Below are 72,089 nucleotides of genomic sequence, written 5' to 3'. Positions count from 1 at the left end.
ATATTTTGTCCCACAGGACCACTGCCTAATTGAGTGCGCAGGATGGGCACTGTTCAGGGAATAAATCAGGGCTATGTAGTGAACGAGGCTTTTGTTATCCCTGCTTCATTTGCTCTAGAAGTTGGAGATTTTTATAACAACCATTCCCCGGTAACATTAACATGAAGTTAAATGGTTCCATTGATACCATTTCTTATGTGAAAGCAACACAAGTATTATTACCTCATTTTACCATAGGGAACTGAGGCACAGAGAGATTAAGCGACTTGCTCAAAGTCACACAAGAAGTCTGTGGTGGGACTTGGAAATGAACCTAGATCTCCTGAGTTCCAGTCCACTGGCTTAACTACAATGCCATTCATCCCCAATCCTCATCCTATCTAACTCTTTCCGGTTATTTTATTTCTATAGATACATTTTATGTTATTATTTAACTCATAATAAAATGGTGCATATCTGTGGTACCAGTAACTGCACATTGGAGAGCTTGGCATCACCCAATAGGAGGTCAGAGTGCAAATACAGAAGATAGCCAGGGTAATGGTTTAAGAATTCTGCTGGCTCATCCTTCCTAGCCAGCAAGTTCACTCACAGTGATATCCAAATTCAAGATTTAATCAGGTTAATCAGTTAAAGATTGATCACTTACAGGAAATCATGCAAATACCATCCCCGTCTACTCATCAAACAGTGGTGTTGCCAGCTCAGTTTGTTAGGTTTGAATACTAGAAGGAAAAAGGAAATAATAGGGGATAAAATTTCCTGACCAAGAGAACCCATGTGTGCAACAAATGCAATAATTTGCACAGGTATGTGTAATAAGGAAGCATGATACATGGAGGTCTTCCCCTGAATGTTGACATTTTGTTTCATGTGTCAGCTGGATCCAATCTATGCAAAGACTTTACATTTCCCACTGGTTATAATAGGTAGATGTAACATTTTCTTCAGGCACATGTGAAGCTAATGAATGGATGCAGGCGCTCCATAATGATAGAGCCTACCACGTAAACAGCAAAATGTTGCTAGCTTGGAAGGGTTGCAAGGGGGAGCTTGCAGCTGGTATAAAGCAACTTAGATGGCTCCTACATCAATCATTCAGCAGCCAGCTCTGGTGTTGGTGACAGGGTAGAGTGTGCCTGCCCTCTACCAATGCTCAGCTGGCTTATAACCCCTTAGGAACCATAGCCAGCTAGCATAATACAGCTCCTGGGCTGTTCTAACTTACAGTCAAGCAGTTCAAAAATCAGGAAATTATAACTAGCACCCTGAGTGCCCCTTCCCATCTTGTACAGAGCAGATCACATCACAGAAGAAGATATGGGCCACATACTTGAGTGAGACACTTAATTAATGGTGCCATTTGAGGTGAGGGATATAATGAACCCAAAATCTGAAAAGTGGTGTCTGCCATTCCGAATAAATACAAAAGTAAGAAGAAATCCTACATGCTTCCTAACCGACAACCCACTCAGCCTTAGCTTGAAATAAAAATGTTTATTAGCTTGCTCTGCCATTGGATCCAGGAGATATCATCTCTGTTCTCGAGGTCACATTCCTTGTGACTGAGCTGCCAGACTGTGAGATAAGCCCAAAGCCTGTAAGTGCCATGTCTGAATTCATGGACTCATATAGCTTGCAGACGAGGATTACAAGAGCAGGTGGTGAGTTCATTAAATCCAGCCTCCTCCTTTCTCGCCACCCTCTCCACCCCCAAACTTTCTGGATTGTGAATGAGAGTGCCTAGTCTTTTAAAAGCATACCAACTGTACGGCTAAACTCTCTAATGCATTTGCTGCAGGAGCTCAGTGACAAGAATCTGCAGCTGTTCAAGGGATGATAAGCTGGGTGAATGGTAGCCAGATCTCAAACTGCTACCTCAATTTAGAGGCCTATCATTATATCTTACGTGAACCAGAAGGAGCTGAGGAGAAAAGGGAGCGGGAGATAGAAAATTCAAGTTTTTCACCCTTTTTCTTCCCCACAAACATAATAAAACATTCAGGATTGGATAGTGATGATAACACCTATATAAACCAGGCCATTCTAAAACTTAAAACAGCAATAAATTAATGTTGCCATGGTTAAAACTTCTGTTTACAGTGGATTATCAATACACTATCACATGATACAATGCACACTTCTGCAGACATGGCTTTAACTCAGTTTACAGGGGTTTACATTAGAGGACATGAAACAAAGAGCTATAAGATGGTTCGTTCATGAAATAGAAGGGCATCTGTGTGGCATTGAGGAGGACACAGGACATCCATTAATGCCCTGTTACTATGGTATCATAGGACTTTCCAATTTGTGAACAAGAATACTAGTAAACCACACACACAACAGAACAAGCCTTTTCTTCACCCTGTAACTGAACAATGTTTATAGTGTTTAGTGTATAACTTGCAATGTATAACTTGCAAGCAGAGTTGGTTAAATGCTGACAGCAATCAATTAGTATTCACTTATATTTAAAAATGCATGCGCTTTGGATGTTCATACCCCTTTTTGTGTTTGCTTTCCGTGAACATCTGAGTGAACAAGTGCTACTGTACTAATGCTTGAAGGAAATGAATTTTGCGCTTGCACACAAGTATTCATGCCACAAAAGGCAAGTTTCGTACAGGATGGGACACAGGTTGACTCAACAGGGTTTCTATATCTTTAAACTCCTTAGAGTCAGGTGCCAGGGGGCTCTTAGTAGGCCTGGGCATTGGGATTTTTGGGGGCAGGACAGGAGCTGTTAGGAGTGTGGATACCGTTGATAAAGCCCCTGGCCACTGACCTAGATAGTGCAAAGGCACTGTAGCAGTGTGGGCTGCTTTCAGCCTCACAGTTGGATGTGTCTGTTTATGGTGAAGTGGAGAGTTTACAACCAATTATTTTGCTGAATTGGCAAAGTCCCCCTCAAATTAGACTATAACAATTGCCACTCTTTAAAAACAGTTATGCCAGGGACACACCACTTGCCACACATTGTAAGTATACAGCTTCTGTAAGAGGGAATGTTTCTAGGGGGTAGAGGAGGGAACTGGAAGTCGCTTCTTATCCTAGCCCCACCACTGGCTCAGAGATGGGCTTTGAGCAAAGTTACTTAGGCTGTGTGGGTTTCTGTTTACCAATGCATTGTGTAATTCTATTATTTACCTGTCTTACAGGGGTTTTGGGAGGTTTAATTCATTAATATTTATCAAGAGCTTTGAGATCATCAGATGACAGTTGCTATGGAAGTACAGAGCACTGTTAAAGTAACACCAGAAAAAGATGCAACACTCACACATACATTTTTGGTGGGTTTTGATTTGTATTTTTAATTACCCTCTTGCAAGCTTGAAAATAAATACCACCCTACTACTTTCCTCCTTTCTGACAAACACTGAGTCCTCTCACTGCTTCTTCTATTTCTAAGGGAGAATAAGGTAACAGATAGTGCATATTTGCTTCCTTGTTTGTCATCAGCATTATTAATGTTATCAATAATGTCAATACAGTTCTTGGAACAGGATGAGTTGCTAATATGACTTTGCTCCCTCTGCTGGCTGCTCTGTGACTCTAACAGCAGAAGTAACAATATGTGCAATAACAAGAGTCCTGTAGCACTTTAAAGACTAACAAATTTAATTTCTGCAGGCATAAGCTTTTGTGGGCTGTAACCCACTTCGTCAGATGCAAGAAATAGAAATCAGATGGGGGGTATATATATATACATCTAAGGGTAAGGAACAACAATGGGGAAGTTAGGTATAAGCAAAGTCCATTCAGTTAGAGTAGTTGAGGCCTATACAGACTAACACGGCTAGCCCTCGGGAACTTTTCAATATGTGCAATGTTTTTGGTACAGTTTCAGTTTGAGAGTCTAAACATAACTAAATACAAACCCCAAGTCTGTTTCTTTCAGATTATAACAGTGCTAAAGTAAATCAAATTTGTTCCTAAAGTTCCAGTGTCCCTTTAATCTTTCCCTCGGACCTTTGCTAGAGATACCTTTACCTCTAAAAATATATAATGATATTGATTTTTCTATATTAAAAATTAATTACATTCATTTGCTTTGCTTCCAATAATTGTGCCAGGAAACTAGTTTCATATCTGTACTGTCCTAACACCTGGGTACACTCTTTCATACATTGTATTGTAGATGAATTTGACATGTACTGAGTCGTAAGCATTGCCTTTCAAGCATTCAACTGAAAAATAAACCTAGAGAATTTTCCTGCACAGATGTGCTGATGATGCAGTTGTCTTCCGGGTGGCAGGTGCTCTGAGAATTATACTGTTTTAACATTGACTTTAGCTGCTTGTAATAAAGTGGTTATTTTTTATTACTTTCATCACGGGAGCTGGAGAAGACTACTATATTTTTTTCCAAACCTCACTCAAGAGCTCACGCAAAAGTTTGGAAATGCCAGATTCTGTCCCCTTGTACACAGGCGTTATGATACGATCTTAATTACATGATCCCATGCTGCTTTTTCCACAGAACCCCTGCTTCTTTCAGTGGATAGCATGGATACACAAGAAGATAGAATTAAGGTTGTCTGGGCAACTGTAAATCGGACTGTGACATGCTGTATCCCATGCACACCCTTATGGTGTGATTTGTGTATCATTCATATTCACCCTTACAGTATAACTGTGTATTGTCTGATGCAAAGTATGTCATGTAAGGTGTTTTTGGAATGCTCATGACATACTGAACATTATTGTTATGGTAGCATGTTTCTTGCAATGTCATACATATGTACAGATATGAAACTCTGCTATGTCATGTCCCCAAATGTGTGTCCCACATGGCTTAAATAAATACAGACAAACACAAAGCTGTGTTTCCATGCCCAGCAGAGGCATGCATCCAGGAACAATGGACTGGCCTAAGCACCTTTGAGCACTTTGGCTCAAGAGGGAAAAATCATACCCATTGCCAGACATGGATGATCACCTGATCCTAGGGGGTGTCAAGGAAACTTGTTAAAAAGAAAGAGGCATCTTTGTCTCAGGGCTCCCCCCTGGAAACCATCTTCTAAGCAACACTAAAGACTGAGAATCTACTCACGGGGGGTCCTGGTTGCAAGAGGCATTGCAACCAGCCTGAATAGAGACTGAAATATTAATCTTAGGTTAAGATGCGAGTTATCTTTTAGTTAATCTCCTTGACTCATTTATTAATCTTTTGATTTATATTAATCTGATTTAGAGCCACTTAAAATCTTGCTATAGTCAACAAACTTGCGTGTTTTATCTAAAACAGTGCATGTGGATTGAGAGGGTGCAGAGACCTCACTTAGAATGACAGAGCTGGTGCATATCAATTTCTTTGATAAACTGATGGACAAATGTAAATGAGCTTGCAGGGTGCAGTGTACAGCACTGAACCCTGCAAGAAGGCAGTTCCCGGGGTTGCATCTGGGACTGGAGGTATTCGCTGGGGGTCTATCCCGTGAGTGGCTGGCCAGAGGCACTCCTTCACCATGTCAGGGACCAATTACTTGCAGGAGGCTGAGCGTGGGCTGACGCAGGAGTGGGTGGTTCACATAGCAAAGCAGGGTAAGTCGGGGCCCAAGAGTGAGGAATTGGAGTGACACAGCTACATGCCGGTCCAGATGGCAAGGGGGGAATGTCACAGTACCATAACAATAATGTTCAGTATGTCATGAGCATTCCAAAAACACCTGATGTGGCATACTTTGCATCAGACAATTACACAGTTACACTATAAGGGTGAACAATAATGATACACAAATCACACCATAAGGGTGTACATGGGGTACAGTGTGTCACACTGACATTTCCTAACTTTTGAGTACTTGACTTTGCAACCCAAATAACCTTCTAACCTGTGCGTGCGCATACCAGTCATAGCAGGTAGTCACAGCACATAAGCCAGTAGCACACCTTGTTTACCTTGTTCACTACAAATGAACTGTGTGCGCACGCACATGCACACACGGTTAATTTGTAGGGAACAAGGTAAACGAGGTGTGCCACTAGCTCACGTATCTGCTACGACTCTGTTAAGAGAAAGCAGAACACTGGTCCTTGAAAGGAGTCTGCCACATTCCACTGCAACCCTCACAACAGCAAAGCAGTTCAGAAAGGGTCAGGTGCAATTCAGGCTAGATCTTAATTATTTTTCCAGAACTGGGTCAAGCATCTCTACATTTCATGCCATGTGTTATATTTGTTTCTGGCTTTAGTCAGCTTCACTTGACATGTCATATAACTTTTGCAACACACAAATTGTTTTCCTGACTTGCGAGGATAAGAGGAACTTGACCCCCCAATAATTCCTAGTCTGAATAATTGGAAGGTCTAGGGAGCAGATTTGAAAATATACTCTTGGAGAAATATGTATCCCTCTAATTGCAGATGAATCATTTAGGTGAACAGGGGGTGAAGGAGGGAGGCCAAAGTGGAGTGAGGAGCAGGAAGAGGAATAAGATGATACAGCAAAATTATTTTGTTGAACTGAGCAGGCAAAATCCCTCTCTCGCCCCAAACATACACACTTATTTACAGTGTATATTAAGCATTTCCAAGTTGGTTTCTGGGGGGAGAAAAAAGCCACGCCAACTTTTTGTCTTCATGTGCTGGAATGCAAAGTATTAACAGAGTTCTTTTTGGTCTGAAGATTGTTGCTAGAACGAAGCCTCAGCACGAGTCAGATAGTTTAGATTTATGGTTATGAATCTAAACTAATGATTGTTCAAACAGCACTGCTCTCCCTTCCACTCCAATGTTTTGGTAAGTAGAACGGTCTACAGTGTGGTTTGTACCACAGATCTATATAGTTTATATGTAACAGATTCAGGCAGAGAACAAAAATACTAAAAGTAAATACTAAAATAAAATATTTAAACTTCCTAACAGCATTTGCTCTGAGCTGCTTACAGGTGTTATATTCATCATCTCTCCCTGTATATTAGAGCCAAAGTCACATAATGTTTCATCTGAAGAGGAAATAAAATCCAGACACATTTCCCAATCTTCTCACAGACCTGTCACTTTGCCGTGGGGAAGTTCTTTATATAAACTCTGGGTCAAATTCAACCATGCTGTGTGAGCACTTCTATTTGTTTCAACACGTTGCTCCTGTTTACACTGAGGTTGAATTTGGCCCTGTGACTGTGGCTATGCAAAATAGCTGTGAAAGAAGAAAAAGGGCAGACTGATACTTCAGAGACATAATTTTGCTCTCGTTATTTTAAAGCTCCCAGATCAATTCAGCCATAGATGTCAGAGAGTTCCTTTTGAGCCTGATTCAAAGCCCTTTGAAAGTCAATGGGAGCCTTTCCAATGACTTAAAAAACTTTGGATCAGGAACTTCAACAGCAGGATAAGGAATCAGGACACTGGACTCAGCCCTTGAGGTAAAATGGACTTTCCCACGTCTGAGGAAGAAACTCACACTACAGAGCTTCTACTGCAGTCATGGTGTGACCACATCTGAGTGCTCTATGTAATCAGTTAGATATATGGTATAAAGGGGAGAAACAGAGAAAACGCATGATGGCACGCTATAAACATTGTATTGACTTGAGTTTGGGATGACCTCACCATGAAAGAATGGTGAAACATGTCAAACCAAAAAAGTGCCAATAAAAACTTTAGACCACACTTCTTTTGCAGGTTGTATGTACCACACGTGTTACAGAAAAAACTATTTTATGAATGTTTTAGAGAGACTTTTAATATAGGAGTTTTGACATCCCACCACATATAAAGCCAGGCACCTTGATTATTAAGAGCCCAACTATACAACGCTCTGGGGCAGAGGAAATTCAAACATAAACACACCTATAAATACAACTTTTAAAAGCTGTTTCTATACCTAAACTGGACTTTCTGCTGCATAGGAAATTCCAACATTTTTACATTTGTTTTTGTTCTGAATCAGAAAAAAAAGCCAAAATGTAAATGTTTCCCACAAAATGCAAATTAAAAAAAAATTGATTTGGAACCATTGAGATGTTTCATTTTGACAAGGTAAAAGTGTTTTGTTTCGATATATTATATATAATATTAAATACAACAAAATTAATATTTTATTATTCAAAAGTCAAAATTGAATGAATCAAAATAAGCAAGTTGAAATGAAACATTTCAATATTATCAAAAGAAGAATGGTTTTAACTTTTTCCTGTCAAGATTCAGTTGAAATAGACACATTCCTGCAAAATGTTTAAATTATGATAAACATAATCCTGCATTTCCCCTGGAAAATTGTTTTGTTTCAGACAGCTTTATTAAAAATGTCACAAAGTTAAACTCCTTTACCTTAAGCCCATTCACGTGTAGAAGCCAAAGCTGAGTTCCCCCACTGTGAAGCCAGGAATCTTCTTTTCCCAGTGGAGGAGATAATTACTTGTATGAGAAATACCACAGTTTGGTGGAAATATCTCCGTGTCAGGTTGGTTTTTTTTTTTTAAAAGAATGACTGCTCATTAAAGCTGATATGGGATGATAAATCCCAGCAGAGATAGATTAGAGAGCAAAAGGTAGGAGAGAAGGTCAAAGGTGCACAATAGATTTATCCCTGGAGTCCCAGTTTATCACATGGGTATCACATTTACATATGTAGTAATCCTGTATATATATTTATTATACACATTTCATTCACCAATGAAAGCAACCTCCAATGAAGTGAAAGGTACTTCTGGAAATGCACATCAACACTACACAAGAGTTCAAGAGAGAGCAAGAATACTGTATAAAAGTAAAACAGCAGAGGGAATTCAGGAAGATAGAAAAATGTAATTAGCCAGTTGGAATTTGGCCAGGACACATGAGCTAATATCTCTAACTTCTACAAAAGGTGCCATGGGATCTTTACTGACAGCAAGTGGTCAGGACCCTGGTTTTTAAATAACCTAAGGAAGTTTAGACCTCATTATGTTTCAGCAAGTTCCACATTCTTTTGGAATGGTACAGATTCCTGCAGACTCCAAGCCAGTGATGTTAATGATTCTTTAGGCTTTCCTTGTTGCCTTGATGTCTCAGTTATTAGCAAGTTTATGAAAAGGAAAACAACCATACACACTACTGCTACACTCTCTCTCTCACACACACAAACTCCACCCTACATCCCCAATTTAGGCTTAATATTTCTTAAAGTCGTTAGCTTGGTCTGTTAATGATCATAAAGAATTCTGTATTGTGGCTTTTTCACTATCTTGCCACACCTGGCTTGATTTTTTTTGGATTTGTTTAAGAACATGTTAAAACTAAGACCCTAGCCTCCTGCATGGGTCCGCACATACAGTGGAACAATTTCTTTAGAAAACGATAAGCACGTGAGGTTGTGATAATGTAGCAATCATTAACAGGTGCACTAAAAGAGAGAGTCACGGGCGGTCATGAAACCAAGTGTCAAAGTCAGGAATTCTTGTGCAGAGCTAATGTTCTTGTCAAGATTGTTGAAGAAAATATGATATAGGATTTAGTACAAGTCTCTCAAAATATTTATAAGCTAAATTTAAGTGATATGAAACCCTAATTCCACTCAGAAGAGAATACAGATATTAGAGGGGGAATCTATCTGCACACTGATGCAAACATGTAACTCCAGCTAGTATTAAAAGGAGTCAAATGTGCATAGGAGCATAGGTTTCTGAACTAGGTCGGGGAGGCGGTGCTGTCGTACCGCCTGGCTTGAAGTGATTTCCATTATATACAGGGTTTACAATTTGGTTTAATGGCTCTCAGTGCCCCCCCTACAAAAATTGTTCTAGCACCCCTGCATAGGAGAGAAGGGTAGATTCCCAAATTACTGTGTTTTAGGGTGGTATTTATTGCCAAACCACTTGTCGAACATGCTGCAGGACTGCGATCTAAAGCATAATGCTGCAAAATGATCAAATCCCATTGAGCCATAATGTGCAGTTTTTAACTGAGCAAAACTCACTGGTCTAGATTCTCTGCAGGTACAAATTGGTGCACCTTCATTGTAGTGGAACTATGCCAATTTAAGGCCTCTGATTTTACTGGCAATTAAGTGTGTTTAAGTGCTTAGCTGAATCAGGGCCATGGTGTTCTATGTGCAATATGGTGAAATTATTGTTGATATTGAAATGTTAACTTTTGCTTCTCCTGACTGTTATTGTGATGTTAACTCTGAAAACGTTGCATTAAAGGACATTTCTGCATTTAACATTTTTACCCCTTTGACTGGTCCATGTAAGAGAATACATTCAGTGAACACAAACCTACAAAATGGATTCTTTCATGTAGTAAACCCTTGAAAATCTATTAAAATGTTAAAATGAAGTTTTTATAAAATTATGTTTTAAATAATTAAACTGAAGGCTTCATAAATTCCTGCCCACCCTCCCCTATTTTTGCCCAAAGATCTCCCTTCTCTGACTAACATCCACAGCAAGTCATGAGTTCTCACCAACTCAAGGCAGTCCTACCTGGACACGGAATCAGAAACGGGCAAGTGCTGCATCGATCCATTGACATGCATTTGCTCAGTGAAGCAAACAACTTGGAGGAAGTCAATACCTGCTGTTTATTTCAACGTTTTAGCCTCTCCATGACACCCGTGTATGTATACAGACAGGAAACCACTAGCAAATTTAAGGGAGATTTTCCAGGATGCAGAAGAAATGGGTTATAAGCATCCCGTCCCCACCCCAAACACAAATCACTTTAAATCCCAACTATATTTATACTGGCAAAAGCTCAGGTAGAGATCTTATTAGGAGTAATATGTGGTAATGCCTAGAGGCACCAACCACTTTCAGGAGCCCATTGTGTTTGGCCCTGCAGAAAGGCATAGAAAAACAGTATCTGCCCAAAAAAAGCTGTCAATTTAAATTGACAGAGGATGGAATAAAGGCAGTGTTGTTATCTCCATTTTACAGCTGAAAGGACTGGGGCACAGAGAGGATAAGTTATTTGTCCAGGGTCACACAAGAAGTCTGTGGCAGAGCCAGGACCAAAGCCAGATCTCAAGTCCCACATCAGTATTTTAAGTACAAGACATCCTTACTCTCTAAATCCTGCTCTATATTTTGAAACTGAATTTCTGAATACATCATCCTGTATTAAACATGCTGATTACAGAGGAGCATTCAAGAAATCACTCTGGCCATAGCCAATGCCTCATTTCTAGGACAATTAAAGATGTCCCTTTCTGCTATACAATATAATGCTCAACATTTCATCCTTTCTGTCAAAACAATGGAATGAACATTCTCTGCTACGTGCAGAATATCATATATAGTCAATACAGGGACTTAATTGCTTGCTAGGCAACTACTCAGCCGGGCAACTTCTGACCTTGGATGTGGATGTGCAGCTCCCATTTGGCCCTATGTATCTTGCAGATGATACATTTTATACATGAGGTTAGGTGTGGTATGTTTTTGCATAAGACCTTAGAGACGGGCTTTTAAGAGTGTTACAGAATATATGGAACTTTGTAGACCTATACCGCACATTGAGTCAACTACTGAGAAAAAACTACTGGCATCGCTGCTAACATATTATGTTAACAAATGGAAAATATATTAATAGTAACTATTTCTGAAGAGGAGGTCAATGGCAGCTAGCGATAGCAATGTCATTAATTGATGGAAACATCGAAACCAAAAATTATCTACTCTGTGCCCATTATTATTTTCATAAATAAAGTCATTGGCTTTATCTCACTTAACTCCAGAAACCAATGGTATTTACAGTGAAAGCAGATATATGGGAAACCTATATATGTATCTTGGCACCAATAATAGGTAGACACTATGGAACTTAATTAAATTAGGGCCAACCATCACCTCAGAGTTAACCATGCAACAAGGGCCAAGTCCTGGCATGCAACGTGTTGTATCCAAGAGCCATAACTAGCATTCAGGAAGGGCATGGTATGACATTTCTAGTTAATTCAAAAAAGGAACAAATAATCAAATGGAAACATTTTTCTACTATTTGCTTTAAGGAGTTTAGTACATTGCATCATGAGCCCGTCTGCTACAACTTGGGTACCAAAAGGAAAAGCTTCCACAGATCTTCTTGACAGCATGTCTGAGCTTTGCTCTGGAGACATCACCTCAGGGAACGAGGATAAGTTTAGTCTCCATGCCATTCAAATCTTCTGCCTCACTGCCAACAAGAGAGTGCCAACAGTGATGGTGGCTTTTTTGTGGAGTCTCAACTTGAAAGCGCATTGAAACCAAAACTCATGTCACCTGCAGTACATAACTAAAGAGCCACCAGAACATAACTTCGAACCACTCCCAACTGGAGCTGGATTTAAAGCAATGGCACAAAGATGAAAAAAATCCAGCCACCTAAGTCCTAAAACATATAGAGGGTTTTTTTGTGCCACATGCAATTATTCTTTTAAATACAAACACTGATGTGCTACTGTGGTACATACAGTTTAGAAATCCTAGCATTATACAATCCTCACACAGCTATTTATAGAGCTTCCTTTATAAGATTTTTTTAGATAAGCATGCTCTTGAAAAATAAAAAGGCTGCAGTTTGCTGGAAGTTAGGTGAAGACCATTTAACCCCTCTGTGTTGGACTACTTGTAGAATTGTTGTCTGTATAGCAATTATGTGAATCACATAGCTAGCAGAGAATATATTTTTCCCTCATGTGGCAGGTGGCTCCATATAGATAGGTGTGCTGGTGACTTTGGAGCCATCTTTCACTCTGTCAGCTAGTGTAGTTATCCTGCTGATTGACTGCAAGGTCTCCCTTGTCAACTTGGAAGCCTATAATTTTTCTCTTACCTTTGATTTTGAGGAATTTTCCTCCTACTGTGAACAAAGCTGTCAAGAATAAGTTTCATTATTAATTCTTCATCTAGTCTATATGGAAGCTCTACTGTGCTTGGAGAAAAATATGTCCCTCAGCCCCCAACTCTTATGTTTTTACATATACATCTATTTACATAAGTGCTCTAAAACCCACTGACAGGCTGGCTGGTCTTTTATTCAGCGGAATGAATTTGCTTTTTTGATCAGGAATGGAATAAGATTCACAGTGTTGCTGGAACACAGCATAGTATATTTTTCAACCATTAGGCACATTAACACACTTCTTCTCCCCAGGAATACTCAAGAATAAAAGATTAAAATGGTAAGGATGTAGTATGAGTATGTTCACTTTTATTTGCAGTGTTATTGTAGCTGTGCTGGTCTCAGGATATGACAGCGACAAGGCGAATGAGGTAATGCTTTTATTTGTCCAACTTCTGTTGGTGAAAGAAGCTTTTGCGCTCCACAGAGTTCTTTTTCAGGTCTGGGAAAATTAATCAGTGTTACAGCTAAATACAAGGTGGTACAGATTGTTAAGCACAAGAAGTTAACATGTTGCAAGAAACCATTCTTATTGAACTGGACAATTAACATTTCTTGTTAATCTTTTGAGATCCGTGGGGTCTTATCCATGCCTATCACAACATGTGGTATACCTCATCCAAGGCACTAACTACCCCAAAATAACAACTGTGTGGATGAAACCAGACAATCACAACATTCTTGAATGAACTCATACAGGAAAATGATAAAAGACAAAAACACCATATCACCTGTGGGTGAACACTTTTCACAAAGCGATCATGCTATCTCTGACCTATCAGTCCTCATCCTCAAAGGAAACCTGCACAACACTCTCAAAAGATAAGCGTGGGAGCTTCAATTGCTAACTTTGCTAGACACTAAAAATAAGGGACTGAACAGAGACACTGGATTTATGGCTTATTACAACAATCTATAACCCACTAACAACTCCACTTCTCTCAGCTGCCTTCCCCGTCTCTGTTCCTCTACTCCCTAGGACTGACGGGGTGTTAAAGGGCCACTTCTTTTGAAATATGTGTTAACTACTTGTGCAAAACAATCTGTTCCACCTTGTATTTAGCTGTGACACTGAGTATGTTTCCCAAACTTGAAAAAGAGCTGTGTGTAAGCTTGAAAGCTTGTCTCTCTCACCACAGAAGTTGGTCCAATAAAAGATATTACCTCACCTACCTAGTCTCCAACACTTCTGGCAGTCATAGGACAAAGAAGAGTTGATGAGTTACAGATTTTTGTAATCAGACATAAACCGATTATCTTGACTGAGTGTATGATTTTTGTTGTCTAGCAGTTATGAATTTAAGCTCTCAGTCTCGTCTTTTGAAGGTGTTTTGCTCCTGATAGACCAGGACACACCAACTCAAAGTGGCACCAGACCCTGCCAGAACAACAGATGCAAAACCTGAAGACATGTCTCCGCTGCTATGATGATCAATACCACCCACAACACACTTTTCAAGATCCAGGGGTCTTACAAGTGCCTACACATGCCTATCACAACATGTTGTGTACCTCCATCCAGTGCACTGGATGCCCCAACAACAATTATGTGGGTAAAACTTGACAATCACTATACCCTCAAATGAACTCACAGAAAAAAAATGATAAAAGACAAAAATACTCTTATCACCTGTGGGAGAACACTTTTCATAAAAGGATCTCTCCGTCAGTCCTTGTCTGCAAAGGAAACCTGCTCAAAGCTTAAAAAAAAACAAGCCTGAGAGCTTAAATTCATAACTCTGCTAGACCCCCCACAAAATCACAGACTCAATAGAAACACTAGTTGTATGTCTGATTACAACGATCTGTAACCCACTAACTCTCCGTTGTCCTCTGACTTCAGACATGACAATTGCCTGCTTCGTGTTGAATGGTTTCTTGCAACACATGTTAACTCCTTATGCTTAACAATCTGTTCCACCTTGTATTTAGCTGAGACACTGATTTCCTTTCCCGGGCCTGAAGGAGAGCTCTGTGTGACTCGAAAGCTTGCCTCTTTCATCAACAGAAGTTGGTCCCATAAAAGATATTACTTCACTCACCTTGTCTCCATGTTCACTTTTGTATTATGTTGCTGTCCAAAGGATCATTGCATGCAACTGAGGCTATATATATGGGATATGGCTATGTGCTTGAGTCTATAGGTATTTAATTTAATGTATTACTTTGTTTATTTTTATCAAATTTCATTAATTGGTTGCAATAGGCCAAAGAAAATTCAATCTGTTTTGGGACAGGCCAGTTCCACAGTTGATGTAAGTCAGCACAGCACAGTGTAGACACCAGTATTCACCAGCCGGGGATGTAGCCCAGAATATCTAAAAGTAATCATCTATTGTTTAAATATTCAAAGACTGTGGCTGTAATTAAAACTACTTTAACCAGAAACAAAGCCCCCAAAATAGTATGAGATTTTAGTTACTCTTGCTGTATAGCTTATAAGACCACTTCGTGACATTAGTTTGTCAATCAATAGTTCAGTTAAAGTCAACCCACAGCTCTGACAGGACTGCAGGAAAAAAACCCATCAAGTGCTCAAAGGCAAAAACAAAGCCGATTAGCTCCATGGAGACTCATTTCTGAATCAGACAGTGTGGCGTATCGGTCCCGCAAAAGGTTTCCGTATTAGGAATGTCAGCCTGGTGACACAGAACACACACATTTAGAGGCTATCTATGAATAAAACTAATTGACGACTGTGTGGGAAATCTATTTCCAGCATGCACAAAGGAGGCGTAGGGGAAAGTAATTTACATCATTGTGTAATCTACTTTTCTTTCCGGTGTTTCCAATGCAAATAAAAAAGTGATTGGGGTGTCACCGTAATATTTCTTTGATCACGGTATACAGGTACTTCCCATTTAAGGCCCCACTTCAGTAATTCATCCCTATACAGCAAAGAACTTAAACAGGTGCTTAAGTCCTATTGAAATCAATCTCAACTGTAGTCTGAGATCAGTAGGTCTTAAGCAGATGTTTAAATGTTCTGCTGAACAGGGATGGACAAAAGCATGTGCTTAAATGCTTTGCTGAATAATTAAAGGTGGCCCAAGAACCTAAATAAAGCCACTCACCAAAAGTTACTGAACTGGGTTACCAAATGTGTTTTCCTATCTCATTTTCCTGAGCACTGCATGCAAACCAGAGATGTCAGTAGTGACTGTTACAGCTAAGACTAAGGCTATACCTTACAGATGTGGTGTGTTTCTACTTCAACCTCTCAATGTAACACCATAGGGGAGACAAGGCAGTGGAGTTTTTACCTCTATGTAGCTAGATGAGGTAATCCCCAGGTGTGGCATATAGGGTTGACCTCAGCTAATTACATCCAAGTAAAAGCTTCCCTTTCCTTGTCTCCTGTTGGATTCTACATTGAGATAGTTTTGCAGTGCAAGGAAGGCCTAAAGTCATACTTCCATTTTAACCCCCCTTTTCAAATTGCTCATAACCTTCTCAAATTCTCTTTGGCTGAAATTTCCTATGCTTGGACATAACCCCAAACTATTTTTTTTTAAGTTTGAGCAAAATTGGCTTAGCTAGTTTAGAGTTCTTATTCAAACGTAGTTCTGCAAAAAAATGTTTAAATTCCACAAAAAACAAAGGAGAGGCTCTCTGATAGGAGACAAGTTAAGGGTCCCTCCTTAAAGGTGATGTTGCTCAAACGCTAATGTTCAAGAAAATCTGCAGAAGATAATTCAATTCCAATATCTCTGCAGGCTAAGCTGCAGGGTTCATGGACTGAACCCAGCTGGTTTTAGGCCGTCTTATGCAGTTGTCTCCTATTATTATTATCAGTATCATGGAAGTACTTAGTGGCACCATTTGAGACCAGGGTCCCATTGTGCTAGGCACTGTGCAATCACATGGGGAGTGAGAGTCCTTCCCCTGAAAAATTTGCAATCTAAATAGAAAAGACAGACAAAGGGTAGGAGGAGAGGCACAGAGAGGTGAAACGACTTGCTCAAAGTCCCACAATAGGTCAGTGGCAACGGCAGGAATGGAACAAAGGTCTCCTGACACCTAGCCCAGTGCCATATCTGCTAGACCAGTGTTTCTCAACAACCAGTCCATGGACCAGCGCCAGTCCCTGAGATCTCCCTGACACAGTTGAGGAAGGCAGCAAGCCAGTCCCTGGTATCAAAAAGATTGAGAAACACTGTGCTAGACCATGCTGCCTCTGAGGCCTTGACTACACTGCACAGTTTTGTCGACAAAAGTCAGCTTTTGTTGACAAAATAGTGGAGGTGTATATACTACGATGCTCCTCCCACCTATGTAACTCCCCTGCTACACTGACATAATAAAACCATCTCGATGAGAGGCATAGGGCTTTTTGTGACGCAGTTCAATGACACAGTGTCAGTGTAGACACCACGCTTGGTTATGCTGCCTTAATTGGAATCCAGGAGGTGTCCCACAATGCTCATCCTGACCACTTTGGTCAGCAGTTTGAACTCCATGACCCTGAAGGTACACAGGTCTGTCTCCCTCCCCTGTTTAAAGGCTTGGGAATTTTTAAAATTTCTCTTCCTGGTTGCTCAGTGTGCATAGCAACCAGCACATAGCATATTCCCAGCAGACCATGCCGGCTTTCTACAGCAGACGCACTCCTGCATGGAGTTCACCGGAGCTGTGGGATCTGCTGAGTCTATGGGGAGAGGAGTCTGTGCAGTCACAGCTTTGCTCCAGCCGTAGGAACCTTGATACCTATGGGCTGATTGCTAGTGGCATGCAGGAGAAGAGGTATGGAAGGGACAGGCAGCAGTACCGTGCTAAGATCAAGGAGCTGATACAGGTCTACCAGAAGGCAAGGGAGGCCAACCATCACTGTGATGCGACACCAAAAACATGTTGCTTCTATCAGGAGCTGCATGCTATTTTCGGCAGCAACCCCACCTTCACCGCCAAGAGCCCCATGAATACTTCCCGGGGGCTGGAGGCAGCATCCAATTAACACAACCCCGAGGATGAAGGGGTGGATGAGGAAGTGGAGCTGGAGGATGATGTGGAGCACACAACAGGGTTGTCCCGTGGCACAGCGAGTCAGGACCTCTTTTCGACTCTGGGGGGGATCTAGCTAGTCCCAGCACTCTAACTCTGACGCCATGATGCAGGAGAGGGGCACTCCGGTAAGTGCTCGTTTTGCTTTGATACTGCACTGTAAGAGGAGATTGAGCTGTCTTGTACTTTGTTATATGGTAGAGGAGGGATACGGGACAGAAATCACCATGTTTAGGATTCATGCCAACCTGTGTGCTAGCCAAGTGACAGTGAGGTAGAGAGGTGTGTAATTTTTGTGATTCATGGCTGTGAGTGCACTCACAATACTGTTTCTGTTCATTGTTTCTTTGGCTTCTGCAGATGTGCCCTGGAGGACCCACTCTTCCAAACTGGCAGAGCATCTGTCAGATCAGGTGGCAAACCAGAAGGAGTAAGGAGGATATGTTTCACGAAGTGCTGCGGTCAACAGATTCAACACATAGTGAAACAAGAGCATGGCGGGAGACAATTAATAAAGGACTCAGGCTGGATAACCTGGAAAGGACAGAGGGGCAGGAGTGGATGAGAAAGCTCCTGAAAGGCCAGACAAAGATGATCAAGTCCCTCATTACCCTGCAGTCTGAGCACATCTGTGCATGACTCCCCCTGAAGCCAATACAGAACTCCATTCCATGTCCCTCCCAAACATCCCCACTGCAATCCTCACATGTTCCTCACATCCCAACGAAAGCTGGAGTTACACACAACTGTGAGACTGTTCCTCATTGCCATGTCCTCAGTTTGACCAAAAAATTGTGTGGTATCCTGTTATTAAACTTGAGTCTTTGAAATAAAACGAGTCTTCGTTTGTGTTGTACACACGTCAGTCAGTGCTAACATTGACACACAGTGGCTATAGGTAGGAATATTTGCTTAGTACAATTAACGATCAGGAAGAAACCACTACAGTAATTCAAGGCAGCAAGTAAATATTGCCTAGCCAAATGCATCACATTACTGAGAATCATTGTCAAAATGCTGATTCAAAGCCCCCTTGATTAGAATAGCCTCCCGCCGCGCCCCTCTAATTGCCCTAGTATCTGGCTGCTCAAAATCAGCAGCCAGCCAATCAGCTTCAGTGGTCCACCACTGGGGAAACTTTTGCCCCTTCACTTCACAAATATTATGCAGAGTCCATCAGGCCGTCAGAATATTTTCCTCATTGAGGTCTAACTGGCCAAAAGTCAGCGCCAGCTTTTTAAGACCTTTTAATCATCCAAAGGCACATTCAACGGTCATTCAGCAGCTGCTTAGCCTGTTGCTGAAGCACTCTTTACTGCTGTCTAGGTTCCCTGTGTAAGGCTTCATGAGCCATGGGAGCAAGGGGTAGGCTGGGTCTACAAGGATCATTATTGGCTTTTCCACATCCCCATTTCTACATCCCCCCCCAAAATCTTCTGGCCTGGAAAGAAAATCCCAGCGTGCAGCTTTCTATACAGTCCAGTGTTTCTAAAGATTCGTGCATCATACACCTTCCCTGATCACCCCATATTAATGTCAGTGAAATGGCCTCAGTGGATTCACCAGTGTCTGCAAGGCCATGGAGAAGTAACCCTTTCAGTTGATGTACTCCATCACAGGATGGTCTGGGGCCAAAATTGGGATATGTGTTCCATCTATCGCCCCGTCACAGTTAGGGAATCTGTTGTTTCAAAGCCATCAATTATTTCCTGCACATTACTGAGTGTCACAGTCCTTCGTAGCAGGAGACGATTAATGGCCCTGCACACTGGCATCACTGCAATCCCCTTTGTGGACTGTCCAACTCCAAACTGATTCATGACTGACCAATAGCAGTCTGAAGTTGCCAGCTTCCACACAGCGATTGCCACTCACTATTCCACAGCGAGGGTAGTTCTCATTCTGATGTCCTTGCACCGCAGTGCTGGGATGAGCTCCACACACAGTTTCAGAAAGGTGGCTTTAAGCATCTGAAAGTTCTGCAGCTATGGATCACCATTCCATACACGCATCACGATGAGATCCCACACTCAGTGCTTGTTTCCCAAGCACAGTACGAACGGTCACGCAAGCTGTTGCGTGAATGCCAGCAGCAGCCTTGAGTTATTGGTTTCCATGGCATATAGCTGGGCAGGCATCACTCTTTGTTTAATAGGTCATGAAATACTGCAGAACCAGCCGCGTTGTGCTCATATCACTCATCACCAGACTGGTCAGCAGTTCAGGATCCATGCTGTCAAGCAGAGATGGCAGGCGCACAGTTTACAAGGGCTGTTAAAAAATGGTGCAAAAAGAAGTCAGAAGCCCATGGAACAGTGGGACAGAAAGAACTGCATAATGGGACAGCGAACACATCTCCATGATGCACTGCAATCTGTTCCCAGGAGTCCCAATGGCAGAGGGTGACAGAGGACAGCTATCCACAATGCAATGCTCTTTCTGACAATGCAAGAGTAACGACTATGGACGTTTTCTGAGGACACAAAGAGCGTTGTGTGGACATTCACAACAGATGTTATTAAAGTGGCTTATGATCATCGATGTAACTTAAGTCAACTTAATTCTGTAGTGTAGACATGGCTTGAGAGATTACAGATGCTCCAAAAACAAATACCTACTCAGGAAATACAAGTAATATTTAAAAGAAGTATTATTCATACTATTATTTTTCCATATTAAAAAGGGAGAAACAAGACGAGGAAAGTGGTGTTCTGGAAAGCTCAGGATACTGGAGTGTGGGAGAATTGGACACACTGGACAAAATGTCTTTTTATTGGGTCAGAATAAAAAGACGGGAAAGTAAAGCTTAAGCTAAAGAATACTGAGTCTAAGGCACTGAGTCCTGCAGGGATTTACACCCATACCTAACTTTATGCACTGTGTTGAGCCCCACTGAAGTCAATGAGATTACTCACTGTGTGCAGAACCGGTAGGGCTGGGGCCTGGAAAATTATACTTCCTCTCTTAAAAAGTGAAAAGATCAGAAATGTGATAGCCATCCCCAGATTCAGTCCAGATGTCTATTGATTTCAGTGGAATCAGACCTACCATTAATATGACCCACGGCGGGCCTGGCCCACTGAAGCACGCAACATCATCTTGGAGTTGCTGTGCACTCCCAACTTCCACTGACTCCAGAAAGTCAATAACCTGAAATTTAGTTTTGTTAAGTTTAGGGTATAACTAATACCAATCATTAGAATATGGAGGAGCATCAGGTTTAGTGAAAGGCCTCAGTATAGTCAGTATCAGCAGTTCTTTCCCTCTAGGGAGTAATTAAAAGATCCCAAAGTCATGTTAAACTGCGATAACAACAGAATTTAAAACCATTTTCAGACCACGTGCTGCATTCCAGCTCATTTCCATATTGGCTTTCTCCAACTAAGGCAGCGTCAAGCTTATATGGTCTCTTGGGCAACACGATGACCCAAGCCCTGATGCCTGGAAGGAGGCTCAAGGGGAAGATACACATTGTCATACTATGTATGATAAGGGCTCTGTTTTACAAAGAATGTCAGCAAGAGGAAAGCAGGATGTCCCTGGAGATACAAACTATATTTGTCTCTGCAGCACAGATAGCTGTTGAGATTTATTCTTCTATTGTTCTGATTCACCTGTACTGAAAATTTCTTGTTACTGAATATTAAGGAATCCAAATATTAATGATCATACTATCATCAAATCAGTCCAGCACAGAGATGTATCACAGAGATGGGCACATTATAAATCCTTAGAGAGAGAAGATAGTCTGTACAACGTCATTGGGTATGCCCCTATATCAAAGATTCACTAGGTTTGAGTTCTTCTGTTCAAAGTGCCAGGTTGAAGTGAAAGGGCCCATTAGTAAGGGCAGTCTGCAAAGCATCATTTTCCTGATCAGTAAAATAAAAAAACTGGATTGGGAAGCTGGGATTGAAAGAAGAAGTGGTCCAGAAGAGAATAGCCCTCTTAAAAGTGAATGAAAAAGTTGCAGAACAATTATGCAAAAAGACTGCAGGAATTACATAGGAACATGGAGACTGGTTTGCAATGTAACTAACTCCAATCTTTATCCAAAAAAATTTAACAACACTAGAACCAAACCTCCTGAAGCGAGAGGTCTAAAGTTCAGAGAAATTATTACGTATTTATTATAGGCAGGCTGGTATTACCACTTAGTAAGATTGCCTCTGCTATTTCCAGGAGGCTTATAACTGTGCCAAATTTTAACCATTTTGGCTGAAATTTTCCATGCCAGTTGTCTGCCTTAGGTTTATTTAATTATTTATTTGGAAAATTTCAGCCAAAACAGTTCAGCTGTTTCTGAGAACAAGGCCATTGAAAAATACATTTTGGCCATGTATATCTGCCCAAATTTTAGACCAAGTTATAAGCCTTTGAAAAATTACATGTTGCATGTGCTTAATATAGGGTTGCTAGGGCTTTTGCAGCTAAATACCCTTCAAGATTTTGTCCACACTGAGCATGGTCCTGGGCTGAACAGAGCTTTTTCTGCTGCTGAAGGCCAAGCCAGGTCTGGGCACTGGATCTAAAAGTAGGGAATGTATCTCTCCTGTGCTTTCAATGTACCCCTTCCTTCACTGCCCCAGGCAGCCTAGAGGAGGAAGTTGACTAAGTCAAATGCAGAGGGACAAGAACCATATGTGGGAGGGGGAGGAGCAGATTGGGTGCAAGGAACCTGTTCTGGGGAAGACTGGGATGGGATGCTGGCGGAGAGAGGGGTGAAGGTGTAGGGAGGGGCTGAAAGAATGAAACTGTGACTGGGAGCCAGTGGGATGGGAGCAGGGCAGAAGAAAATGGATGTGGCTGGGTACGGAGACTAGGACTGGGATGAGAAGCTTGAGGCGTGGAGATCAGGATTGAGTAGGACAGGAAAATGGGACTGGGATTAGGATGAGGAGCCAGGGGTGAGGAAGAGACAGAACTGAGCCTAGGACAGATTGGAAGGCAAGGGGCAGAAGGGGTTGACTCAAGGGGGGGAGAGGGGGAGGATGGAAGTAATTGGGGGGACAGAAGAGTCTGAGCCTGGAATGAAACACAAGATTCCCGAGTCTCACTATCCCTCTGTTGTCAGCAAATATTTGTGAAACTTATTGGCAAAGTGTTCCAACCCCTCTAATGCTGGTCCACATAGAAGATAACCTACTACAGTTATCAGTTATTCCATTAGCTCAAGTGGCAGAGGTGTATGCAGTAGATCTAACAATCCAACCCTGCTAATGACCCACGTGCATGTCAATATAATGCCACACGATTAAATTTTCTGTGTTTTTCAGTTTGCTTTTCTAAAAACCTAGGAAATTACATGTGCAAAAATTACATTAAAAGAACATTATCAAGGTTGCAAAGTCAAGCCCTTAAAAGTTAGGAAATGCCAGCATTAAAGCTGGCTGTGCAGCCTTTGTACATATGCCTTATGATGCAATCTTTAATTACATGATCATATGCTATTTTTATCACAGGACTGCTGCCTCATTCAGTGCACAGAATGGACTTGCTCTGGGGATGAATCAGGGGTAAGCAGTGAAGGAAGTTTGTCTGTAAGACCCCTACCTCATGTAGCAGAAGTCAGAAGGTGTGTAGCAAATGGAGCTGGAGATTGCAGGAAGAGAAAGGATGATTAAGGCAGTTGAATACTGTGCTGGAGAACAGGATTCTACCCCTGCCTCTGCCAAAGAGTTCCTGTAGGATTCTAAACTAAATACTTCAAACAAATTTTTCACAGGTGGTCACTAATTGTATGTTCCTCATTTTCGGGGTGCCTGATTTGAGCCCCATGGGGTCTGATATGCAGAAATACTGATCACAGTTGCCACTGATGTCAGTGGGAGCTGTGCTTGAATATATAAAGTGCTACATAATGCTAAGTAAATTGGGTCCTAGATGTCTCAAATTGGGCATCCCAAATTAGTGGAAGCTTTTGATATCTGTGCCTCAGCTCCCTATCTGTAAAATAAAATGAGGATAATATCCTGTCCTCTCACAGGTGTTTTGTGAAAATAAATTAATGTTTGTGAGGTACTCAGACTCTACAGTGATGAGTGCCCCAAATAAGTCCATAAGGAAAGTAATAATTCTGCCTTCAGAGCAGCATTTGAATAGTGTGTAGTAATGGAGCCACACATTGAACAGTGAGGAAAAAACAAAATATAGAATAACTTCTCATTATGTGAGCACTGTATCTTTTGTACACTGACTGAGGCAGGAGCTGTGACATACCCAGGGCACAATCTGGACTGAAAAACAGCTGTGTCACCTCAGCTTTCTAACCTGGGGTGCTTTTACACTGCTTGGCTGTGAGAGCTGCCACTCCTGATCTGCTCTCACACAGCCTCCAGCCTGTAAATTACTCCCAGTTATACTGTATGAGTGCTGCAGCCAGCCAATCTTGAATTACACTACAAAGCAACACCAGCAAAATCTTATGCCTACGCTTTCCCCAGAAATGTATGTCTTGTACAGCCCAGCTCTCTCCTGACAATACAAGCACATATACAGTTGATCATTTTATTAATAGAAAATGATATGCACAAATCCTGTTATCCCAAATGGAGTTTCCCAAACACTTCAGTTCAACCACATGGTTTAGATAAAACAATAAAAACAAGTTCATTAATGACAAAAGGATAGATTTTACGTGAATACAAGTAATGAAGCATAAAAGTCAGAACTGGTTACACGGAAATGTAGTTACACAACTAATGCCTAACTTAACAAACTAGAGCGAATTCAAAGCAAGGTCTCTCTCACCATGTTTCAGCAGTCCTACTGGCTGAACTTCTTTCAGTCAGGATCCCTCCCCCAGTCCAATACTGCTTCCTTTGTTCTTCAGCTGTCATGGGTGCTGTGGACAGAGAGAAAGGGATGGATGATTTGGAGCATCTGCCCTCTCTTTTATAGTTCTTTCCCTTTCTCGAAAAGCTTCTCCAGCTGAGGTTCAGGAGAAAAAAAGTTTGTGTGGATGGCAACCTCAAGCTGTTTCTTTTTAAGATGTAGACTTTTTGCCGATATCCCTTTTCCTACCAATGAATAGCCAGTTAAGCAGGTGATGACACATTTAGCCTGTTTATACCTGGCTGAGGCATCGGCTTGTCATTTGTCTCTGAAGAACTGGTTTGACCACTCCCCAGACTTAGAATATATCCTAGTCACACCATACAATGGATTCTTATAACTTCACATACATTGCTGCCCCACATTTTATGAGGACAATATTGACCAGTTACTTATGAGTTTTCATATAATACCTCACAAGGCATACTTGTACAAAGATTTTCATAATAGCATGCCTGGGGTGAATAGAGGGGTACAGACCGATACAGGAGCCCCATGGAAAAAATAGTATGTCATCCTGTAATTAAAGGCTGTTTCATAATGGGGCTGAATTAAGGTAGTATGGGCAAATTTAATTCTGGCATTTCCTAGCATCTGAGTGCTTGACTTTGCAATAATGGGAGCTAACATTTCCTTTACCCTTCAGGACAAAGACGGACCCTATAATTATATCATCATGATGCCAAGGATAATTTCACTGCTCTCCAAGAGAAATTCTGAACACACAGGGCGAAGTATGCTTTCAGAATACTTGTATGTAGCTCCCACTCAAGTCAATGGAACTTGGGTATCATACTTGGGAATTGCCTGCATGTACTTCCAGCAGCAGGTTTTGACCTAAATTATACATTTGCATGTACAATTACATCAGAGCTACAGAGAGAAGACTACAGCTCACAAAGAGCATAGGTATGGAATCAGATGCCACAGCCACAGATAATGCAAAATACATAGTCATTATACTAGTTCAATCCATCTTTTCCCACAATCTCTTCTCTATCACTTCATGGGTCATCCCTTGAGCTGGTAAAAAAAAAATTAGTTAAAAAACTAAAACTTTGGGTTGAAAAATAAACAAATTCAACCATTGATTTTTTCAAAATTTTCTTAATTTTTGGTGACTATCAAGCGGTTACTAAAATTTTTAGTTTGCCAAAATCCAGTAAAGGTTAACAGTAAAGAAAAAATGTTCATTAACAGCTCTGATAATGGTTTCAATAAAATGAGAAATGGGTCCATTTCAAATTCTGCAAAATGGAAACCACTTTGACATTTTTTGGGGAAAAAAAGATTTTTCAATCCACTCTAGTCAGCACCTATAGAAATAAACTGACCTCCTTTGCCAGGGATGTAGGAAACTCAATGATATGGTCACCTTCCTGCTGAGTGGTAGCAGATATCAAGGCCCTGTAGGTCAACTGGAAGTCAGTGACATGAAGTCCACATACATTCTTAGGCTACATCTACACTACATATCACTTTCGATGGCATGTAGTGTACATGTCGCTACACACCTGTGATGGGGCCTTGGCCCCACACTGGGCTCTAAGGGGTTAATAGAGCCTTAGGGAGGCTGCACAGGAGGCAGCCAATTAGAGAGGAGCTGAGAGGAGCAGTCAGTCAGGGCCTGGCAGGTTCATATAAGCAGAGCAGCAGGGCAGAGCAGGCTCAGTTACTCCCTGGAGCTCATAGAAGCAGGACTGGGTGCCTGGCAGGCAGGAGGAGGAAGCTAGCATCTTGGACAGAGCAGTGCTGCTATCAGGGACTGGGGGAGCAAGAGAGTGCTCCTGAACTCTTTCACCGCAGCAGGAAAAATATCCAGCAGCGAGGAGGTAGCGGGTAGCATTGTAGTCAGAGAGGTATGTCTGGGGCAAGTAGAGAGCCGTGTAGGGTATGTACTCAGGTAAATATCCACAACCTTCAGGTGTCTTTACTCTACTCACCTCAGCTGTGCCTCACAGTCTACGCAGCTGTGCTGAGGGGGCTATGCCAGTATATACTTATTACGCCTGCCAAAAGAAATGTGCAGTGTCAACCTACCATCTGTGAAACTTGTTTATTTTCCACTATATACATAACAGTCTTTGAATAGAGGGGCTCAGAGATTAGCCAGTAGGCAATCCCCTTTCAGGAGTCTCAGCTGAAACAGCAATCCCCCCAGTATAAGGGAACAACTTGACCCCAAGAACTGACTCCAGGTAGAAAGATTTGGGCAGAAAGAAAATGCCATTGCTGCTTGCCCCAACTCCCACAAAAGAAATCACATCACAAACTCAAGAACAATATAAGCCTCTCTTCAAAGATTGTAAATTGTTTGATTCTAAAAGAACTAGCCAGACCACGTGTAACAGCACCATCTGGTGACTCCCTCCCTCGGTAAGAATTATACACTTCGCCAATGAGTTGTGAGTGTCATTGGGTATTGAGTTAAGTGGTTTGTCCTGACAGCAAAAGAATAAAGACAGAAATAGGACCTAGCTGTCCTCCTGACTCCTAAACTCTAATCAATAGACCACACCAGACTGGCAGGATTTATATATTGTATACATAACCATTATATACGTACACATGCATACTATACATTATTAGTGCTGTAACCAACAGCTGCATGAAACTCCAAAGCCTTGCAAAACTTGCCTGGTTTTGTGTTTGTTGTAGTCTCAGGAATCAAACCAAGTTCTTCAAAAGGTCTGAGAATATTTTAGGCAAGACATGATATGATTTTGATGGGGATGCAGGTGAAATTCAGCAATTTCATTTCAAGTTAAACTCAAGGGGGATGACCTATGCAAACTGAAACAAAGAAAAGGTTTCCATGAACTTGAGAACCAAAACTGCTGAGATTTGCACAGATTTATAAATTACCCTTATTTTAGCACTCTCTTCCTTGATAACAAATAGTTATCGGGGCACTCAGATTCTGCAGGGGATCCATGGTTTTGGCTGGGAATTACTCAACTGACCCACAGGTCAGGGACAAACCTTTGTTCTCCGCTAGCAGAGTTCTGCCAAACCACTCAGCACATTTCTAACAGTAAACAAATAAATCCTATAATACAACTTGCTTCAGTTTTGAACATGAAGGGCTTGTCAAATTGGATAAAAGAAATTAGACTGGCAAATTACTTTGTGCTCGGGCCATGCCAGTCTCAAAAGTGACAGAGACCGCAGCCAGATGTCATGTAAACAGCATGTAGCAGTACTTGGCAATTATCTGTGATGTATATGGAGAGGAGGAGACAATTCCAGAGCCCCAGTGTAGTTTAAAAGAGAATGGAGTTGCCATTCCTTTCTAATTGCAAAGTGGCTAGTCCTTTTTACAATAGGACTCTTGTCATTTTCATATGAAGCAGTAGATAGTATTGATAAAAAAAATGTTCCATTTTATTTTCTTGCTCAACAGAGTGGGAGAATTGTGTTTTAAATGTTTTCAGATTGTTGTGGCTGTTTTCAAGGTGACAAGTGAATTTTCTGAGGCTCCCAACATCAGTAGACATATGTGGCCAGATCCTCAGCTGGTATCAGTCAGTCACTGTTGCTCCATTGAAGTCAATGGAGCTCTAGTAATGGGAAGTTTGGGCTACAGATAGAGTCCTGCAAATCCGCTTCATATCAACAGATATCTGCATCTGCGGATGTGGATATCTGCGGACCATTTTTGCAGATCATGGCTGGATGCAGATCCAAATTTTATATTTAAAAGCCCCGCAAATCTGTGGATAGCCATTTTATATCAGGGATCATTTTTGTGGATCGTGGATCAGATGTGGATACAAACTTTGTACCCATGCAAGGCTCTAGCTATAAATGCCCTTTATTTTATTCCTATCGCAGTCTTATATGCATCACAAGAATTATTCAAAGGGGAAAAGGGGCTATGTGGAGTATAAGCTATAAGCTATCTGCCCCCAAGTGCGCGTTTAGCGTGTGCACAACTTGGATGCATTAATGCCAAGACCTGTCTGGGAAGTTTGTCTAGTTCTCAGTAGTCTGAGTTTATTATACTTTTTCATAGCTGATCATCATCGCTCTTTTGGCTGTGAGCATACGAATCAGACAGGTGATAAAAATTGGTAATGCGTTGGATACATAATAGGATCCTGGTAGGGCTTGTTGCTCTGTGTCTGAGCAATTGTTTATATGAGTTCCCATCTAAAAACACTGCCTGTTTTTTGATCCTGCTGCTATGTCTGTTTACCATTGATTTTTTTATTCCTGCCTGGCACGTCTCCCCAAATCAGAACTAGCAAAAATACTGGCACTTCCTATACTGCCAGTTATTTACTTTTTTCAGTAGATGTGTGGGCAAGAGAGTAACAATCCAGAAAGGCATGGTTTCATTTCTTCATCTTCTCTATTTTCTCAGCCTCTCCTCACCAATGATAATATAAAAGAAAAGTTCCAAAGATGGCCACCACAGAACTTCTACTCAAAATTTTTCAAGCAGGAAATTTTGAATGAAGGTGGTCTTTCACATAAGTGAATCCCACATAATAAAATTTAACATTGGAACAACTTACCTAGGGATGAGTTGGATTTTCCATCATTTGAAATCTTTAAATCTAGATTGGTTATCTTTCTAGAAGGTATGGCCTAACTCAACAAGAAGTTATGGGATTGTTACAGAAGTTACTGAGTGAGGTTCTATGGCCTGTGCCATGCAGGAGGTCAGACTAGATGATCATAATGATCACTTTTGGCCTTAAATCTATGAGTGAAAGCCTGAAATTTAACAGAAAAGCAAGGTTTTAGAGGCACGAATCACCTGAAATGAGGTTGCAAAGGTCTTAATAAAAAAAAAGTCACTATTATTACACAGTTCTAAATTGTTTATATATCATAAACAGGCAAGTACCATTGTTATCTCTCAGGGTTTCTTATAACCTATTTATTTTTAATGTATTCAGATTTTGCTGTTTTGGAGCCTTTGTTATTCTCCACAACTTTTAACATGCCGGAAATATACTGATAAACCAGAAAGAATGCTCAAGTATTCCACATAGCTTTACATAAGACCGCCTACTCACCAGCTGCAGCAGAACAAGCCATGTGCTGATGGAATACAAATACATATACAGCAAGGTAAAAGGGAGCAGAAGGAAATCATAAGTGAACAGATCTGATTCTTACAAACAGATTCAGAAAATCACGAGTGTGCAGTTGAAGTCTGATAGGCAGGGTGCGGATTTTGCTACCCACACTGTTTTAGGAACAACAGAGTCATATTTTGTACCCAATCAGAAGTATTGCCCCTTTAAACTAGTAGTTCTGCCATTCTCAGAAGCTGCACCTTCTGGAGGTATTAGTCACAGCTGTTTGCATATCTGCTGGTTTGATGACAACTGGTGTGATCAGAGGCACTGGAAAGTGGCAGGAATATTGATTCTGACCTAACTCCAGATGGAGGTAGAATTAAAAAAAAAACCAACCTTCTGGGGATTTAATGGAAGTTGAATTCTGCTGGACCAAATGATTATTAATGATGTAGCTACAGGGGCTCATTAGATATCTGCAAACTATTCAGTTTTATACATACAACAAGCAACAGGTAACTATAACTATAAATTCTAGGGCTTGTTTTTCTACCAGAGGATTCTGCTGATTTCTTTAGCCATGAAAAGCTGCAGCTAGCTTGTTCAGTGACCCCAAAGCCCATGTCTACACTAGGGAGTGTTGTCAATGCAAGTTACGATGATCAAAAAGCGCTGTAATTACAAGCCTTGCACCTGTCCACACAACACTCGTTCTGTCGCTGAAGCGTGTCCACAGTTGGTGCTCTCACATTGACATTGAAAGCAGTGCACTGTGGGCAGCTATCCCACTGTGCAGCTCACTACCTTGTGCCCCTAGGCGTTGTGGGCAGGCAGAGAGGATCGCAGTGCATCATGGGTGTAGGCTCAATGTCCCATGATGCAGTGATTTCCAACCCATCATTCCATGGGTTTCCGATTGCGTTTCACAGCATTTTTCAAAGGCCCCAGTTTCGTGAGCGCCCGCCATCTCTAGCTGAAAGGATGGATCCTGCACTGCTCTCCACTGTTGTTGTCAGTGTTCTGAATACATTGCAGCTGCTCATTCAGTATATCATGAGTTCCCAATCGGAAATGGAATCTGAGGTGTCTGACCTGCTGTGTGCCATGCAAACAGACAACGCCTGATTACTGTTTGCATTCATGGAGCATCTGCACACAGTGCACCGCCACTTTTGGGCACATGAAACAAGCACTGAGTGGTGGGATTGCATCATTATTCAGGTCTGGGATGATGAGCAGTGGCTACAGAACTTTCAAATGCACAAAGCCACCCTCATGGAACTCTGTGCGGAGCTCGCCTCTGCCCTGCAGTGCAAGGACATCAGAATGAGAGCTGCCTTCTCAGTGGAGAAGCGTGTGGTGATCGCTGTGTGGAAGCTGGCAACTCCAGACTGCTACTGGTTGGTTGCTAATCAGCTGGGAGACAGGAAGTCTACCACTGGAGCTGTGTTATCGCAAGTGTGCAGGGACATTAATCTCATTCTACTACAACGGACTGTGAATCTTGGAAATGCGCGTGAAAAAGTGGATGGCTTCACAGTGATGGGATTCCCTAACTGTGGCGGGGCAACAGATGGCACACATATCCCAAATTTGGCCCTGGACCATCTTGCGATGGAGTACATCAATAGAAAGGGGTACTTCTCTATAGTACTGCAGGCACTTGTGGATCACCCTGGGCATTTCATTGACATCAACGCGGGTTGTCAGGGAAGGTGCATGATGCATGCATCTTCAGGAACACTGGCCTGTACAGAAAGCTGGAAGCAGGGACTTTCTTTCCAGACCAAAAGATTCCAACATGGGATGTTAAAATGCCCATAGTGATCCTGGAAGACCCAGCCTACACCTTACTGCCTTGGCTCATGAATCCTTATACGGGCAACCTGGATAGCAGCAAGAAGCGCTTCAATAACAAGCTGAGCAGATGCCAAATGATCATTTAATGTGCATTTGGCAGTTTAAAAGATCGCTGGTGATGCCTTTATAGCAGATTAGACCTAAATGAGGAAAATATTCCCATGGTTATAGCTGTCTGTTGTCTGCTCCATAATATTTGTAAAGCTAAGGGTGAAAACCCCAGGCGGAAACTCAACCCCACCTGTTCGGCCTGTTATTGAAGTGCTCCTTGCTGCTGAGGATGGCTTCCAGCTCCTTATAGAAGTGGCAGGTCTTTGGTTCTGCACCAGAGTGACAATTTGACTCCCTAGCCTTTTGGTATCCCTGCCACAGCTCCTTGATTTTCACACGGCACTGCAGCATGTCACATTCATAGCCCTTTTCCACCATTAAATGAGAAATTTGACCATATGTATCATAGTTCCTTCAGCTTGAGGGTAGCTGGGACTGCACAGCCGCCTCTCCCTAAATGCTGATCAGATCCAGAAGCTCCGGTGTGCTCCAAGCAGGGGAGTGTTTGGTGCGTGGAGCCATCATGGTCAGCTGGAAAGATGAGATGTGAGCTCTCCATGCTAACCAAGCAGGAAGTGGAATTTCAAAAATTCCAGGGACTTTTAAGGAGGAGGGCGAGGTGGCTGCAGGGTAGTGGAGTTCAAACTGATGTCCAGAGCGGTCAGGATGTGCATTGTGGGACACTTCCTGGAAGCCATTTTATAATGACATAACCAAGCATGGTGTCTACACTGATGCTTTGTCACTAAAAGTTTGGCGCAAAAAGCCCTACGCCTCTCGTCGAGGTGGTTTTATTTTGTTGCAAAATCAGGGGACTTGGGTCAGCGGGAGGTGGAGGGGGATTATAGTGTGTAGACCACTGTTTTGGCACAAAAAGCTGACTTTGGTCAACAAAAGTCTCTACTGTAGACCAGGCCTTACTCTGGCAACTTCTATTCAACACAGGCACCATTCATTATATTCACCTTAGCATTCAAGTGTCACACCCAAGAATTGAGACTTTGTTTTTCAAACGTGGTTTGCAATTTGTTTAAACATTGAAATCATTTTATTGTCTCCAGTAAACGAATGTTAATTGCCTGATTCACACTCTGACGGTGATCTGTAAAGCAATTACATTGACTACTGGGTGGGAAAGGAGGGGAATAAAAAGCACCAACACTGCAGAAAAGAGAATAGAAACTCTGGCAAGATATTAGGATGAGATCCACTAAGAGAGTTAGAGCTGATCCACACTACACGGTTAGGTCGACGTAAGGCAGCTTACGTCGACCTAATTATGCCAGTGAGGGAAGAAACAAGGGGGAAATGGGGCAGGAGGAGGAGGAACTGAACTGAGCTGTCACATACAAATGCCATACCCCTTTGCCAAAGGCTCAGTGACCTGGGACACCCAATCCAAGGGATATCTTCCCAGAAGTCTCCCTCAATCACATCCCACACCATAGAAGAAATGCCTTGCACTTCATGGCTGCAGAGGTGTCTTGGGATTATTCAGATGGTCTCCCCCGATCTCATCTGCATATGCAGGGGAGCACTCTCATGCCACCGAAGTCAAAACAGGGCCACCCGACCTGCAGGGCTGCACTTAACCCTAGAAGATCTTGTCCTCCAGAAATATGCCATGGTGCCAGCAGCCCACTGGAAAAAAAAAATCAGATCCATTAGAAAAAGCTTCCTCCACTGAAACACACATAGGTCCAAGACCACATAGCAGCTTTGGTCCAGCAAGGAAGAACTCAGATCCCCCCAACACACTCACTCTGCATCCCACCCAGCACCCCCGCTATTCTACCCCCTACTCCCACACCACAGAGCTCTCTGAGACCAAGTCAGAGGCCAGGCCCTGCACAGAACACTCTTCACTCCCACAGACACACAAGAGGGGAAGCAGTGGAGCCACTCCACACCCAACAGCAGAAGTAGCAGCACCTCAGGAAAACGTCCTGCACCACAGGACAGGCTGATGATGCATCCAGGACCAAACCACTGCACTCCATGAAGGCTGCACATAGGAGAGGATAAGTATACATGGGGGGAGACAGATCTGTGTCTGGGTTTGCATTCCCTGGCAACCCTGGGCACAACAGCTGTTTCCTTTGTTTCAAAATTCCTGGGCTTGCCCATTCCTTCCTCTCCATCCCCCCACTCCTTCTCTTCCCCCCCTCCCACCACTGCCTGGCTGAAATCCGAGAACCCTGCCAGCATCTGGTTGCTAAACTACCATGAGATAAGCACAAGCTGAGGTGGGGTTGCAGCCAACCCTAGAAGTCAAAAATAGGCACCTCAGTCCAGGTCGCACTTGAAAGATGTAGCCACTTACGTCTAAGTGAGATCCACCACCCCCCCAAGAGGGGGCTGGACATAGGCTAGATGCCCACCTGGCAGCTGGGCCGCAAGCAGGAATTAGGTCAGAAGCAGCACACGGGCATGTGTCTCCACCAGATCACAGGGAAGAGACAATTTTGAACAGCTGATCAAAGATGCAGTACGGGTTTGATTCCATCACCGTCCCAGCAGCATGGCAAGTACCAGCTCAGGGAGAGGCAGCAAGGGAACAGCCAGAGGGCACCTGACAGCGCAGGGCTGGGCTAATTTTAGTAATGCACAAATTGAAGCCATAAATCAATTTGTGCATGCCCATGCTGACACTTTACCAGATGCCTGAGCTGTACAGATGGGCACAGCTCCTAGAGGCAGGCTTAGGGGGAAGCTTAGGGACTGGGTCAACACCCTGAGAGGGCACAGGTGGGGAATCGGAGACCTTAAAAAGAAATGGAGACTTCTTAGGGAGCAGGTGAAGATGGGCTTGTTGGGGATAGCAAGAAGGGAGGACATAGAGATGGGAAGCTTTGATGGCACAGCTCCCAGAACATCTGAGGATGGCAGGGGCCATCCTCACTGCTCTGCCAGCGATGGGCATAGGGAAACTGGACGTCATGTGCTGGCAATGCTTTAAATATGAGCAATCAGACACATGCAAGAGAACACTGTGATGTTTGGCACTTTATAGGTCTTTGATCACAGTACCCACATTGCATGGTCACAGACTCCACTGTCACTTGTCCCACTGTCCAGACAGGGGCTTCAGCCACAAGGCACCATTATTTCATTTCCTATTAAACTCTGCACACCCATCCTCCTCCTCCTCTCACACCACCCATCCCACCTCCCCTCTCTCTGTCCCAAGACAGCAAGGAAAGCATCAGTCTTATGCATAGCCCTATGTCATTCCGGCATAGATCTTCAACTTGTGCACCGGAGGTTGCTTGGTGGAGGTCCACACCAATGAAAGAGAGCATGTAGACAGTCTGCCCTCACCCAGGGCAACAAGCTCCACCTCCCCAACAACAACAAATCAGAGCACCCAGCACCCCACCAACCTCAACCTACGCACCGCCTCACCTGGAGCCTCCATGACCTCACCTCCATCCCTTCTATATGACCCCGGACCCTGTCCTGGCCCTGACCCATCCCAAAGTAATGCTGAGCACACCCCCTGGAACAGCGTCCTCCACACCAGCACCACCTGGCGCATCCCCTACACCAGGGGTTCTCAGCTTTTTTCTTTCTGAGCCCCCTCTCCTCCCAACATGCTATAAAAACTCCATGGCCAACCTGTACCACAGCAACTATTTTTCTGTGTATCCAATAGATTAAAAGCCAGGGCCGGCCTCACAGGGCAACAAGCAGGGCAACTGCCTGGGTTCCCATGCCACAGGGGGTCCCGTGAAGCAAAGTGGCTTAGGCTTCAGCTCCAATCATGTGCAGTGGGATGGCAAGCTTCAGCCTTGGGTGGCCAGGCTCAGGCTTTCATTTTAGCCTTGCGTGGCAGGGCTCAGGTTTTGGCTTTCTGCCCTGGACCCCAGCAAAGGGAATACCGGTCTTGCTCTCTAGTTTATTTTGGCAGACCCCCTGAAACCTGCTTGCAGGCCTCCCCCCCCCCCCCCCCCCAGTTGAGAACCACTGCCCTACATGATCCTCTTCCTCTGCTACTTTCCTTGCCAGCCTGCCTTTGACCAGCTTCCTCTGTCATCATTCCCAACTGCAGCCTTCCATGGATCTGTTAAGTGCACCATCACTGGCAGGGTAATCCTTAAACAGCTTCCACCAGCAAACACCGTAATCTAGGCCCATCCCATCCAGATGGGCTCCGGAAGCCAACAAGTTTCGTACCTCATCCCACTTTTGGTACCAAAGAGGACCCCACCCCGGTCCTCCTCGTCGACCAGAATGAGGCTGTGGTGTAGGAAACAGTGAGGTGGGGAAAGGGAGCATGCAAAAGGCCTCAAACAGGTGCTGGGGTTCTGTGATCTACAGCTGCAAGAGGCAAGCATGAGCAATGTCTTCCACAGTGGGGTTTCTGAGGCCATTTCAGCTCAGAATGAGAAGTAGAACAGCCAGACTGTGGCAGTGAATCATATCATTGACATACCGCATGCTAACGGTCACCCGCAACGAATGTACACCTGCAGGGTCTCAGCATTCGTTAGCTGGCTCTGCCAGAGACCAACCTCAACCCTTCCCCTCTGGACTCCCATTGTCAACACATGGAGTCTAGTCATCCCTATATTCACCCCCAACTTCCTCCCCTTCCCTCCTCCTCCTGACTTTCTCTCTTCTCTCGTGCCCACTCTCCTCTTCCTATTCCTCCTCACTCTACTATCTTCCTCCTCTCCCTATGGTTTCTCCTTCTCCTCCCTCTCCTCCTCCCCAACTCCCATCCTGCTTTCTGACCAATGCCCCTCCCCATCTTGGGGCCTCCCTCCCCATCTCCCTGTCTCCCCCACAGAAGAAGCCATTCTGCCTCTCCCTATTCCCTCTCCCAAGACCCTCCCCGCCAGCAAGTTGGGCCCTTGACCTGGCAGGACCACCCCATCTCCCTGGAGACCATCTCCTCCATTCTCCATCTCCAGATCATCTCTCGCTCCGCACAAAGGCATGGTCCCAGAAAATGTGGGAATCCCCTGGTCTCTGCCCATCTCCCCACACTGATAATGCACCACAGTGGAGAATGTGGTCACTCCCAGAATGTGAGGAGGCAACCCCCACCAGTCATGGGTTCTCCAGCCGCTCCACAAGCAAAATGTGGAAAAGGAAGACATTGAGCAGTGATGAGTTTCCAGTTTGATCATCTCCTTCACTGACAGCCCTAGGCTCTCCAGAGCACTGCCCAGTGATAGCCTGCCACACTGTATATATTTGTATAGCACTTTTTTTTAACATGCACGGCATTTTAATGCTGTTCTCATTACCCTTTTTTCCGAGCTTTTTTTACCATTATGACACTTATTTTACTGTTACCGTTATGAGCCTTATTCTACCCATTTTAACTGAGCCTTATTTTATTGTTATGGAGCCTTATTTTACCATTTTATCTCTGAGCTGAACATCTATGTCATTTTATCCAAACGTGTCAATATTAGCATTTTAGCTCTCAGCACTGCATCTTTTCTCTTTTTCACTCACAGCACTATGCCTTTTAACTCAGAGCATGTGACTGTTTGGCATTTTAACTCAAAGCATTTTTTTTAACCTTGTATTAACTTGGATTTAGGTATTTTGTTGTGACCTGAATTGTTCACTTCTATGGACCTTTTTCAATTCTGTAACTCCTGCTTCCCCCAGCCCCAGCAACTTGTGCTGCACTAAAGAAAAGCACATTTTGCCAGGCACTTTGGAGGTTGTCTTTCATCTTTTGCTAAGATCTGTTTTAAATCTACAGGTACCTGCTGATCCTCTAGAAAACCTCTTGCAGGAGTTGATCCCATATTCTCCTTCCTCTTTTGAGAAAGGACAGTCACCTCTGTGCATGTGCTGACTGAGGACCCGTATTGCTGCTGCTGCTGCTCCTCCTCTTCCTCCCTCCATGTGTGGCCCCTTAGAAACAGGAATTCTCCACCGCATAGCAATATTATGCAAAATGCTGCACTCCATTCCAATCTTACATAGCTTTCTAGGGCTGTACTGTAGCGTCCCTCCACTGCACCTGCAGGAATGTCAAAGGCTCTCTCGATCACATGAGCACAATTGCCTTCTGCCTGGGTTGAGGGGTTCATGATGGGGTGAGGAGCTATGGTTGAAGGGGATAACATTTGTCACCTCTGTGAGGAGGACACATGCAGCAGGGTCCTCATGGCATGATTGGCCATGGTGGGTTCTGAGTGGAGAGTAGTGGCTTGGATATGGCATGCCTTGGATCGGGGCAATAGGAGGAAGGATGGGGTGTGGTGATGGGAGGGAATGAGAGAAGGAAACTTAGACCCAGATCCTCCAAACTATGTAGCTCCTAACTTCCACTGAGTTCCATGGAAATTAGGAGCCTTGGAGAATCATGGCCTTAGAGCCATCCTAATTAATAACCACGCATAGGGAAACTCTCCATCAACAAACATCTCCCGCAGTCTGCATTGTCACCATACATATGCATCAATGCATGACACCAGGTACTTTGCCACAATGTCCATGAAACGTAACCTGGCATTATGCACAACCATCATATCCATCATGCAATTGCAGTGTCTACTTATGCAGGCATAAGAGTCATGATGTGGCCAAGCCGTTTCTATCAACCACTCCCAGGATACATGGGAAGGCTGCAGTCTGGTGAAACTCAACCATGTTTTCCCTCTGAGTGGCTGGCATACATGTTACTGATTATGGCCTTCAAAAATTGGTCCAGGATCCAGGAGGCTATAGTCTGGTTGATGCCAGCCGTCTGTGTGGTGACCCACTGGAAGAATCCAGCGGACAGTATGGCTACAGCAATGCCCACGTGGTGATGGGCAGTGGCTGGCTCCTATGCGTGGTGGTGTATAGGTCCTCCTGCTGAATGTCACACAAGTGCTGGCATGCGTCCAGGTCCATCCAGCTTTAAGCACTGGATGCAGGCCCACTGTGAGATCCCCATAAAACTCCAACTGGGGCAGTATGTTGGCAGGGTTGGCTGAGGCTGGAGGCTAGCTTTGACCTGAGACTCAGTCTCAGCCTTGGCTTCAGGTGCCTCTGCTCTTTGAACCCATTTGTCCTCCTCATTCTGCTGTCACAGCAGAGGCTGCAGCACAAAGATGCTATCATTTATCATATTGGACCATGCTTTCCTGCCTCCCCACTTCTCTATCCAGTAGCTGCTCCCTCTCCCCACATCTTCTTTCCCCCACAGGCGACCCTTCCTGCTCCCTAGCCCTGTCCCAGCTCTACCTTGCCCTCACCAGAATGCCCTCCCCATCTCCTGGACCCTGCCCTGGCTATCGGTGGCTCCCCTTCCACTCCCCCATCTAGCTATCCCAGCTGTCCCTGAGCGCTAATCTGTGCCCCTCTAATTGCCCCACTAGCTACCCCTCTCTTGCACTAACCCAATCCCTGTCCTCCTACCATATCACCTGTACTTAGCCCTACGGAGCTGCTGTGTCCCCAAATAGAACTCACTTCTCTCTTTCTCTGGCTCACGCTTGAAACCTCGATCTTGCTTGTTCTGTGCTCACCTGTGGGCGTGAGCATTTTGTGTGTGGGGTGAGGAGCCCAGCTCGACCCCTCATGCTCTGTATACTGCTGTACCCCAGGTGCTAGGCAGCCTCTGAGAACGCCTACCAGATCAGGTTCCACCTGCGAGATAGCTATTGTTCTGCCTTTCTTCCTCGGGTTTGTATATTGCAGTGGTGCCATGCATAGAGATTTAGGTGATTAACTCTGGAGTTTAGGCATCTAAGTTGCTTCGGGGCTCACACCCTTACTTCTTACAAAACAGAAGTTAAATTCCAGCATGAGACATGAAGGAAATAATAAACATACAAGCTCTTTTCCTTCTAGAACACAGGCAGACACACTGTTCCATTAGTCGGTAAATCAATTAAACAGTGATTCCTGTCCCACAATCACTCCCATTAATTCTGTTTTGCCAAATCGGGCACACTGTCTGGAGCACAGGGAGGAACCACAAGAGTTAATTGAAGAACCAGGTGATAAGGACTAAAATCCCTGTCAGTTAGTGGATTTCCACCTGATGGGTACATTTTAATAGGTAAAAGGAAGTAAAGAAAAGTCAGGCAGGGTGACTCATCAGATCAAGCAATGTAAAAGAATTAGATTTTAAGTGGAAAAGGATGTTTCCTAGGAAACTGCATGATCTGCTTGTGGATCATCAAACAAGAGCAATTTCCTAACAACAACCATGACTAAATTGATCTACAGCACCTCAGGCAGCATTATCAATGGGGGAGAAATTGGGTGCCTTTTACATTTTCTTAGTTACTATCATCAAATTGTCTATTATGTGGCTCCTTCAGCTGTCACCTTTCTGACCTTGGATAAGTGAGAGTATGGTATTTGCTGTTGTCTAATTGGAAAGCGTTTCCCTTCCCCTCACCCTTTTTCTCCCTTTCCAGCAAGCTGCAGATGCTGCTGCTGCTATAACTGAGTTGCAAAGAGAACAATTTACACTATTTTGCCACCAGGCATCCAATACGCATTCCCTCACTGAAAGAATGAGTGCCCTGTTGGAGACTCTACTTTCCGTGCAACAATGCAAAGCAATGTGTGGGACCAGCAGCCTGCAAGGTTCTCCACAGCAAGACATTTATTCTGAAGCATATTTAGCCATCCAGGCAATTTACACCAGCTCAAAATCAATGCCTTTCACCTCACGACCTTGCTATCTACTTTTTCATCCCAATAAAATGAAAGCCTTTAAACCTCTGTAAATGCACATATTTTATTATTTACATGATACCACGTATGAAGTATACCTAGTATTTTAGTTGCTGTGAAGGAGAGGGTCAATGTGGTGATGGTGGGTTCTGATCCAATAGACTCGCACACTTTAAGATCAAAAGGGACCATCATGATCATCTAGTCTGACCTCCTGCACATTGCAGGCCACAGAACCTCACCCACCCACTCCTGTAATAGACCCATAACCTCTTCCAATGCAAAGGTGCAGGAAGGATACAACATAGTCATTGTTATATTTGGTTAGTCTACAGAATATCACCATAGATTTTTTTTTTTTTTTTTTTGTCACACCCAGGTTATCCATTTGGGCAAGATGCACTACAAGAAAAAAAAAAAAAAAAAAAAAAGTAGCCCTGAGGATGTACTATCAGCCAGAACATGAGCCAGCTATTCAAGCATTTTCAAGTGCTGGTGAAATGCAAAGATTGTATGCAAATATTTGGGAATGGGAAAAAAATATACTACTAACTTAATTATGTTGTCATACTGTAATTCATCCATGCAATGATGGAAGAAATGAAAGATGAGCAAATTTATCTGATAGAGTAATATGTAGAATCGTCCTCAGCCAAAATCATGAGTGGAGCTTAAACTGAACATTTTTCCTCATTCTACTCAGTATAATGATCATTTAAAATTTTTATTAACTTGGATCTGTATCATCCAGCGATAAATTTCAACATGAGCACACATACAGTGACCATATTTTCCCAGAGGGAAAAACAGCATGCTGCTTAGGGCCAGACTGAACTGTCTCTGCCATGCCCCTGTTCTAGGAACGGGCCGGGCTGTCCCTGCTGCCCCTGCCACTCACCCGAGCCCTCCTTCCCACGCGGAGCTGGCATCACTGCTGACCCCCCCGACACATTCCTCTGTGCCCCGCTAGGGGTCGCACCCCACTTTTTTAGCAAAACCCACTTGTTCTTGACAACTGATGATCGGCCAGAACAGGGCTTAAAAAAAAGGGACTGTCCTGGCCAAAATGGGACATATGATCACCTAAGCACACATCCCATATACACCAGGCCTGTAGATCCTCTAATCTAAATTTAGCACATAATCCTGCATGACCTCTATCTGTCAAATTTTATTTGACTTTTACAGCCCTGCCGTATTGGACCCTTACATTGTAATCAGTCTGAAATTCTCCACAAAACCTCCACAAACACCCTCCACAAACACCCTCTAATGAGCAAGTCTGGAAGCTATGAGCTGAGCAGAAAATGCCTCTGCACATGCTTGGTGGAACGTGGAGAATGGTGACTGGACGACAGGAAAGATTTCATGCTCTGGAACACCAGCTCCAAAGTACGGTGAAGACATGGTGGGCTAAGTCTTTAACACAGCCTTAATTGGGCCTCCGGATGTACAGCCATAATTTTATGGGGAAGAAACCACGGGCCTAAATTTGAAAATCTGGCCCACTTCCAGACTACCAAATGGCACAGAAGTCCCCAGACACTGACTCAGCCAAGGGTGAATTTTTCAGTAAGAAGAAAAATACAATGGAAAACTAGTATCAAAATCTCTTGGCAAATACTTTGTTCTTATAACAGTTTTCCTACTCTGTATCTGTGAAAAATGAGTTCCTCCTCACTACCTATAGTTTACAGCCCCTGTCCTAGCTAAGGACATATCTGGGATTAATATTTTTATTTTAAAGGAGAAAGATTAAGTATTTTTAGCTCCTGTGAAATAAGTCGATGTATGCTGCAATTGTCAGCCCCATCTTAAATTGTATGTACCATACTCTGTAGCTCATAAATATTTAAGATAGCTAAATAATTATCCAAGGCTTCTCAACCTGCCTTTCTTTATTAGTTCCGCAGGGAGCCAGGAAAGCATTTGTTCTCCTTCAACCATACAGACAGAATTATTATATTGCAAAATATCCTCTTTTTGTTGTGCTGAGGCTGTTACAAGGATTCTCTTCTGTTGTGATGTGATGGAATTAGCCACTTGCAGAGGACAGAAGCTCTGTTGTTTACTCACCAGATCAATACAGCTATCTTGGCAAGCTTCCCAAAATATCTCCATCAAAGCAAATCCTCTCTCACCCCATTCCACCCTTGGTTTTGTGATCACAAAAAAGTAGAAAAAAATTGGGCCTCTGCCCAAGCACCCTGAAATATGCAGTATTTTATAGTGCCAAGCTGAGAAGTGTGTGGCTGATTCAAAGAAAAACAACTCTGTGGCCAAATGACAGGGGCTGAAGGGACGCAGGTGCATGTACTTACACTGGTAACTGTAATGACTGTGGGGGAAAGCCAACAACCTGCTTTTACCACAAAATAGCACTGAGCACAATTCTTACAGTTGCTTTGCAGACTAATCTTCTCTCTCTCTTTTAAACCCAGCCATATGGTAAGAAGCAGGTCCTTACAATCAAATAACAGATGAAGAGTCCAAGTTTTCTAGCAGCCGGCAGATATTGCCCCAGCAGCAAAGTCAAGGAAGAGAAGCTGTCTCCCAGATAGCAAGGCTGGAGAGCTTTATGCATCTTGATTCTGCACCTATCAATTCTGCCACAATGGTTCAACCCTCCCCCCCAAAAATGTGTACTTGAATATACTGTGGAGAGGAAGAATAAGAGCATAATCCACACCTCCTGTGAACAGGGAGGGTACAGTGCCATTTGAGTGCTGTTGTCATTTTATATGAAGACTAATTTGCTTTGGAGTGCTATTGTTAAAAAGGACATGCTGTGTCAAGTAAAAATAACCTGTTTGGATACAGTAATGTGCTCTACATGGTGTCAGGTGGAAATCTGTACTTGTCTTATAGTGGAGCAATTAAAGAGTTTGATGGTAATAATCTGCCACTTTGTGTAAGAACTCAGATTAGATCATAGTGGCTGAACCCAGTGGAGGGCAAGGTTTTGCAAACTTCCTGAGCTCTTAAAAACATTGTGCCAGCTCCAGATATGATTTGAGTTTTGTGGATCCTCCTTTTTAAAAAAGAAAGAAAGTAAACCCAGGTGTTCAAGTCTTGGATACTACAGAAGTAAGCATCTAGGCCCAGATCCACAAAAGTATTTTAGGCTCTTAACTTCCACTAAGATCAATGGAACCTAGTTAGGAACCTAAATACCTTTGTGGATTTGGGCCTCAATAGATATCATAGCAAAGTTAGATAAGATTCAACTCACAGGAGCATTGTCAAACCCGAGCTGGTCCAGACAATTCTATGTTAGACAAAGCATGTTCATCCATATCTGATCACAATAAAAAACCAAAGGATGGATGAAACAGTTAGTGGGTAGGCAAAATATTTTTGTTCTGTGTTTGTACAGCACCTAGCACAAAGGAAACCTGGTCCAGGACTATGGCTCCTAGGCACTAGAGTGATACAAATAAATAAATAAATAGGAACACAAGAACCAGTCCAAAAATACAACCCATACCTAAGCCAAAGCTACAAAGTATTCAAATACTATTTCCCCAGTATTTTATTTTTGAGCACTTCTGTGCTTTCTGATTCTGATGAAGACCAGATGCAGATAAGAACTACTCCAAAAAAAATGTGTTCTCATACTTCTGATTCAACTGAACAGAACAAAGAGTTCTTGGATCATTTGCACCGATATCCAAATTTTTGGGTGTTTATCTAGAGTAAACCAAAATTTTGGAACCATCTAAGGTTTGTGCATTACTAAACTCTGCAGAATTTAATTTTGCTTCTTGTTTTTCTTCCTGCTGTTTTCCCCTTTCTCAAATGCCACCAGATAACAAGATATAAATTCCATTACTATTGCCATGCTCAATAAATAAAAAATAAATAAAGGGTCGTATATATAAAGAGGCTGGGCACTGTTTGAGGCAAAAAGATCTTTCCATCACCACAAATTACTGTTGCTAAAAAAAAAAAAAAAAAAAAAAAAAAGGTTTTAAAAGAGAATGAGACAAAATAGAGATGCATTTCCTCTCTGACAAAGTTTTACTGGGAAATCTCTTGATTCCTTGTTTTAATTTTCCTTTTTTATTATTCATATCCATCATCAACTCAAGCCATTTGTTTCCTTGTCCCTCAGAGGACAGGTGAATGATGCATATAGAGCAGATTTCAGACAAAACCCCTTGAGTCTATTGTGATTTCTAGTGTCTGCGCACACGAGGCCTGAATCATCAAGTATTTAAGCATGTGCCTAATTTTAAGTATAGTCCCGTTGACTTCACATACTTAAAGCTAGGTATGTGCTCAAGTACCTCAGTGCATTGGGGCCACACTCAGGTATGGCTGTAGGTGTCTTGCAACATTCAGGAGCTTGGAGAGTAGGAGCTGGGTAAACCGTTTTTCAGTATTAAGAAAATACAGCAACATCTCACCACACAAGAATCTCTTTCATCTTCACAGGTCAGGAAAGAGCAAACTGCTTATTAATATTGCTTCTCTCTTGTGGTCTATGTTAAGCAGCAGTAGTGAATACAAATGATATAAGGGAATAGTGTATTGTGCACATGTCCGCGCACGCACATGCATGCACACACACACACACACACTCACACACACAGAGGCTGCACACCAATCAGTAATACTAAAGGTAAAATGTGTACTATAACATACATGCGTGCACTAGTTTTAGCATTGTCCCACGAGGACATGTCAAGCCCAGGCCAATCATGATTTGCATCCCAAAATATTGTATGTTACACAGTTTTCTAGTATTTTCAGGGGGAAATATTTACGGAAAACAACCTAATTTCATAATCATTATAATTTTCTTTTAATCTATTCACTGTTATCTCAATCTCTGACAGTCATTCTCTTGGCAATACCTGTTAGCATATCATTGTGCTAGGTAGGTCCAGAACGGTACAATAAGCTCACCATGGTCAACACAGAGCTCTTAATCCTACCCCCATCCTCTTTTCTCTCCCCACTCCCTGATTTCTCAGTCACCATGGAAAATGACATCATCCTTCTTGTCACTCGGGTCCGTAATATGGGTGTTGTCTTTGACATGGCCTGTCTCTGGATCCACACATGTAGGGAGTATCTAAATCTTGCCAATTCTTCCTGCATAACATCCCTACAATCTGTTTTTCCCTCTCCATCCACACAGCTAAATATTTCATCCAGACCATCATCATCATCCTTTCTCATGGAAAATTTCAATTTCAACGAAACCGCACTTTTCAACAATGTTTTGTATGAAAATTTTCAACCAGCCTTATTCACAAGAAAGCACTGATTTCCTGCCCTGTTTTGCAGATCAAAGAGGTATGGATAAAGTCAAGTAGCCAGAAGTTTTGGTTGCTTAACCACACTGAACATCTTTTTGATTACCCACTATTCCTGATGCACTAAAGAAGTGCATATCTTAGATCTACCTCCAACATTGACAGCAAAGGGGTTAATAAGAAGAAAAGTCCTATTACTGTGACAAGGTTCTCCTTATAAGTATAGAACAAAAATTCATCCTTTTGTATCAATTTCTGCCAGAACACCAAGTTACAAAGATGTAATGCCATTAAGAGCCATTGGAGTAGAAAAGATGACAAGTATAGCCCCAACTAGGGGCAATTGTCTCAATGAAGGCTTGTGGTCAAGGGTAAGAGACTTAACCCTCTACATCTCCACTATGTACCTAGAAGAAGTCCTTCCTAGGCACTTCAAGCTTGTGGGCTAAAATTTCAAACTGGAAAGTTCTACTCAAAAGATTTAAGGCTCAGAAGAACAAGTTCTGTTAGTAGACTAAAATACCGCCCCCCCCCCCCCTCCCCTCCAAAAGCCACTCCAGGTATGACTATTGCAGGTAGAAGAAAAAAGCAGCAGAAGAGAACATGTAATCCTTTGATAATGAACCTGGATGTAATTATCTGGCTTTATGAAGACAGTTGTTAGATATATTTTGATGAAAGGGAGTACCGTAGAATCTCATTACAGTCACTGATGTGAAACTGCTAATCACCAAAAAGGGTTTATTGGATTGAAGTCTCAGTGTCAGGTTTCTTTGGCTCAGTATACTGAAAAGCTTCACTATTTTCCCAGTATCAGGTGCTTACTCTCCCCCTGCCAGGATAAGAGAGTCCAGTGAAGCACACAGACCCTAGATTCCACTATGAGGAGTTGTTGACTCCACTCCCCTTAGAAATATTATAAACCCATGTGGAAGTCAGATTTTCTACCTCCTGTTGCAATCATTCTGCCAGAGATTTACCTGCCATACAAAATAAATAAGTGTGACTCATGATGAAAAAAACCAGATCTAATAAGAATGTGTATTTGAAACACTGGGGTCTATTGCCCAAGAAAGCAAGGGGTTTCCTCCATTGATAGAGTTGGAGAAAATGGAGGTGAAAGAGTCTTGTTAGATCTACAGTTGGAAGAAGCTTCAGGATAAGCCAATAGCTAATTTCTATCCCTTGCATCATTAGTAACAGAAATTCTGCCGGCTATGTCATGCCCTTTCATTGTCTTCAGATTGTCAATGAGTGCTACTGAGGTGGAACCTTGAGGGGAAATGTTGACTACTTAATAGAGTAATTCTGTTTGACTATCCAAAGCTGTCAAACATTAAAGCACAGTTCTATCCTAAAGATTTTCACAGGTGTCACTGATGTCGTAATTTAAAGATATTGGGCTGCCCAGGTCTATCTGCTGATGAATTTTCATGACAGAATACTTTATCTGGTGATAAATTGCCAAATGGAAACACCCAGCTTGATTCTCAGATACCTGGGACTATGTGGCTAGCAGCTAAGCAGAATATTATTTTCTTACAAAGGAAACTCAGTATAAATATTGAATATAAATATCAGCAAAACACAATCAGCATGGAAGCCCACAATGATATAGTATTGCCACTTTTCAGGGTTGAACCACACATTACAGTGCTTTCTAAAAATGATGCAAATAAATTCACTCCTATTACTAAGGCTAAATTTTCACCTCCTCTGGTTTGTGGGGAAGGATGATGAAAGGTTTGGGGTTTTTTTTGGGGGGGAGGTGGGGTAATCATCAAGATGTGTCACCATTTGAGAGTGCAAGCCTGTAGTACAAGAAGAGAGAAAAACTAGATTATAAGCGAGAAAAGGACTGTCTAGTTTACATATAATCTCCATTCAGATGGTCCCAAATGCCTTGAATCAGTGGCTCAGGGTGATAAGTACCACCTGATATAAGCTCTGTCCAAGGTGAGGGAAAAGCCTGTGCTTAGGTACCTGGGACTTTCCAGCACAAAATGAACTAACTTAAAATCTAGAAAAATTGTTATTCATTCACAGAAACTATTCAGAGTAAAATGTTAGGAAATAAACATGTATGCTAAGCACATTATTTATGAGATTTTAATTTAGTCCTCAGTGGGTGAGGTGAGGTCTGAGTCATCTGAATGTATTTGGGGGAATATTTTAGGTAAACTAAATACAGTTTATTCTGGAAAATAAGGTTTATGAATATGATGTGAATTGTTAGGTGAGAAGAGAAAGTATATCTTGTTCGTCAGTTTCTAATATTGGATGCCCATATAAATGGAATTATACTTTAAACTCCTAGCATAGAAAGTTATAAGACACTAAGAAAATATGAGACAGAGGCAAGTGTCCTGATGATTTTATAACTGGGCAAAAAACTGAGAGCATTAAAAGATTTTTTTTCTTTTTGGCTAGGTAATTCTGTTATAATCAAAATATCAAGCTCTCTTTCTAAGATTAAAGTTTAGCAAGTCTGTAACTACATTAGTATCCCATGCCCATGCACACCTTGTAATAATAAAGGTTATTATCCTGCACTTCTCTTGCCTTCCTCGCAAAAAGAGTTAGTGTGTTTACATGTAGGGCTGTATTTTAATCCCACAAATGTTAAAAGTAATAATCACAGCTCCATGAATATAGGCACAAACCATTAGAAGGACATGCCTTCCCACTTTAAAGGGGAACTGGAACAAAACCATGATGTAAACCGCAAGTCATTCTGGTGCACATAGGGTGTAGCCTTTTGATGGATTTGGGAGCAAAATGCACAAGTTACTAACCACAAGTTCTTTACTCAGGTGGCTGCATAAGATTATTATTAAGAATGAGATTGGTGTGCCCCATGTAAAAACATGAAAACTTTATTTAGTGCTTAAATACAACCAAGTAGTATTGCAGTTATAAAAAAGTAAGAAGAACAAGGTAAGTACAGCAAAATGACCCCTTGTATTGCACATGTTCACAATCTTATGGAGACCATCAGAAGTGAAGATGACAAGAACAGTAAGTGGAGGAAATACTATAAGTGGGTATGATGATCCAGGCTCCTGCCATCCTGATGTTCCAACTACAGATTAGACATACACCTGATTTAATACCCTTTTCCTATACACCCGCAAATGTCTGGTGAACATACCTAGATTGCTGACTGGCCCCCCTGTCCATTTGTGGTGTTCCGGGAAACCATAAATGGGGTTCCAACTGTTAACAAAAGCTATTTGCATCAATACCATGTAATACGTTTCCCAGTGTTACCAATAAATTTACGAGGTTAACCTCACGGTTACACACACACACTCAACATTCCCTATAAGTCCATTTTTTCATGCTTAAGCTGCCCTTTTGTGGTTTACTTGTTTATCACAAGATACATATTGCTAAATCTTATAACCTTAGGTCAAACACTCATGCTAATTTAAACTAACTGCTGAAGTTCTATTCGGCCTTAAACTTAAAGCAAAGCAGTTTTAAATGTTAATACATAGATACATATTTTATGTTTTTTCTATTTGCATTATAGCTTTAACATTAGCAGTTTAAGCATGTAGATTATAGTATAAACATAAGCATAAGCCTTCCAAGATCAAGTCAGGGGTCAAAGGTCAGACTATTGATGCTAGACCCCATAGATATATAATTCAAAGTAATCCATTTTCATGCCATATTTCAAATGTTGTTTTTCATAGAAATAATTCCTAGGAAAAGGGAGGTGGATATGGGGAATAAAGAGCCTAATACTTCAACCCTAAATTAAATTATTAACTAACCACAAATATGTCAGAAGGAAATGGAGAAATGTCAAGTCATTTTTAACAAGACTGCATGCGTGTGCTTAGAAGAAATGCTGATGATCACTTAAGAGCACTTACATATGTGCATAACTTGAAGTCAATGATGATACTTATGTGAGTAAAATATTCTTGGGCAAGATCATGATCTTATGAGAAACTACAGCTATACTGAAAAACTACAGGTTCCGCCCTCCACCCCCCCCAAAAAAATGCATCCCCAATTTTTTATGCAAAAGAGCTTGTTCTCTTTGATCCCAGAGGACAATTTGAACAATGTCAAGGAGATCCCAAGACCGTCTTAATATTTTTCAAATTGAATGAGAAATATGTGAAATATGGCTATTAAAAATAAACAAGAGAAAAAAAAATTCTCGCTTAGAATTACATCCTCTTGTGGATGGGCCTGGGTAATTCAGATATGGATGATTAAATGATGAGATAAATCAGAAGAATAGAGGCTACTTTTAAACATTTTAGTACAAAAGCTAATTTCCAATACACACAAATCCCTCTTCAACTTCACATGAAATCCAGTGACATTGAGCCTAAAGTCCAGCACTAGAACAATCGGTTTACTCAAGAGATCTATAGAAAAGAACCTTAAATCATTAGTTGACTGGGAAAGGTGGCAGACTTGGCAAGCCTGTGTTACTGTGCAGGCTTTATTCTTGTCCCTTTGTGCTGGTATTTAGGACAATGTGGAACTCTTGCACAGTTCTAAGAATTGCAGTTTTGAGAATCATCTCGGAAAGCCTCTAATCACAGTAAAAGGCAACTCTTCTGACTTGTGGGGTTTGAAGCTGCTAAGCCATGTTTCAGAATCTATTCTCATTTTTAAGAATAATGCTCTGCTGTTATGGCATCAGTTTTCTCACTGCTTCTGGGTAGCATAGACTGCTTAAAAGTTCCACATTTCATATTTTTTTCTTATTTTTGGCCTGCATCCCCTGCTATTTGTGCAGCAGCTGTTTGTGCAGTAGGAGTCATCCACAGTATTATGTGTGGTAACTGTCACTCATTTAGATGCTAGGAAACCTATTTCTGCTTTCACTTTTTAAAAAAAATTAAAAAGAGCATTAAATATGTCCTGTTCCATTGTACAAAAAATTGCCTGTTCTGAGTCTTTTAGTCAGATGGCATTTTTGCCTTCTAGCTATTAAATGTTAAATCTGGTGCCACAGACCCACCCCACCCCAACAAAATAAACCTACCTTCATTCAATCTGCTTGGAGAAAAGGTGGAAACAATTAAGCAAGGTTAGGTTACTGTATTTCCAAACATACAGACTGGGAATTCCAAGAGTATATCTCATAACAGGCACGAGTAGTTAGCTGGGTAGTTAACATCAAATACAAAAGCAAGCATAGAGGTTATAAAACTACAGCTTGTTCCATTTGTTACAGGCCAAATCTAGGCACAAGTAAACAGTCTGAGTGTCTGGGTTGCACATGGGGATTTCATGGGGCCAGGGAGAGCAAAAAACCAAATATATAACCACAGGTCTGCAGTAGCCCTCATAGTCAGTATATTCCCCCCTTCCTCGAGGGAAAATAGCTGTAATTATAGATCCACAGACCTTGCTCAAGCTTTCTGTTAACTGGGGCATTGGAACAGAGCTGCTAAGGTCCCCAAATTCTGCCTTCCCTATTTCCTGGAGCGAAGGCAAACAGGTTCTGCCACATCAAGACCCCACCACCACTGTGGCAGAAAGAAGGATTTGGCTGTATGCAAACAAGACAGGACATGCCTTAGAATAGATAAACAATCCAGCTACACACCTGTATGTGGTGGAGTGTTTACTGTACCTAAGAAGCACTGTTGTAACATAACATGGGCCCTAGTGCACATTCAGGCTTTCATTAGAGCAATGTCTAGAACTGTAGCAAAATGGATAATGTCTGTCTAGAAAGATTTGGGGATGGGATTGTTATAATGGTTGTGTTTAAATTTTAAAAATTGTGTAGGATAAATAAAAACTCAGTCATCTTGATCACAGCTGCTGTGAAAGTCATTCTGCACTACTGGAAGGATTCCTCACGACTAAATATTGAGCATTGGACAGATTCCACATTTGTGACATTCAAATTTGAAAGGGCACTCTAGTGTATGTGCCTCAAAAATAAGAGACTGGAAACATTCATAAATATACAGCGTTTGGTTAAGGGCTTTTGAATTAAAATGAATGAAAACAATAATGCATTTCATAACTGCAATTATGTGTTGTAAGTAACTTCCTTCTGTAAATATTTTCCAAAATTTATATAAGCTGTTATCGAGATTTTATGGATTTCCCCTTTTTCTGTTTCTCCTGTTTTTATTTTCTTTTCTCCTTTGTACTTGCATTCAGTAAAAAAATCCATGCAAATTGTAGCCAACTCTGCACAGCAATTCACAGGAGGCTCCAGCGGGCCACCCACTGCACCAAAGGCAAAGTCTTGCTCGCTCAGAGAAAGCAAATCTTTGAGAATCTAGTGTTGCTGGCAGCATTAAACACATCAGCTGGCGGAGCAATTTATATGTGGGGGACAGTGCACACTGTCCCTTTTCAAAGGGTTCATAACAGACTGCATTCCTCCTGCAACCATTACTCTTAAAGTTTATTGGGAGCACCTCTGCACAGCCCTTAGCATGAGCAGTGACTTTACTGACTATTTGATCCATAGTTATTCAAGCTTAAAAATATTTCTACTTGCCGTTTAAGATTGTGTATCTTAACTGAACCAATATCAAGTCTTCGTTTAACTTGTAACTTGCTCATAAAGTGATTGAGAGTATTCTTTTATGCAGCAGCGCTTGGAATCTAAACAGAAAGCTAATAAGAAGGAACCTGGGCTAGTGCAGTAACAAGTTTATGACAAGTTACATGCATCAGACTCCATGCCTCAGACACAATCTGAATTTCAATCAGGTTTCATCAATTTCTGGGGGGGCGGAGGGAAATGAAAGTTTAATACATAAGCAAAGGCTTAACAACTACTTTCCAGTCAAATCAGCTGATTACAGGATTTTACAGTGACTGGGAAAATGTGTTTGAACATCACAACATAGCCTATTTAAAAATGTTTGGCATTATTTTATATATAAATCCTATCTAGAAATTAGCAAAAATCTAAATTTTCATCCTGTGGGAAATTCTGATATTTCAACATTTGGCTTAGTCTTGGATTGGGATGAAATGTTGAAATAGGGAAGCTTTTCATGGAATTGAAACATCAAAATTTTGAAATTCAAAAAATTTCAACCAGCTCTAATAATGAAGAAACTAAAGCTAATTAGTTTCTGTATAGAAATTATACAGTACTGCAACTATTAAACTATATTATGAGTGAAATCCTAAGGGCTTCATTCAGGTTTGATCTGTTCTCATTCAAGCAAAACACCCATTTCAGTCAAAGCCATCATATCTCTCTCTCTTGTGATATAAATTAGTGTGAGAATTAACTCCAGAAAAAGGCAAAAGGACATGCTTAGCTGTTGCTAATATAATTGTTTGGAGTACCCTTCAACTTGTTCACCAATTCCTGAAAAGAGAGAGACTCTTCAGGCGTTAATGCTTTGTCCTAACTACCCTGTATAAATAGTCAAAGATTAAGTTACAAGTGATCAAAGTAACAACATTGAGTGTGTTATTAGTGGTATGAGCCAAGTAATGGATTTACAATTTGTGAAGTAAAAGCTCCATGTATTTAAAATATAAGTATCTATATTAAATTCAACTCAGTAGGAGAGCAACAACTCACCTATACTATACACTTGCTTATCAGGGTTGTTTGCAAATTCTGACTCCCCTCTAGTGATTTGCAACATGGCTGCAGGCAAAAATAGAAGCACTTATGTGATTCATGCAATATAATATGACATTGTGACTGGGAGTGAATGATTCCACTAGTAGGCATTTAAGACGTTAGGGAGGGTCCAAATTAATAGAACATAGCGCTGCTTTTCAGTATCTGTACAATAAACTAGATGCAGTTTACTGTCATACATAGTCATTTACTGCACTCATCAATGATGCACAATCTGGTGTAACAGCACTTTTTTAATGACAATATAAAGATTACAAATACTTTGTGGCTAATTCTAACAATCACTGACTCCCCATGATTCTTATAGAAGTTAATGATGGATTGTTAGAGATCATTTTGGCCTCAGGCAAAGCCCTGAGATGTTAACTACCAGACCAGCCTTTCATAATGGGTGAAAACTAGTTTACTGGCAATTTTTAGAATGCAACTTATTCCGGTTAAACCATTTAATCAAGAAAAACTTAATTAAGTATCATCCAAATTCTAAAGCTTGACTGAAGCAGCAGCACGGAGGTAGATCAGTTCAACTCTGACAAAATGCCATTCTACATATAACTATGACTGATGGATAAAAATACATCAGAAAGTGATATAATGCATAAGAAACGTTTTAAAGCTAATACTTGCTTCATTTATTTTGAAATACTTTTTTACAATGGTGAAGTAATATTATATGTGCTTGTCAACAAACTCTGGCCAAGTGTATTTCTAACTATAACTCCACTTAATTAGGACTTCTCCCAGGGAATCAGCTCAATGCTAATAATACTTAGCATGAATGACTATTGCTTAATGGGGACACTAATTCTGTGTAAGTGATCTAGCAATTAAGTTGAGAGTGTATTTAAGTCTCATGCTGGTTCTGTCTGATTTTATCAGCTGTCAGTCACTCACGGCTTTGATACGTGAGACAAGTATAAGAATGGCTTCACCACTGCTTATTCCTGATTGCCAGCTTGCTCAGTGCACGTAATATGCCATTTATTTATTATTGTTATTAAATATGTGTATAGCAGCAACAGCCAGTATCCCCAATTTGTATAAAGGCCTGGATGTGCTATGTGTAGTACAATCACCTACAAAGATGTGGACCATACCTCAAATAGCCAATGATCCATATCTCAAATAGCTTACAATTTAAGGCAGAGATTTGCAAAAGCACTCCGTGTTGATTTTAATGTGAGCACAGTTCGGTTAACAGTAAAACCTCCATTAACTTCAGTGGGAGAAGTGTTAGGCCAACACTAAGCACTTTTGAAAATCCTATTGTAAGATGACAAATGACATGAAAATTGAGGAGGATACAGTCAAATATGCAATATTCTGTATATACAGGTTTTTTATTATTAATCTATTTTTAAGGTTAATAAGTGTCAGCTATCCCATTTACCCTTCAATCTAGCCATCATTAATTAGCTGCTTTCCAATGGCTGTCATACAGAGGAGTCCACTTCCATTTTGTTTCAGGCATCTGATAAAAACACAACTAGATCTTTCACAAAGTAGTTACTCAGTTTGTTTGCCAATGTCATCGTACAGCTGCTCCCCTTTATCTCCTCTCTGACATGTAGCATATTAATAATCAAACTAAAAGTTAATTTAAAATAATTGACATTAAAATTACACTGCTAAGTAATGAAAATGTTATTATCTTTTCCTTCCTTTCAAAAATTCTCCTGAGAAAATTTAACCACTGGAGTGATTTCAGTTTATCAGCACACTGTCCATTTCTCAATGCAGACATTTTAGGGCCAGATTTTCAGCAATAGCCTCCATTTCTGCAGGAATAATTTTATTCCTGCAGATAACTGATCTCTCATGTTTCCACTTCCAATGAACTATGGATGCAATTGGCAGCAAGGCATCTAACTGTGTGTTCTTATGGTTTATCTACACTGCAGTTGGGAGTGTGCTTCCAGCTTGGGTAGACATTCTTGTGCTAACGTTCTAAAAATGGCAGTGTGGATATTTTGGCATGGGTGGTGGCTAGCCGCCCAAGTCCAAGGTCATCCAGTCCCCTGGGTCAAAGCTCAGGTGGCTAGCCTGAGCCAACTTCCATGTCGCATTATCCACACTACTGTTTTTTGCACTCTAGCTGGAGTAGACTAAGAAGAGCTTTAAACTAGGTTCAAAGGGGACAGGTGACAAGAGCCCAGAGATAAGTGTTCAAAGAAGGCAACCTTAACAGTGAGGTGGCAAAATTTGCAGATGATACAAAACTACTCAAGATAGTTAAATCCAAAGCAGACTGTGAAGAGTTACAAAGGGATCTCACAAAACTGGGTGACTGGGCAACAAAATGGCAGATGAAATTCAAAATTGATAAATGCAAAGTAATGCACATTGGAAACCAAAGTCCCAACAATACGTATAAAACGATGGGATCTAAATTAGCTGTTACCACTCAAGAAATATCTTGGAGTCATTGTGGATAGTGCTAAAAAAAATCCACTCAATATGCAGCAGCAGTCAAAAAAGCTAATAGAATGTTGGAAATCATTAGCAAAGAGATAGATAATAAGACAGAAAATATCATATTGCCTCTATATAAATCCATGGTACAGCTACATATTGAATACAGTGCAGATCTTGTTGCCCCATTTCAAAAAAGATATATTGGAATTGAAAAAGGTACAGAAAGGGGACAACAAAAGTGATTAGGGGTATGGAACAGCTTCTATATGAGGAGAAACTAATAAGAATGAGACTTTTCATCTTGGAAAGGAGATGACTAATGGAGGGGATATGACAGAGGTTTATAAAATCATGACTGGTATGGAGAAAGTAAATAAGGAAGTATTATTTACTCCTTCTTATAACACAAGAACTAGGGGTCACCAAATGAAATTAATAGGCAGCAGATTTAAAACAAACAAAAGGAATTATTTCTTCACACAATGCACAGTCAACCCGTGAAACTCTTTGCCAGAGGATGTTGTGAAGGCCAAGACTATAACGGGGTTCAAAAAAGAACTAGATAAGTTCATGGAAGAAGTCCATCAATGGCCATTAGCCAGGATGGGCAGCGATGCAAAACCATGCTCTGAAGTGTCCATAGCCTGTGTTTACCAGAAGCTGGGAATGAGCGACGGGATGGATCACTTGATGATTACTTGTTCTGTTCATTCCCTCTGAAGTACCTGGCATTGGCTACTATCGGAAGACAGAATACTGGGCTAGATGGTCCATTGGTCTGACCCAATTTGGTCATTCTTATGTTCTTATGTAACAGAAAGCTAGATGTTGCGGGACAGGGGGTATCAGAATAGAAAATTACAACATGATGATCATTGGCACAACAAGAGGAAAATCAGTGGGGGAATCTGCTCAAAAGCAGGAGTATGGGGAATAAATAGGGAGGACCAGAAGCATTAGTACATAAGCTAAATAATGACAGCTGGCAACACAGAGATTTGGTGGGATAAGTCTCATGACTGGAATAGTGTTATTGAGGGCTATAGCTTTTTCAGGAAGGACAGGCAGGGAAAAGGGGGAGGTAGGGTTGACTTTTACATCAAGAATATCAACACTTGTTCTGAGGTTCAGAAGATGACAATAGGCAGACCAGCTGACAGTCTCTCTGCAAAGATAAAAAGTAGAAAATAGGAATTATGTCATGGTAGGGTTCTACTACAGACCACCAAATCGGAAAGAGAAGGGGAATGAGGCATTTTTAGAACAAACAGCAGAAATATCCAAAACACAAGACCTGGTAGTAATGGAGGGCTTTAACTACTCAGACAGTTTTTGTTTAATAAATTGTATTTGTTTTGAATTTAATGTAGTGATCAGTGGGTCAAGGAAGTGGCCAGTGTGAAGAGAGTATCCCAGAGTGGGGACAACCTAGGCTCTGTCTTAAGTGACCACTACAAGACTTAGTGTAACCTGGGGGTTAAGCCTCCCAGGAATCCTGGACCCAGCCTTGTCGGTGTTACGGGGACAACATGGGAGAGTGGAAGGGGAGAGTGGAAGGAGAGTCCTCGAGGTCAGGCAGGCCTCCGGGTAAAGGGAGCTGGAGCGGGGACTCAGATCCTTTCGCTATGCAATTCCACCAGAAGCCAGGAAAGTTCCCTCACAATAGCAAGATCATTCCCCCACTTACAATTAGAAAAAAAATCTAACTATAAGGGTAGTTAAGTTCTGGAATAGGCTTCCAAAGGAAGCTGTGGAATCCTCCTCATCACTGGAGGTCTTTAAGAACAGGCTAGACAAACACCTGTCAGGGATGGTCTAGGTTTACTTGGTCCTTCCTCAGCACAGGAGGCTGGACTTGACCTCTCGAGGTCCCTTCCAGCCCTACATTTCTATGATTCTATAAGAGGGCTTCTACAACAATTAGCTTTAAAACAGCCTTTTAAAATGTTCATTAATCATTTGGAAAGAAAGACTTTGAAGGGGAAGATGAAGGGGAAGATGAGGATTATAGTGGATAAGACGGTGGGATCCTGTAGCTCCAGCCCTTGCCTAAATGTGTGTTTTCTATTCTCTTAATTAATCCACTAGTTGTTTCTCAACTGCAAAACCTTCTCCTATACAATCAATTACAATTACAGAATATAAAAAGAGAGAAGGAAAACAACAGGTGATATCATTTCAAATCTCCCATGTATTGTGCAACGGTAGCATGAGTTTATATCAATCCTGTCATGAGATCTCATAACAGGCATATAAAGCGTGGCTGCAACCACACAAGCTGTTATTTTCGATGCAAGAGCTCATGGCAAATATAAAATTAACCTGTGTCAAAGCTCACTATTCTACCCAGTAATTTTAAAATTTGACTCAAATGTATTCAACCTAGCACAAAAAAAAAAAAAAAAGAGCGCAGTATATGAATTTCTTATTATAGATTGGGGAATCTATTAATAAGTAGTCTTGTTGTCGCTTCTTGTTTCTGTCTAGCCATGCAGTTGGGCAAATAATTCACAATGAATAATTTATCAGGCAAATAATAATGCAGCCTCATCCTTCTTGCAGAAAAACCACAAGCAGATGGCTAGCTCTACATTTCTCCATTATTCGGAAGTATTCAGAACGTTTGTCATTTTAAAGAAAATTCTATGGATTGATTAGAAACAGTTCTCTGCAAGTATTCAGTAGTCAAGTTAGGTTGCTTAGTTGTGATTGGTCATGTAAGTCACAACGCATTGTTTCTGCTCCCTCACTGGATACATGCAGCAGCACATCCAGCATGAGGAGTGGTATATCTAAGAATGTTCATGTGTTACTCTCTGATGCACCATAGCATAGCAATCTAAAAAAAAAACAAAAACAAAAACTGAAGCAAGACACATAGGTAGATTGTCAACCAATACATGCAGTGACCATGAACCAGTTAGGTCAGCAATAGTTTCAACAGTCTAAGCAGTGGATATATAACAGTGGGACCTGGACAGCTGTTCACACACACAGCCTTAAACAGGAACAGGAACACTGAGTTCAGGAAGTAGGAAGCAGGAAACAAAACAGAAGCAGGAAACAGGAAAGCAACACACACTAATCACCACAATTTCCTTCCCTAACCCCAAAAAGTTCAATGGTACCTGACCAGAGGCACCAGGCACAACTTCCCCAACTGGCCACATGACATCATCACACACAGAAAGAGCATTCTCTTCCCTATCTGTTCCCTTTTTGGTAGGCAGTCTATCTCACCAGTTAACAAAGTGTTTTCCCTGTGGTAATCATACTCGCCATGCTCCATGCCCTGCAGCCCACAAGATCACACACAAGTATCAAAAATGCTTCCGGACCCTTGTCTAACATATATTGCTTGTCCAGGATAGAACACTTGGAGTCTTGCATAGACATACTTGTTGAAACTCGTATGTTTCCTGGTCCCATTAGTCAGCTTCGAGCACAGCAACGGGGTGGGATGAACCTTTCCTATCAGTGTAGACAACTTAGTCCTCCTCATAGGCTGGCTGAAGAGCTGAGAGAATGGGATTTCTCCAATATTTTCCATGAGGTGCACTCTGAACATCACTGTGACATTCTGGGATTCATCCAGGCCAGTAAAGGATTCAGTCACCATCTGTCTTGTAACCGTGGGCATCTTGTGGCTGTGCAGCTTTGATTCAGAGCTGTGACCCCAACAGCTTGCCAGCAGCCCACAAGCTTTCACCTTTGCTCAACTTGGTTACTCCTTGCAGGCTAACCTCAGTACCCTTTCAGCCCTGAATTTGCACCAACATCCTCCTACTACAGAGACAAGTCCCTCTCACAGGACCCTCACAGAGAAAGTGTTTGGTTCACTGCCTTTACAGAGACAGTAAAACACTCCAACCTGTTAGCTTTCTAGATGCACACACTTCACTGAACTTACACTGGTGATTTATAATGAAAGCAAAACAAGCTGATTAACAAAAGAGCCTGGATCAAATGATGCCAGGCAAAAAAGGCAAAGACGGAGAGGGCTGCAAGCAAATAAAATTGAAAATACCCATCTCAAAGTCTAAAACTTAATCTAGCAAGATACAGTCTTTGTTCAAGATGGTTTCTGACACCCACAGTCTCCTTTCCAGCCTTTTACTGGCCAGGACCCATCACAGATCAAATCACTTGGCTTCCTTGTTTCCTAAGGTGAAGGATAAAGATGGAGTCTCTCTCTGGTCTATATATCCCCAAAAGGATGTCTTTGTCTTAGAAGTCCTTCGAAGTGTCACTCTGAGGTGCAGCAGCCATGTTAATTCTCTGTCTCTCAAGGTCAGGATCAGGATCAGGATAACCCACTCCAGTATAGTTCAATGGCTTTGTTTACGACTGACATGTAAATTGAGGTAAACCACTTTCCTCTGTTTAGGACAAAGCTGTTTATCCTTCATCTTCATAACTCAGAAATGTCCTTCATGAGCCACATCCAGGACTGCTTGTTGCAATGCTTCTGGAACCATCACTTGGGCTCCTCTGCATAAGATATGTGGAGTAGCACATGTCTTCATTGGGAGCTCAGACCGAATATTGTAGAATGCAAACAAAGTTTTCTTAAGGACTTGGTCTGTCCAAACCACTTGTACATCAAATATCACCTTGCACAATTCAACATCTTGAAGAATGGTGCCACCTGTCTGTCCTAAGTTAATTGGCATAGCTTTCAGTACAAAGTATATGGTGTCCTCTGCCATTTCTAGATACGAGGGTGCCAACCCAGCAGAATTTCTTGAAAGAGCATTGGCAAGTAAATGATGTTTTCCTTTGATATGATGTCATATCCTAAAACTGAATAATCCACCACTGCAGTCTCACAATCAGCAGATCAATGGCCTGAAGAAAGAGGCCCAGATTAGGTAAATGATCAGTTTCTAACATGAAATGTCTTCACACTGAGTAAACCTGGAAGCATACAATAGAAAAAAACCATCGCCAAGAACTCTAGCTCTGTCCGGGAAAATTTCACTTCCACCAAGGTGAGAATATGGGATGCAAATATAACCCAGCTGTCCCTCTTGGAGCAGCTTGAATCACTACAGACATCTATGGATCAAAATAAGCACAGGATTGGATCTGACACAGGACTTGATGCAGGATTTCAAAAGCCTGCTTTGCTTCTTTAGTCCAAAGCAACTGTCCTGGATTAAATCCCACAGCAGTTTGGTAAAGGTATTAAAATGGGGCAGAGCACAGCCATCTATGTATTGAGCTAGGCCAAGGCACAAATGTAAACTATTCCAATCAGTGGGTAACCATAGTAAAGCAACAGCTTGTAGTCATTCAAACATCAGTGTCATACCATTGGCTGATAGAGAATGACCTCGAAACTCTTAGCATCTTTTGAAAAATTGTACTTTGCCGCATTCATCTTGTTGGGGTCAGGTTAGCACCAGGTCCAAAACAGCATTATACTCAGGAAGATTCTTAGTAAAGACAAGAATGTCATCCAAATAGCAATGTGCACCCTGCATACCATGCAGAAGTTGAGAGATAGCACTCTGAAATATCTCAGAAGCAGAGAGTAAGCCAAAAGGGAGTCGTTGATACCAGTACCTGCCAAATGGCATGCTGAAAGTCAGTAACAACTGTGAACTTTCAACCACAGGTATTTGCCAATAACCAGACTGGTAGTCCAACATGGAGAAAATCCAGAATCCACTTGCCCAGCAAGTAACCTCTTTGAAGATTGGCAACTGAAACTGTTCACATTTCACGTATTTAGTAAGTGTCCTAAAACTGGTGCATAGCTGAATACCACCATTCTTCTTGTATATGATCATCATGGGTGAGCTCCAATCCATAGGCCCTTCCACCTCCCATATGATACCATTATCTTTCATGCACTGCAACTCTGCTAAGATCTTGTCCACAAGTGCGGGATAGTCAGACTTGGCGTTTGACTCCAACTGCAGAGAGTACACATCCTGTGGAGAGAACACCATCACTGTTAAATAAATCATGGAGTCTCTGAACAATACCTTGGGTATCCCCTTCTCTTCTAGCTGACATAACCACAACCTAAGATATTCTGTGAGAGTTCACAAATAATATCAAACTGTAAGCACAGATCATAGGACAATAATGAAACCATATTCACAGCCATGCCTTTAACAGTGTGAAACTTTGCAGTTAAGACTATGCCTTTGTAGAGCACAGAGCATAAAGCTTCCCCCACTGTCTACAGGCATATAAATTGTAAGCTTTTATAACCATTGTAGTTGGACAAATGTCTAGACTGTGAACTAACCCAGAGCAGAGAATGTTAATTTCAGCACTCGTAACCATCTTGCACTTCAACAGTGCACCATTAATTGCTACGATATGCGATATCAGCTCCAGTACCTTGCCACAGGAGAAGATCATACTAAAGGAAACATCAGGTCCCTGGTAGAGGTGGTTTCATGCACCTCCACATTCATAGTGTGCACTTTTAGCCTCCTGTCTTCATGCACCAATGTAGCATGGCACACTTCCTTCCCACAAATGCAACACACAGCAGTTCTAGCTGGACAAGCAAGGAGACTGGCCAAGTGGCCCATACTGACCCAGCGGAAACAGTGAGAAGATAGCAACTTTCACTGCCAAGGCTGTGGAGCGGGAGCATGTAGCGCTGTGTGACTCTGAGCAATAAAAGGAAGAGCAGCAGCTGATTGTTTAAGCATAGACACAAAGGTAGCAGCAGCCTGAGAGACTGAACCCTCTCAAATGCCTCGCTCTTCGCAAACACAGCATCAATAGTTAGCACTGTAGCACCTTTAGCCAGTAATTGTTCACACAGGTGGTCACTGGCTACGCCTATCACAAAAATATTCCTGCGAGTGATCATTATAACAGTCCCAAATTCACAGTCTTGGGCCAACTGTGGCAAGCAACAGGCAAACTCACGTAGGGTTTCATTGGGCTGCTGGCAAGCTTCAAAAAAATGTTTAGTCTTTCACAGAACTGAATCTCCAGTGCATCAAGGTGGTACACAGCTGCATCAAAAGAGGATTTGGGCTCTGGAAATCCATCATAAATATCAATGTCATCACAGCCTAAATAGTTGTGCAGCAAGGGTAACCTCGCAGCATTGGAGGGTTGCATGATTTGCACGTAGTTCTGAAAGTTTCAAATAAAAGTATCGTCAGTCAACGGCCAAAGGACATGCAGGCAGCATGGGCTGCAGAATACAAGCACTCGTCACTATAATGTTACTCTCTGATGCACCCCAGAATAGCAAACACAATGAGAGTCCTGTAGCACTTTAAAGACTAACAAATTTAATTTCTGCAGGCATAAGCTTTCGTGGGCTGCAACCCACTTCGTCAGATGCCCATGAAAGCTTATGCCTGCAGAAATTAAATTTGTTAGTCTTTAAAGTGCTACAGGACTCTCGTTAACACTGCTACCCCTTTGGAACATCCCAATAGCAATAACCTCTCCCCCCCAACCTCCAAAACCAAAGAAAGACACATAGGTGGGTTGTCAATCCAAAACATGCAATAACCATGAACAGGACAGGTCAGCAACAGTTTGAACAAACAGCCCGAACAGCAGATATGTAGCAACGAGCCCTGAATAACTGCACACACCCGACACTATGCGCGCACACACACACACACACACACACACACACACACACAGAGCCTTAAACATGGACAGAAGACTAAAGGTATGTCTTCACTGACGGTGGCAAATTTGCCACTGTCAGATTGATCAATCCGGAAGTCAACACAGTAAAACCACCTCCTCAAGTGGCGTAGCGCTGCATCCATGAGAACACATTTCCCATCGGTGCACTGCAATGAAGACACCGCATAGAAGAAGAGTTACGAAGTCGACAGGAGTTACGCAAGCTACTCTGCGTAGCTTGTGTAACTCCCGTTGACTGCCACCAAATTTCCAGGTAAGTGTAGACCTGGCCAGAGTCTAGAGAGCTGGAAGCAGGAAACACAACAGAAGCAGGAAGCAGAAAGGCAATGCACACATCAGTTATCACATCGTGTCAGCATGGTTTAACTGTGTGAGTGTTTGCGGGAAGCAAAACAGAAAAGGGATGGAAGCTCAATAAAAGCCAGTTCATTTAAAGATTTGAACTAATAATTCACAAAATAATTTGAAGTATTTGACCAGCTCTATTTAGATGTAAAACAAGTATTAAAGGTGGAAAATGTGTACTATATTGAGTCCTATGTAAGGAGAATGTGAGAAATAGAAATCTATACCTGAGGCACTTGCTCCGAAGATATTTCCCTTGGCTAGGACACCAAGAATGCTCACCTTATGTACTCTGTTGCCTAGGCAAACAAATGAATTGATTCCTTTCCTTGCCCCACACAAGGACAACGAAGTGCACTCTATTTCTCTTCCTCCTTGTTCTCCCCCAAAGCTCTACCCCTTCATACCTGTGTAGAAGAGAAAACTTGTCTTCTGACTAGACAGTCTTCTTCTGCAATCCATGCTTCTCTGGAATTAGGCCACATAGTATGATCAGTCTTCTAGATAGCTAGCCACTTCCTGTAAAGCATGGTCTAGGACTGAGCTCCCTGTGGGTCTTCTAGCACAGTGTTTCTCAACCTTTTAAATAGCAAGTACCTCCTAACTCTTGAAAATTTTAATAAGTACCCCAACACTCAATTTTCCATGGGATTTTATATTTACAGACTAATGTGAGCCATATGTTGGAAGAAGGGCTGAGTATAGAAGGCCATGATATGACAGATGTCAGCTCTAGTGTGCATAGGGTTACCACCTTTACATCAGGGATGCGCAACTCAAGTATGTACCTGGGCTAGATGTGATGTTGGCCAAAGCTAGGAGGCTTTGAGCAGCATGCCAATGTTGGGGAATATAAAGCGTCGTGGCAAATTTTTTGCCATAAATTTGAGAGGAGGAAGGGGTGAGAGAGAGATAGGGAAGGAGGGTAACTGGTGAAATCTGGGGCTGTCATAATTGTCAATTTCACTGCTCAGCTAAAGCAGTGAAATTGACACCTTTTCTGGGCACTGGGCTTTGAGCCAGGGAGGGGAGGCTGCCACCTGGGCAAGTTGCAGGCGGCTGCTGCCCGGCTGCCAGCCCAGGAAGTGGGTGACTGCCACCCAATCCGAGCTGGGGCAGAGGAGGCTTTCGTCTGGCTGGGACCCAGGGATGTGGGCAGATGTCTGCTGCCCATCTTCAAGCCGGGGCACTGCAGGCTGTCCCTTGGCTCGGAGCCCAAGCGCAGGTGGCTGCCACCCAGCTACAAGCCCAGCTCACGAGATGCAGGAGGCTGCCACCGGGCTCCCACCTGGGAGATGGGACTCGGCGGGAAGCGGGGGGCTGCTGCCCACCTCCCCCAGAAGCTAGCAGATGCCGCCTGCCTCCCAGCTGGGAGCTGTGACTGGGTGGGAAGCGGGGAGCTGCTGCCCGCCTTCCCCAGAAGTTGGCAGCTGCCGCCCGCCTCCCCTTCACTCTGTTTTTCCCCAGGTACCCTCTGCCTGTGTCTCACGTATGCCCAGGGGTACGTGTACCACAGGTTGAGAAACTATGTTCTAGCAGGACTGCCTCCTCTTCCTGCATTGGAAACCACTTAGGAGTCATGGTGCTTCACTGAAATGTGGTACCCTAAGAAAGCCATCTCATCTACCTTTGATAAAAGCTTAAGAAGAGCCGCACTAAAAAACACAGCAGAGACTTCTGTCCATCAAGGTGACTTCTAGGTTTCTCATATCCAGCAAAAGAAATCAGATAGTTTCATGGATAACCTCATAAGGATCCACTAATGAAAGTAGCTGACATACCCTATTCTTAAGCCTAAAGCATACTACCAGCTTACTTCTATAACAGTCTTTGGAAAAGTATGAAACATGATCATTTTCACCAGAAAGTTACTATTTAGGGAAAGCAGAATTAGAAGTGTCATGTCCTGAAAAATGACTCCTCTCCAGCTGAATATTTTGCTTTAATGTCACAGGACTTGCAGAGAAGCCCCTCTCGCTTATAATGAAACCTTAGATAAACCTCTTGGTTCTCACAGTCAGTTTTCATACAAGAATCACATCTACCTTTTTGAATGTAAATGCTGTCACCCATTTAAGTGGGCTCACTTTTTCAAACTTAAATAATGCTGTACTCACATAAAGGCCTGATTTTTTTATTTTAATAAAAAAGATTCATGTTGCACTAAGGCTCTGTGTGAAAAGCAATATTTGAAATACATACTTCAAATATATTGAAGGTTGTCTCCTGCTAAAGTAGGTAACTGACTTTATAGACCTCTCCCTGCCATCTGACCCTTTTAATGACCAGTAGCCAAATACATCTAATGTAATTAAGTGCCATTACAGAAAAGTCTGTCATTCAAATTGGATTATTTATGATTATTCCCACAAATGTTTGGAATTACAAAGATTTTCTTGCTTCTAGGTTGCAAATGCTATACAATGTAAAATAACATGCTCCATTTCATTTTTAACCTTTGCTAGCAGAAAAGGATCAAAACAAAACATTCTGGTCATGGTCTCTGAATTAATGATATCTCCAGAACTGCTTTATGGGCTCTGTAATTACAGTTATCTATAGGTCATTTTGTATTGATTATCCATTGATAATCTTTTGGTTATCTTTTGGGTTGATATACTCTGTATCAATGTCCCACAATACTTTGGAAATCTGAAAAACACTCATTTTTTTCTGATTTTTTTAAAAAAAAACTTTCCTAGGTGTTTCATCTCCAGGTAAAAAAGAAAGATAAGCAAAACCTCTTACTTCCCAATTTTGAGTTATATTAATTAGCTAGTCTGTATCCCATGAAAAAATTTAAGGAGAAATAAGATTCCCTGGTCAAGTAAGTGTGAAGGAAGACTCCTTAAGGAGAATTTCGAATGTAGGGAAATTACAGGTTAATTAATTGAAGGAGAGAACAAGACTTTCTTGGGCAGTATAGATTTGGAGGCGACTTCATTATTTAAAAGGTAATAAAAAGAACAATCATCATAACTGCCAATTTGTTTTCCATTAAACAAGGTGTCAGAAGGCAAAGTCAAGACCTATAACAAGAAAGATCTAACCCGCAATAAGGAGCCTATTCTACTCTAGATCCACATGAGAAACCTCCATTAGTAACATGTAGACAATGCATGTGAATCTAAGGGAGAATATGACTTCAGAAAATGTAAATGTAACCCTTGTGGAGTTGATAGAAAGAAGAATACACTCTGGCCACTATAATGTAAAATGAAATAAGAAGAGCTAACAGAGAATTAGAAGGCCTATTTAAATATACCACCCCAAGATTCAGTTTGGCCACGACACTGATACAGTATCCACAAAAGCAAACATAGCATCCTATCCTCAGAAATCTTCACTGTCTTCCTGCCCAGATGCTAGTAAACGATCCATTTCCAAGGGCTTTGTTCTGTTCCCATTTCCACCCGTTTTACACTGGTGAATTCCATGGACTTAAATTGAGGTTCTCTGCTTTACTGTTACTGAGAGTAAAATTAGCTCCCAAGTCTTCATACACTTGATTCTGCTCCTTTCTCTGACTTCACCTCTCTCTCTAATCTCCAATTTATTCCCTAATCTTTTCTTCCTTACCTGCACACTTACTCATTCACTTTCCGTGTCTATGCAAAGTCTTGTAGAATCTTTGCCCACTCTTCCCAGCTATTTAAAATAGACTCTTTCCCCTGGTACTTTTCAAATTCCATTTCTAAACCCTTCTCTCTTTTCCAGTTTGATTCCTAACTCTGTAAAAAAAAAAAAAATTACTCACTACTTCTGAGCCTCTGAATTAACCACTGTATTCCTGCCCCATCAGAGCTACAGCTGCTGCATAATATTCAGATAAAATTTTGAAAGGAGCCTATTTTTCATTGAAAGCCAATGGGATTTCAGTGACTAAGTCCCTTTTAAAAATGGAACTGAGGTGCTTTGACATTTTTGCCCTATATGTATCCCACAAGATGCTTCATGTAGTGCAATACTTATGTATGATACTATTAAAAACTGCACTATGAATGAAACAGAGCTTTTGATCTTCCACTATAAAAAAATATATATATAGCTGTCTCTTAAAATCATTGGCTTCAGTCGTCTTTCCTTTTAAATTAAACTGTTTCCTTTTTGATCCATATGTTGACACACACACAACGATTGTATATGTTTCTAGTTGTATTCCTGAAGAACTGGTATTTCTGGTATTCATACAGAGGCAGAAAAAGGACCTGAAACCACAGCCAGTTTTATTCATCAATGAAACAATTACTTCCTCAAGCAAGACCTTGATATGCACAGACATCATATATTATAAAAAGAGATTGTTCCTCAGAAAATACGAAAGAGGGGCTAGAATTTTTGTTCGGTTATTCTCTACCAGGGAGATGAGGTCAGTAGCCAACACACTATGATGTTAATATTTTATAGACCTATCGTCTTGGGGATAAACTTTTCACTGCTCTATTTCTGGAACCAAAAATGAGACGGGCCCTGCCACATACACTGGTCACAGTAACAGTAGCATCAATATCTTTTACTTAATCAAACCCTGGATATGTCCCATAGTCCCATGTCCACTTTAGAGCCTCCTGAACTAGGCTTGCAAATATTCCCTATGCATCCTTTTGCATGCACAAAGCAGGGGGTTCTGCATGCAAGTGGGTGCACTTGCAATTTAGTGAGCTCCTATGGAACTGACATTTAAAGTCTCTACTGTTATTTTCCATGTATAATTTGGATGCACAGCAAGTTAGTTCATATGCAGCCATGAATGATAGGAGGGCTTTATACTGGTGGACAGAGATTGGTAAATATAAGACACAGAAGGAGTTACAAACAGTCCTTTTAAACAATGCAAAAGAGAAAGTCAATACAGGACTTCATCATTCGGCACCAAAAAACCTGATTCTCATGTGCTCTTTTTAGAGATATCAATATAAACATTGGTGTGTTTATTGTCAGTCTCTCAGCATGGCAGCCACCTATTGGAACGTGAATTGGGATTGTCAGGGAAAGCAGTAAGCATTACAGGAATCCAGAAAGCCAGATTCTCTGGATGATGCCTGCAATCAAACTAGGTCAAATTTTTTGCTTGTGTGTGTTGAGTTAAAATTGGTCTTAAAATTTATTTTCTTATTTAACCAAGCAGCTGGCAGGCTATCTTTCAGAGAGAAGAATAAAGACTCTTTCCATCTAAACTCATACCCAATGACAATACAAACCATTTGCATTTTTTGGATTCAAGATATTTTATGTTTCCCTAGTGCTCTATGAAATGCCTCACAATCAGAGATAAATGACTGCCCTAAAAAGAACCTGACAAACTTCACCAAAAGATCTGAACTAACTAAGCCTTCTCATTGTTATCCAGAAACTAACTGATTTCTGTCCTTGCAGTTAAGGGCCTCAAAGCCTGATTTTGATCTCACTCACAATTGACCCTCATTTCTAGAGACATCACTCATTTAAGTCACAAAGTTCCCTGTCTTCCACACAAATATGGTGTCCTCTCACCTTTACTGAAAATAAATTTACATCAAAAAGAAAGAATCATGAAACTGATATTAACAAGTCATTTACACTAAATTAATCAATCCCAAAACATTTAGGCTTCCTGCATGAAAAGCGTTTGTGTGTCTTTTGTCATACGCTGCATCTCACTGTTAGGCTTTGTCTACACTAGCACTTTTGCTGGCAAAATTTCTGCTGAAAAAACACCCCCCCGAACGACATAAGTTTTGCCGGCATAAGCACTTGTGTGGACAGCGCTATGTTGGAAGGAGACACTATCCCGCCGACATAGCTCCTGCCACTTGTTTAGGTGGTTTTATCTTGTCGGAGGGAGAGCTCTTTCCCATTGACATAACGCGGCTACATGAGCACTCTCACAGCAGCACAGCTCTACTGATACAGTTGTACCGCTGTAAGTTTTAAGTGTAGACTAGCCCTTAATTCCTTACCTAATTGTAAAAGGGTTAGAATCAAGACCACTGTTGCATGTAAAACTCATTAGGATATATTACTTGATAAACAGGTGGCTGTCAATGCATTAGCCTAGGACTGGCTGAAACGTCATAAAATAGCTTATTACTCTCACACTAGCTGGTCTCAGTGAAAATGTCTTGATGGGCAAAAAAAAAGAGAAGTGAGTTTTTCATTTGGTTAGCTCAGCTAAGTTAACATGATTGAAAATTCCCATTAAGATACAGGCTAATACATGTTATATAGCCACGTTGTAGCCTAGTCCCAAGGATGGGATAGGGTTGACACTGACTAGCTACACTGGGGTAAAAACTACCTGGACCTTGTCTCCACCAGGATTTTACATCAAGAGAGTTATCTCATTGTAGAGGACAGCCCACTTTGCAGAGAAGGCAATTCTATTGAGCCAACAACTGAAACACATTCTTTTTTCTAATCAAGACAGGACCCAGGTGTGGTGAGACAGGACATGTGAAAGAAAGTGAGCTCCCAATCATTCCACTTTTACCACGCTGGCTCACAGTTTGCACGTAACAGAACGGAGTTTCTATTTACCGCACATCACCACCAGAACAGGAAAAAAGGAAGATGACCATAACTCAATATGACTGATTGCGTGCAACAGCATTGCCTCCCTCCTCAGTCTTTGGTGAGAATAATGTTTCTCACATGCAATTGCGTGAGTGCTCCCAGTAGCACCTATTGTTATTTTTGTTGTTGTTGCTCCTCACTTATTTGGTTCCTGCAAATTCCAGCACCATATAGGGTGTGATTTTCAGCCCCCAGGTGCACAACTCATTTGTTTGTTCACAGATGATTCCCTACTGTGCCCTTGTAGCTTGTTCAGTTCAGTGCATGTTACCCATTTTTTATCTGTGCCTAAATCACAGATATGAGTGTGCTGCAGCTCCCAGGCAGGGGACTTAGTCCTTCAGCCCAAGATGCACAGATATAAGGTCTTATTTCTGGAAGTCCTGGAATTAATCCCTGGTGATGGTTGTTACATTCTTACCCATCCAGATGTGCACAGCAGATCCCTGATTTCTGCATGTGCATGTATATGTAGGCATATATGTGCAAACACACATATACCTGTCAGCTGTCAATCAAGCATTCATTTTAGCACACACTTTATTTATAAAATAAAAGGTATGACGGCCACAATTCAGCTTCTTATAAATAGACATTGGGGGGATGCTGGGCATCTGGTAATAAGAAAAGATTAGAACAATGTCAAGCATTTATACCGTTGAAGAAATGCTTCTTGCTTAGAGGAAAGTAAAAGGAAATCCTGCACTCTGCTGGGTCTGTTCAACACATCTGCCAACATCTAATTCAAACTCACTGCTTCTATCCATGGTGGTAAAATAAATCTCTCAAAAATCAAGAGCAGGCTGGCAACAGAGATCTGATATTCTCTGCAACTGCGTGGGGATTTAGAGAGATTAAGTACATTTGTGGGTTTTGAAATTAGGTGGGCTCTGTAGATGGAGCTGCCTGGTGACAATATATCTTAATGGAGATGTCACTGACATACATCACTCACAGAATGGAGAAGAGCTGAAATAATTAATTACCTTTTGAGATTGGTTGTTTTTTTTTTAAAGGCATAGTACGCATCATTTCTTGTCTTTTACTCCTTTGCACTTTGATTGCTTTGCATAGTTCCAAAAAGGTGGGGTAGGGCTGGCACAATGCTCAGTGTCCTCTGTAGCGACAGGTTCAGAGGAGCCGAGCACTCCCGGCTGGGGAAGAGGGGAGGGGGATGCATGCCCACCTGACTCCACTGCGTCCCAGCCCAGGGCCCTATCAGTGGCAAAAGGGTTCTGCCACTGGGTCAGGGGGCTCCAGCTGCAACGCGCTGACACTGGTGCAACCACAAGCTCAGCCAAACTGTAGCTGGCTGCCGCAGGCTACTTCCTCCCACCCTGAACCCAGGTACTTGGAGCCAGGGGGTCTTATTCAGATTCCCCAGGGTAGATGGCCAGTGGGAGTCCCATAAGTCCCTCGCCATCAACGGGCAGCAGGTCCAGGAAGTCCTCAGGGCAGTCAGCTGATGGCAGCTCCTCCAGGTCGCAGGGTCCCAGCGGGTCCTCCAGCACACAGGGCTCCGGCAGCTCTGACAGATCCCAGGCGACAGGCAGCTCCTCTAGATCGAAGCCAGCCTCGGGGAGGTTTCTCCCAGTCAGCAGCCTCTGATACCTCTTCCCAGCAACTAGGGCCTGGCAGCCCTTCCCAGTCACTAGGGCCCAGCAGCCCTGGCAGGCCCTGGAGGCTTCGGTCACCATGGAGTTAACTCTGCACAGTGGCAGGGCCTGTGTCAGACCCAGACCACCGCCTCGGAGAAGGCACATCCTTCTCTGGCAGCTGCTAGGCTGGCCTTTTATACCTCACCTTCCTGTCCTGGCCCTGCACATTTGCTCCCAGGGTATTTGGTCTGCAGTGACTGGATCTGTCCAGTAGGGGCATCATGGCCCTTCCTCGGGCCCAAGCTCCAAGGAAGGCCACAGCGCCTTGCTACACATTCTACAAATAAAATAAATTTAAAAAAATAGTGGGAACCATTTAAAATATCCAACACTTATTTCTTATAACAGCTAAATAAAGCAT

This window comes from Emydura macquarii, unplaced genomic scaffold (assembly GCF_026122565.2).
Source record: "Emydura macquarii macquarii isolate MOO-44397 ecotype Brisbane River unplaced genomic scaffold, CSIRO-AGI_Emac_v2 contig_2321, whole genome shotgun sequence".
NCBI classification, from domain to species: domain Eukaryota; kingdom Metazoa; phylum Chordata; order Testudines; family Chelidae; genus Emydura; species Emydura macquarii.
Note: the sequence above shows the minus strand (reverse complement) of the source record.